At 32.7% G+C, this 72,089-nt stretch overlaps 2 protein-coding genes across 2 annotated transcripts in view; one reads left to right on the top strand and one right to left on the bottom strand.

The window, feature by feature from the left end:
- Window positions 1–2,850, bottom strand: part of LOC133186461 (proline-rich transmembrane protein 1-like) — a 3,755-nt gene extending 905 nt beyond the window's left edge. The window contains exons 1-3 of the mRNA XM_061321704.1: window positions 2,788–2,850; window positions 2,171–2,199; window positions 312–443 (exon numbers count right to left, since the gene is read on the bottom strand). Of these exons, the coding sequence (XP_061177688.1) occupies window positions 312–443; window positions 2,171–2,199; window positions 2,788–2,803 (177 nt within the window). The 5' untranslated portion in view covers window positions 2,804–2,850. The remainder of the gene's footprint in view (window positions 1–311; window positions 444–2,170; window positions 2,200–2,787) is intronic.
- Window positions 2,851–30,540: 27,690 nt separating this feature from the next.
- On the top strand, window positions 30,541–71,103 carry LOC133186291 (uncharacterized). The gene is made up of 12 exons (XM_061321513.1): window positions 30,541–30,741; window positions 31,777–31,884; window positions 31,986–32,049; window positions 32,656–32,828; window positions 41,309–41,350; window positions 43,137–43,664; window positions 44,032–44,271; window positions 65,007–65,507; window positions 67,271–67,522; window positions 68,381–68,617; window positions 69,628–69,779; window positions 71,053–71,103. Exons 1-12 carry the CDS (start codon window positions 30,546–30,548, stop codon window positions 71,101–71,103), a joined length of 2,544 nt encoding a protein of 847 aa, XP_061177497.1. The 5' UTR covers window positions 30,541–30,545.
- The last annotated feature ends 986 nt before the right edge of the window (window positions 71,104–72,089 follow it).

Raw genomic sequence — 72,089 nt, 5'->3', positions numbered from 1 at the left:
ACTTAATCAGCAACCGGAGTGTTTGAGCTATTTTTCAAGTAAAAAAATCAAATTCAAATCTTTTTTACTTGACGACTTCTAAGTAAAGGAAATCCAATGTGCTCCACGACTACGGGCCGGGTCTTGCCTCTCTTTCCACCTTGACAGCTCATCCCTGACTCCCAAAACCCGTTGACATCCAGGGGGGTTATTTTTTTTATTAGAGGGTGGAATATTTATTCCCGGTATTTTTTACGTTAAAAACTTCGACATTTGTAGTATGTAGAATTTTTCCTATGAAATAAAAAAATAATACATTTGAAAGCATTTACCTTATAAGCGAAAAGTATAGCGACGATTCCTGTCGGCCAGAAACAACAAAAACAGGTGAGTATGGCGGGGACCATCCAGTCCCTCTGGTGAGGCTGGGGGACAACCCCAGTAGCGGGGCCAGGTTGTGTAACCTAATTAAAGCACATATAAATATACATCATAATATTGAATAAGTGTACATGTGCACAGGATCCAGGCGCGGATCCAGGAATTTTTTCAGGGGGGGGGTCTAACCCAGTCAAAAAAAAAATTCCAATTGAGAAAGAGAAAAAAAGTAAAGTCCATTTCCAAACGTAAAAAGTACCTTTTTCGTGGTGATGGTGGTGGGTTCCACGTTTTCTAGGGGGGTCCAAAGTCATTTTTATTTCCTTAAGTATATACTTTGAATGTCTTTGCAAATTCCAGGGGGTCCGGACTGTTACATTAAACAGTTAAAACCATCCTATCATACTTTTGATGATGCATTTAAAATTTCATGTAAATATCCCGTGGGGAACCCCTTCTTTTTAAATATGTTATTACTGTTCATAACCTTTACTGTTAAAACCTGTCAGTCCGTGCAAGTTAGTTTGGACACGGCAATCCAGAGAGAAGGACGTCTTTATGTCCTCTTATATCTTTTTTTTTTTAATTTTGTTTTTTTTTTTACATGTATGTACCCTTGCGATTCTTGGCAGTGCTTGCTCTGGTGTGCTATTATTTTTAGCAATGTACATAATGGTCCTGGAAAAGCCAGCGGCGAGACGGGAAATTACGAAAAACAACAATAATGACATTTGTATATAGTATCATCATTCATTAAAGATGTAAATTGTAAAAAAAAGCATTTGAATTGTATTTTAATTAGTTAAAAGATAAATCCGCTCGACAATCTGTGACACGGATCCCCCACTCCTCGACCCCCTCTAGATCCGCACATGGTACGTATAATATTGAATAAATATACTTCATAATATTGAAGGTAAGTATTCCAAATTAATTCCAACGATTGAAATAATCAAATGGTAGAACTGAGAAAATTACATATGAGCAAATCAAAAATAATAAAAAAAAAAATTATCACAGTTTCCAACATGTAACTTGTTTTGAGACTTTTTAGTTGCCTTCAAAGGTTTGTTTAGAAATATCAGATCGAGTGCATAGTAGTATGTACATTATGAACAGTATAATTTAAAGATAGTAAAGCAAGGTCCAGACATATATGGCACCCTGTGTTACGTGCAGCTAACCCCAAATCAACCAATGCATTTCAATAATTGTAAAACAGATCAATTAAAACAAGAAATTTACAGTTTCAAAAAGTTTTGATTTTTACAGAAGAGTTGTCTTTCTTATCTCACTTATTCCGAAAATCGAATGTTTTGATTATATTTAAGGTTGAATTTACGTAAAAATAAAATGCTAACCTCTGGGGAAAAGGCATTGCACTCCCACCCCCCAATTTCAAGCAATGTGAGCTACAACTTTGATGTTGGAAATTTTTGTTGCTAATTTGTAATTAACAATTTCAATGACAGAAAAGAAGAATGTTTCAAAACTTATGTTGTTCAAATTTGCAATGGAGCAGCTATTAGAAGCTTTGATTGAAGCAAAATTTCATTATTGTCGTCCTGTAGAATATTGATTTCTTATATAATACTATACATTCGTTTGTACATTCCATTGTCTGAAACAATTTAAATACTCTATTGTAGTCTTACTGATCATAAAGGTTTTAATTATATTCAAAGATATAACACATTTTAAGATCAAAATAAAATTCTCAAAATTGCAGTCCACATTGCTTTAAACAGCGCAATAACATTTCATAAAAAATAATAAATGATCAGTTGTGTTACTTATGTACATGTATACTTACCACAACATTATGTGGACCTGATGCTGGGGCTGTTATAGATAAAAAAGGAAATCGTCATTATTGCCATCATCGTCATCATCACTTTAAGCATTATAGAGGTTATTCAGTAATAAACCATAGTTATTATTCTTGCAAGAATTTTGCAAGAATTTTACAATAAAAATATGCACCGTGCTCGGTGAAGATGTTTCAGAAAAGACTTGTTGAATTTAAATTCGTATCATTACGTTGCGTTTCGTGTAAACCAATTTTTATTCTCATGAAAATAATATGCCCTATTAACGTAACTTTTTGATCGCGAATATTTCTCGCCGCGAACAATTAAATCGATTAGGCATGTTTTCTTAGCAGAAAAAAAATCAATCCTCGGTGATTAATTTCAAGCTGACGCACCGTTTATTGAAAGTATTCCTGTAATGATAATATTGATCACAATTTTAATTCTAGAAGAAATTAAAAAAAAAAAATTACAGTTTGTTGAGTTGCATATTTCAGACCATTCAATGGAATGAAAGTGGAACAATGCCAAAAAATAATAATAGAAATAATAATAATAATAGATTCTATAACAAAATAAAATGACAAAAATAAAAAAAAGAGTTAGACGTGGTACTCACGTTGAACCTGAGCCATCTTAATGTGTGGTCTTCAAAATAACTAGCAAATGAACAAAGTCAGCTATTTCAACAAAATCATTAAAGCCCGTTAATTTTGTAAAAGGAAGTTTACATATTTAGGATTGTGATTTAGGTGTATAGCATTCACACTTTGCAAACAATTAAATCCGTTATATTCAAATAATATGTGACATTATACATCTAATAAGGCATGGGGTATAATAGGAGTAGCAAGGCCGGAAATCGTAAGAGTTGACCTGTTAAAACAATCATAGAAACAGTAGGCACATTCATTCTCTCTCTCACTCTCTCTCTCTCTCTCTCACTCATTATAATATATTTACACCCACTCAAAATTTTCTGTTTTATCACTTCTTTCATGAGTCTTTAAATGCCGATAAGAACCAGTTTATTAAACCACTTGTTTAGATTTCTAAAATATATGCTTTTCAATCAATGAAACTTATTACAACGAGGTACACAAAATAGATATCAACAATATAATTTTTTCCTTTATTTTTTACTACGCGAAATCTCGCGGCTTTGATAACACTGCAAGACGTGGAGACCAGTTCTTCGGATGAGACTGTATAATGGACGGATAGACGGATGGTTGACGGATAACAGGTGATCAGAGAAGCTGAGTTGAGCTTTCAGCTCAGGTGAGCTAAAACGCATCATTTCTTTGAAAATATTTTTTCTGCTCCTGGATAAAAAGCAAAGGAATATATAGTTATGATGAGTAAGAGTACTTCTTCTAAAATTGTCAGTTTCATGGCCCCTGGGACAAATGTTCTGGTGTAGGGGTGGGGCTCAATAGCTAATATAGTGAAAATGCATTAATTCTATCAAATTATGCTGTCTACTTCTAGTTTGAGCAGATACACAGAGTTCATATTTATGATGAGCAAGGTTGCAGGGTTTGACACTAAGGCACGTCCGACCGACCCAGTCTAGTAACTGGGTGGTCCGATCGTGTAAAATGTACGTGAACTAGAATTGGTCGTGTTGGTAAAATAACTGTTAAACTCCATTTCATACTTCCGAATAAATATTCAAAAAACTTTTAAAGAAATTTTCTTATTTGTTCAATTGTAATTTCATAGTAAAGAAAAAAATACCTGCATGACACAATCGCTACTTTTTTTTTTAGCCAAATGGCACCTGCAGTGTGCATAGAACCCCCCCCCCCCCCCCCACACACACACAAACACAAACACCTTATATTATTTAAATAATAGTAAGAGTTTATAATTTCTCAAAAGTGTTATGTTTTCCGGTCAATCACACCTATATTTCGTTTCATGTAAGCAGAAGATTGTACTTTTTCTCACGTTTAGAGATCGGCCATGAAAATACAGCCATGGCTGTAATAAACAAGTCGCGAAAGAAACTTGTGTCGTTCAGTATTAATATGATTTAAATGGCTACCGAAAATAAAATATTCTGTAATTAATTTGTTAATATTTAGGATAAAAATTTTATGAAAGTTCGTTGAATGATCTTTAAAGCTTACAATATACACATGTCTTGATGAACACGACTCAATTGGCTAGTCTGTCAAATTCTTGACATACGCTAGAGACACTTTCAAAATTACCTCAATAAAATTATTGCCATTATAAAAATTAAATTTGCAGTTTTGGTCAGGGCTAGTGATTTTGTAGTCAGGGCTAGTAAAAATTATTGGAAGTAGCCCGACTGGTCTAGTACTCGTAAGAGTTATTGTCAAACCCCGGGTTGCTTCTTACAAAATTTTAAAAGCCTGAGTCAGGGGTTCTGCTGTTTTTCAGAGGGGGGGGGGGCTCTTTTGATAATATAGTAAAAAATATGTTAATTCTTTGAAAATATTCAACTAGGTGCATAGTTCTGATGATAAGAGCTTTTCCAAAGTTGTGATTTCAATGACCCTGGATCATGGGTTCTGTTGTTAGGGTAGGGTTGTGTTGAATCTGTAGTGGAAATACATTATTTCTTTGAAAATCTTCTCAGCTCCTGGGCATATTAGAGGCAAAAGTGCAAACACTGTAAAATGTTTCATAAGCAAAGGTATTATTACTAGATTTTTGAACATCTGGACCATTTGGTCAAGTGTTCTGGTCCTGGCCAAGGCTCTGTTCATTCGTTTTTACTGAGGGAAGTTATTCCCCTTTGCAATTCACTTTTGATAAATAATCACTGTTAGTAAATAATATATTTGAAAAATTAATGGAATAATTGAATTATGCTAGAATTCTTATTGTATAATACAAAAAAGAACTTTTGTAATTTTAATGATTAGATAGACTTGTAAATAATTGATAAATAAAATGGGAATAAAATAACTTATTTTATTAATTGTTCTTCAATTTCCAAGAGAGGCCAATGAGAGAGATTATGATATGGGGTTAAAAATAGTACAGAAACACTAATAGTTTGTTTAAAGTCTGTATGGTGATAGTGGTTAATTGGGGACAGATTACATGCAGAACTTAATTTATGAGTTGTTACTGAATACTAATCTAATTTTTTCGTTGATCCTGATCATCCTAGTTCTTTTGCTTTTGGGCAAAAGATTCATTTAACAGTTTATTTTATACTCTATGATCCTCTAAATTGTTGTATTATACTCGAGTTATCGTTAAGGCCCTTGGGCCTTTTGTTAAAATAGTAATTTTTCAATGATGAAGTATAATTTTTTTTTTCTCAAACATTAGAACATTTCCAAATTTGGTTATATGACGTAGTTGCTAAGCAACATTAACTTAAAAGTATTCCATGGTAACCATAAAAATATACTGTTTCTTAAATAATGAATGTTAAAGTTTTCCCAGTAACAAAGTGGTTTTGCTTATTTCAATGCTAGCGAAAGGCATGAATAAGCCAAAATTTCAAAAAATTTGGTCACATATAGTTTGGTTTCTGACCATTAACCAACATGTTGCCATGGCAACCCAAGTATTATCTGATTTTGGAATCTTGTCAACCATTCAAATGTTTTGATACATAATAATTGTATCTTTAGACATTTAATTTCCTTTTAGAACGTCTTTTGTTGAAAATCTCTCTTCAGCCCTCAAAATTTAGCCCCCCCCCCCAAAAAAAATGCCTGAATGTAAAAGGATACAGTGGTTAAAAAGTGGTTGTTAAGTAGTCAGTATTGTTGCCATGGGTTAATTAAGAACAAGAGTACTTTGTTAGACTCATATTGAATTGACGGTTTTGTCCAATTGTATATTTCAGAAAAATTATCTATTCGTATCTATCATAACTGTATATAAAAATGCCAAAAATAATTCTTTTTGCATTGAACTAAAAGAAGATAACAATTTATAAGATTTTTGTCCCAATCCTCTACTATTTTTTCGCTTTCTATTTATCAAAACATCCAGTTATGTTGCAAGGCAACAGACAGGATTAAAACAACTGCTTTCGAAGTTAAACTCTAAAAGAGAGAGTACTCCCCTTTTATGTGAAATAAACGCAACAGCTATATAAGCTTGGTATTAGTTTCAGATTGACCTTGATTAATTTTACATGGGTTGAAAATAACAATTGATTTAAGGAAAATTTATCCATATCCAAGAATATTTAAAAATCTTGTGATGCTTCAAAGCCCGATTTCAATGGAAAAATCCATATACCACCCTTGTAAACATAGTTGGAATTAAGGTTAATTAACTATTTAGCACTGGTATTAAAATTATTAATCACTTACCATTGAACTCTTCTTGCAGCAAACAGGAATTTCATGGCCAATTTGCCATTAGTATTGAATTTAAATGGGTGTAAAATGTAAACGGGAATTGAGAGCTAGCGTGTGTAGTTCTTTGCACAACTCCTTAATAACTCTTAAAAATTTCTGCCCTGGTCTGAGTAAAGACGAACTGAGGAACTGTAGTGACAGAAAAAATGCTCATATAATAATGCCTTAGCTGTGGTTCTTACTTCTGACACATCTGCCACAGTTCTCTACTTTTTACACCACATCAATGTACATCTGGTGCCAGAAGAATCGTTGCTGACAAAGCCAGTAGGTTTTGACTCTTCCCTGTTGTCCGAAGTACAAACTCTTCAGTGCTAAAGTATGGAACTTACCAGGAAGCACCAACTCTCTCACCTTCTCTCTACCTGTGGTTGACTCTCTGTACAATACACCTCTATGCATCACCAGTCTTTTCCACTTTCGTAAAAATGATCTTACCTCATGCTTTTCCACCTTACTACTCCTTTTTAGTCTTTTCTTATTAGAAATTTTCTTACTACCTTAATATCAGGGTCCATTTCTGGTTCCTCTACCCAGTTGATATTACTTACTTGTGTTGAAATTTCCATGTCATCCTCACCATTGGTTTCAATGACTTCAAAATCACATAAGTCTCTGCCGTAGGTGCTTCTTCAGTCTCGACCAATGCAGCAAGTGAGATTACTCTAACGACACCATGAACAAATACCTGTTAGTTTCCATGTGGCTACCTTGATAATCCATCTGCATCTGCACTTACATGTATCTTACCAGATCTGTAATCAGTCTTGAACTCAGAGTTGGAGAGTGATGCTAGCCATCGATGGGTTGTTGCATCTAGCTTCACTGTGGTGGTGACATTTGTAAGTGGGTTGTTATCAGTTCTTACCTCACTGTTTCCCGCAAAGATAGTCATGAAACTTATCAGACTTGCTTCGATATTCAAAATTAATGGTTTACTAAAATCTGCATATGCTAGATTTGGTGGATTTGTCAGTTTTTGAATCAAACGTCCCAAAGAATTTTGCTCTTGATTACCCCAATTCTATTCTATCTTACCCCTCGTTGTTTTTTTTCCCCCCTTTTCTTTGCCATTCCGTTGGTTGGATGTCCAGTTAACAACTCATTCAATGTTCTAACAATCTTTGCATAGTCCTTCATAATATAAATACATGTAGTACCCAGCAAAACCAAGAAAAGATCTTAAACATTTTACATTACTTGGTTCATGCCAATCTCTTAAACGTGCCGTGTTCTCTGGATCGGTCATAATGTCCTTTTCAGAGACCACATGACCCAAATTCTTAACTTCCCTCTTGAAAAACTCTTCTTTGGGTTTAACATCTATTTGTACTCCTGAGGTCTTTGAACAACAGATTTTAACCTTCCTAAATGTTCTTTGAATGTGCTAGAAAAGAGCAAAATATCATTTAAAAAGAGCAAACATTCTTTAAAATTCATGTCACCCATACACATTTCCAAGATGCGTTGAAAAGTCGCCGGGGTATAAGTTAAACCAAATGGCATTTTATTGCATTAAAAAAAAAAACATGGGGTCTGCTGTTTCCTTTTTGTCTTCCTCCTTGAGCTCCACCTACCATTATCCCACACTAAGGTCTAGATTACTGAAATACTTTGCACCTACCAGACTGTCTAATGTATCTGTTAACGAGGTTCGCTCCTGAGCTTTTGAGCAGATTCTTATCTTTACCTATATTTCAAAAATTCTGCATAATGTTTTAATTCTTACAATAAATTTGGATTCTACAATGCCAATTTAACTATATTCAGTTAAAACTCCATGATTAAATTCCATACCAAAAGCATTAAGTGAGGAACTATATTTTGTGGCGGAAGGTTTTTTAGAAGAAAATGATCATTTTTTCTCTTTTGAAGTATTTAAAGTATGTTAAGTTTGGATTCCTATTTTTACATGCAGGCTGCACACATAGTTATTTTGTGATTTGGACTGTTTTATACTGGTACTAAATTATCTATTAAATAAACTGTCATGAATTCTATCATCATATTTGATAAATATAGCAAATATATTGTGGAAATGAAGAAAAAAATAGCCCTAATTTAAGCTTAAAATTAGCACTATTTTAGTAATATCTAAAAATTAACATCACAGACCCCCACTTTTAATTTTCTTTTCTGAATATATACGATACTTTTAACCATTCTTCTTAAATTCAGTAAAATGTCATTACTTTCAAATGATTTTTTTTGCTTGTTAAATTTTAATGCCAGAAAAATGAGAATGTTTGAGTGCAAAAAGGTCAAATAATTGAACATGCGGAGTAATTCGAAAATTTCTTCGTTGTTACAAATTTTAATGTATCTATTTAAGATGAAATAAGACTGTGTTTGTTCACCATAATTTATTTGAACAAAAAATATTGAAGGAAAAACTTTAAAAATTGGTTTATGTGTAAGACGTATTTACAGTGCAAAAAGGTCAAACTAAATGCTCTGTAGCGCCAAAAGAAGCGCATTGACTCCCATTTTTTGTTTTGATTTTTAATAAAGCTATGTGTATAAATTCTAAAAATATACTTGATAAAAAATTCTCATTACTTTTGATGGCAGGATCCAACCTCCTTAAAGTAAAAATGTGAAATCGGAATTTTATGTATTTCCTAAACTGTTCAGTAAATACACGTATTTACTGGCTGTTTTAGGAAATACATGTAATTACTGAATAGACTAGGAAATTCGTGTATTTACTGAAATTTTAGCCAATTTTACTGAACTAAGCAGGATGAATATTTATTTGTTTTTAAATATTCAATGAGTGTACAAATACTAGGATGCTTGCTTTTAAAGCAGCAATTTACCGGCACATGATTTTTTTTTGTAGAAATTAAAGCTGACATTGGTTATAAATTAATATTTTGTTTGAGAGGGAATGCTTTCAACTAAGTTATCATCATATTAGCTCCATTACATTTACAATTTTATGTATTTTATAAGATTATTTAGTATCTTCAAGAGATATAATAACCGTTTTACTTGCAAATAGGATGCTTCAACGGTCTAAATTTGCTGTTAATAAATGCATAGTGACATAGTGTGAGTATCCTATAAAACATTTAAAGGAAAGTCAGTGAGCTATTTTAGTTTTTAAGGGAGCCGACTGGGGTTTTATTGTGTGAAAACTACTATAGAGAAACTTTTTAAATCTATACCATATGTACCTTACATTGACTTCGGTATACATGCCAAGTTTAGTGGAAATCTACCTTCTGGTTATTTTTTAGGGACCATCTCAAAATACAGATACATTTACTATAGGATTATATAGGAAAATACCATTTTTTCGCACGTCGGAGCAAATTATACAAATGCTACTATAGACTTTTTTCTCAAATTATATTATTTGATAGGTAATACTATATTGTGCATTTTGTGCAAGAAACACAAAATCCTACCGTCTGGTCTTCAGAGGGGGCATCTCAAAATGTCAAAATTCATGATATTTTCCTGTTTTTATGGAGTACAACAAAACATGACAGATACCATAGATTTACAATAAAAAATGATAAAAATGTTTGTTAGATTCTCAATTTCCTATGTTTAAAATATCAAGAGCATGTATTTTATACTTTTTATTTTATGGCATGATTAATGACCCCGCTTAAAGAATTTCGGTTATTCATAACGTCAAAAACACACTATTACGACGTCTATCTACCTATCATTTGAAAAGTCGTTTAAAAAATCAGTAATTTAAAAACTTACTTAGATTTTTTAACCTGAGATTTCCTAAATTTGTTAATTTTTATAAATTGTGTAAAAATAGTTGATTTAAAAGGGTAAATACGCTTTATTTTACTATGCTGCGCGAAGTATTGCGCAATGAAAACCCCAGTCGGCCCCCTTAAATAAAAAAAAAATATTTCTTATATCAGCTTTACTATTATGTGATGACAAATTTACACGGTTAAAGTACGAAGTATGTCTTATTATAAGATAACTGATTCCAAAAAATCCAGAACATTCTTGTCACGTTGACACATCTAGTTCTTAATGATTTGATTTGTATGTTTAAAAAATATTCAGAAATAATGCATTTTATTTTGATTAATACATATAAAAAAAATTAAAATGTTTTTCCGACTTCCCATAACATGTTTTATTAGAAAATCTTATCATGCATTTATTAACAATATAAAAATCTATATTTTTTTTTTTTTTTTTTTTTTTTTTTTTTTTTTACAATTTCTTTAAATGCAAAATAAAAATACATATCAAATGATTCAGAACTATCGGTCATTCAAAGTTGAATCCATGTTTTAAAAGGAATGTCTTAAACATTCATTAAATACAAATTTTGTGTAGCATTCCTCCTAAATATTAATTTATTTTGCAATCAAAGTTTGACAGAAATATCATATTGAAACCAAGTTAAGAGCATTTCATCATCAACCATTTTAAATGAAAGTGAATTACTTAAAGACTTTTGTATCTATATGTACAACAAGTTATTGATCTCTGCTCCCTGGGTTTAAGTTGGTAAGCTAAATATTAAGCTAACTGTACATCTGTATGAATTGTAAAATTAATATTTTCAGTTATATCACAAAATACACCGTCAGTAAAAACGTGTAAAATTCAGTAAATACATGCATTTCCTTACTGGAAACAGTAAATATATGTATTTCCTAAGAGGACTAGGAATTCACGTATTTCCAAAAATTCAGGAAATCATGAAATTCCTGATTACACATATTTACTGTAACACGTTGTATCTTTGATAGTCCTGTTGATCAGCCTTTTTGGGTCTATTCAAAACATTAAGGATCAATTTGACTTCTTACACAGTACCGCATTTGGACAATAAGGACTACTCGACTTCCTAATGTCTCCTGCCTCCAACTTCTCTTTCAAGATCTGTCTTATTTCGTCAATCATACAAGATGGAATGCATCTATAGGATTCCTTGAAAGGTACATCTGAGGTTAGGTTTATCTTATGTTTGACCGCATCCATCCTCACTAGGTATGTAGGAGACGTAGACAATAAGTGTCGCCATCTTTCAATGGTATATAAAGATTCTCTTACCATCTATTTAGAAAGTTTGTCAGTGTTGACCTTAATCTCTAAATCTGCCAATGATCTGGTAGCGGAATTCTTCTGTTTAGCTGGTTTGATTCAGCATGCTGTGAATTCCAGATATCTACTACTTTTACCTGACTCACTACATATATTTGTCTTCGGTAGTTTCCTTACAGAACTAGCTGAAATATTACAAAACTTAACTGTGACCCTCTTGCATCTACCTGTATTCTTTGTTGATACAAGTCGAGGGCACATAAGAACTCCAGGCTGACTGCTTTTCAGCTGCTCCGATATTTAGGTCTCCACTGATCCGTCCATGTTCTTGACCATTCCTCGGACAAATTTTATTTCATTTGATGCTTAATGTATAGGAAATCTATTGGTTGTCTTTACTGGTAAATAACAATTTACAGAGTGGCATAATGTTCGTAGCAATTTTCCAAGCTTTTCCACATTCACCTGTAAAATCTACACAAAATCTAATGACATTTGTCCCAATAATAATAGGAACTCTACTATTTAAGTTTGAGTCCTTTGTTATTTATGCTGTGTTAAAATAAAGAGATAATGATATGCAAGCTCAAAGCTCAACATCCATTCAAACAATACAAATCTGGAGCAGAGCAAAGACGGGCCTCCAAAATCATCACTAGTGGGATCAGGTGCCATGGAGGAGTGAGCATCCCCTGCCGACCGGTCTCACCCGCCATGTGCTCCTTGTTATGACCGGGAAGGACCGAAAATACCGCAGATAAATCTGTGTGTAGATAATGGCCTAACAGTAATTAATACGAAGGGCATTTCAAAAGTTCTGGCAACTGGTGTGCGGTAAATTAATGAGCGTCATTATCATAAATTAAATTATATCAATCCCTCAAAATAGTCTCCGTTGACCTGGACACACTTTTTCAGACTTGAAATCCACGTGGAAAATGCTGCCCTATAGTCCTCTTTCGGTATACGCTTCATACACTGGAATACGGCACTTCCGACTGCATGACAACTTTCAAATCGCCGTCCTCGGAGAGCTTCTTTGATAACGGCATTCAACCAAAAATCGCATGGAGCTAGGTCAGGACTGTAGGGTAGATGAGGTAAAACGGCAATACCATTTTCCTTTAAATATTTGGTTAATACCTCTGATCTATGGGCAGGTGCGTTGTCATGGAGGAGCTTTATTCCTCTAGTACTGGTTGTTGGTCGGGTTGTTTTATTGTGCTCTACAACCTGAGACAAGACATTCTCTGCATAAAATTAACCAGTAACACTGCTGTGTTCTGGAACCGGAACTTGAGCAACAGGGCCTTTAGAATAAAAAAATAAGGCGTACATTACTCTCCGGACAGACCGGTTTCTGCGTGCAATTTGAGGCCTTGTATCATTTTCACCGATCCAAGCTTTATTATCGAGCTTAGTTTCCGGTTCAAAAAAATATATCCATGTTTCATCACCAGTTACAATCTCATTTATTCGCCTTTGGTCACAATCTTCATAAATTGTTAGTAACTGTGAAGCCATTTCTACCCGGATGCGCTTTTGCTCTTCCGAGAGAAGATGCGGCGCCCATCTAGCACAGACTTTCCTTAGCTTTAAGTTTTTCTTTAAAAATACGAAAAACTGCTGACGAATTAATGTTAGTTAAGTCTGCTATTTCCTCAACTGTATATCTAGCATCATCAGCTATCGTATTTTGAACAGCGACGATTTCTTTTTCGCCATATGCACAAACTGGACGCCCCGAATGGGGATCATCTTCAATTGATTTTCTACCCTGTTTAAATTGAACTACCCATCTTGCTATTGCTCGATATGAAAGAGAATGCTCTCTATATACTTCATCTAAATCGGCTTTTATTTCTGTTGCCATAAAGCCAAGCAATGAGCGAATTTTGCAATACGCTCTTTGCTCAACAAAAAAATTGTTCTCCTTATCAGTCATTTTTACGCACAGTATACAGAGTATACCTAATTATGACGTCATTTTAGCAGACCTATACGTCATTTTGAATGTAAAATGACGTCACTACTAATGCATATTTGCCTAAGCTTTACAGTGGTATCAGTCATTTTAATCCGTAACGTAGTTAAAATTTTATATACCAGTTGCCAGAACTTTTGAAATGCCCCTCGTATGAAAAGATAGAGATTATTGCATAATAGGGAACTCAATTTATGCTTCCTTATAACCCAAGTAGGACAAACTATCTTCATTTGCACCATAAACAAAATTTAAACTCTGCAATCTTATGCAAATTTTCTTAATTTTTCAGGAAGCTGTAAAATGCCTGTAAGATAATTGTTACCACTGAACCACTTTAGGATTGAGAGCTTCTTTCCAACACATTTTGACCTTTAATGCATTATTTGATCCTTTCATCCTGTCTTGCAAATCCTTTGGGCATGAATTATTGTTTTCTTCCAATTGCCCCACAACAGAAGAATCTACTCTTTCAGGTTATCTATTTTTGTTGGAAATCTATAGCCACTGCCACAAAACCAACCTCTACCTCTTCTTTGTCCTCTTAAGAATCCTCGTTGTGTGGATTGTTTTAATTGTTTACATTACCTTATTTACTTTCAATGTTTTCTAATCTATTCTGGATACCTTTAACGATTTTGAGGAGTTCTTAAATGGTTGTATATCTGCTCAATTCTTTTGATCTGGTATGGAGGACAGAGGACTTGGCATCCTTGTTTAAAGTCTCTGTGCTGGTCATTTCTTGTTCCAATTCCCTTTTTTTCTGTAGGCAAACCTGAAATTCTGTTATACATGTATAAGTATACATGTTTACATAGATATATCTAGTAGAATTCATTAAAGACTTGCTTCTCAATCCAGTCTAAAATTTATTGTAATCGGTTGCTATATTCAGCATATCTGTATATGTAAAGTGTACCCCATTGCTAAAAATCATGTAAAATGAGGAGGAGAAAAAAGAAAACGAAGTGTGCAAAAGAGGCTATAATGCGTATAACGTCTGGGTGTATATAAGAAAATTATAAATAAACTCAACTACATGCACCTGTTAATTAAGTTTATCGGGCTCTCACTTTTTTCTTAAGTAAAACTTCCCGAAATCTCTAATTTAACACGTTATTATTTCACATTAGATAATTAAAAATTACCATATTCTACGTAATATAAAAGAGTAGTATGCAATATAGTAGACCCTTATAATGAATGCATTGTGTTTTATGCAAGGTGCAATATACATGCATATATAAGAGCCCGTAAATACACCTCTTAAAGTTTTTATTTTATTTTTACTATTTAGAGTCAAAACAAAAAGAGTTTACAGATATTCATCGATCATAGCAGATGCCTCATGCTTTCTGACCTTTTCATTTGACCTCACATCTTTGATCTGTTGGTAAAACGGTCTCCATGAAAGTTTATCGTCTACTATTGCTTGATAGAATTTAAAATAAATTATTTCTTCATAATGCATGTAATCAATTTCTTTGAATTTTTTTAATTTTTATTTTTTAAACAAAATCTAACTTTAATAGTGGTTTGACGATTGTTTTACATTTTTTTTCGTAAGAAATGAAAGATTACTAATATCATTCACTATCTCATCACCTTTATAGTGTTTGTTTTTCTCAGAAATGCGCAATGGATCTTAACAAATTTGGCATTTTTAACTTTTTATAAGGATGTGAGTGTGTGTAGCGGTGTGTGTGAGGGGGTGGGTGTTTATCAGCGTATAATATCCGTGTCATAATTCATAATTGGGTGCCTATCAAACTTCCACAAAAATGTTTTAAGTGGTACATGTAAGAGGAATAAATACACAAGATAAATAACAAAAAAATCTGTACTTCCAGAATTGTTTAACAATTTCTATATGTTATTAAACTTAACATGAAGCATGGTCATGATTTTTACTAGTACTTTTTTTTTAAATTCTCCCTCTGCAGATATGCAGTTGTTGAGACTATCAGTTTCCTTCAAAACTACACGTGTTTCGTATTCAGCGTGAAACAGAATTGTACGATGACAGGGATATTCAAGTTCCGTTGCACCACATTTTAATTTTTCTTTTGTTCAGCTTTCTTTTGTTAGCCAGAGGGCAATAGAGACTAATAAACCAGCCAAGCAGAGCATCATCGTGTTACATGTGTTATGTGCATACAAAATATCTCAAAGTTTTAAAAGCAGACCTTATCAAATTCCACGAAAAACACTTTAATTTGAAATACCTTGCACAACCAGGCTTTGTAATAATTTCTTTGTTCATTTTTATCGTTATAAGGACAGATGTTTCTTACAAACTTTTTCCTAAAAACAAAACAAAAAAAAAAAAAACAACAAAAAACACACGCAATAAGAAACTAAATTTATGACTGTATAAGTAAGATAAATGTGCTTAGCAGCATGGATTTTAATTTTTTATCGAGCGTCCATTAAATAAAATAAAGGTTATCTAAATTTACAAAGGTGACATTTTTTTCTTTCACTTTTCAACTTAAAATAATTTAGCATTGACTTAGCATTGATTTTTTCAAAAAAAAAAAAAAAAATGAATATATGCATCTCTTTTAACAAAAACTATATAAATGTATCAATCCAAGTACCCATATTTTTGTTTGTGTCATCTGTTATTTAGACGCGTTTCTGCTAAAATGTACGTCAATGTATAGGATAGAGATTAAAAGATATGCCAGTATAGGTATTTGTACCATAGATCTGATTTATACATCTCTTTTATCTATATCACACAATGATTAGCATTGCACAATAAGATACTTGCTTACGCAATGTATGAAGAAACCAACGAACCATTGAGGTTGTGGATTTATAGAAAAAAAATAGGTAAGATTTCTGAGGGATTATATTTCATCACTCAGAGAATTTTTCAAAACATTGATAACGCAATTTTATTATCCTTTTTAAGTTCTCGCAGAAAACAGTGCTTATGAGATGAACAACAATCAAAGGATGTATTCGGAATTTCAGTAAAGTCAGTAAATTGATCTATATGAGAGAATATTATTCCGGAAAAAAAGTTACATTTAAAAACCATTGTTAATTTCTATTTTCTACCTTATATATGTCTAAATTTTTCAAATTTGCATTTGAACCTAAAATTTATTATTTGCAACCTTTTTAATTAACCTCCAAAGTTTGATAAAACAACAGTTTCACCGATTTAACACTTAGTTTTGCATGAATTCTGACCTAGAAGTCCTTTAGGCCTGATCCTGAATAAAATTATGATACTTTGATAGGTTGTGATCTTAGGGATAATCTAAAACAGATTTTTTATAGGCACCCTGCCCTAAGGTCGAAATTCACATCGAACATACAAAAAGATTACTCATGAGTAAGGGGGGGGGGAATTGTAAATTCCATGGTTTTTGCCCCCTGGGGCCTGAGGGATGGGGCTAAAAGCATCAAAATCAATTGAATTCTATAAAATCTTGTTCTTTTCTCCTGGACATCGAGAAGCCAAAATTGTAATAAGCATCAGCTCCTCTGACAAAATTTTAAAATTCGTGGCCAAAGGGTCAGGTTCCTTGTGCTAGAGCGGGGATCCGTTAAGTACATAGTGAAAAAATGCATTATTTCTCAAAAGTCTTCTCCTCTGATCATGGGTATTAAGCAAACAAACTAAATGCATAACTATGATGAAGAAGGATGCATGTCTTTTTCACAACTGTGAATTTAATGGCACATGGATCAAAAGATCTGGTGCTAGGACAGGGTTTTATTGATAATATAGTGAAATTTATTAATTCTATGAAAACATTCTTTTCTGCTCCTGGGTATTAAGCCGATTAACTAAGTGCATGGTTATTTGGAGCAAGGATGCTTCTTTCAAAACTGCGAATTTCATGGTCCCTAGTTCAAGTGTTCTTGTGCAAGAGTGAGGGTTTTCTGATCATATTGCAAAAATGAATTATTGCTTTGGAAATCTCCTCTGCGCATAGGTATTAAGGAAACAAATAAAACGCATAGTTATAATCGATGAACTTGCCTGTCTCTTCATAAATTGTGAATTTCATGGTCCCTTGATCAGAGGTTCTGATGTTTGGACTGGATTCTATTGATTATTTAGTGAAAAAGCATCAATTTTTTGAAAATCTTCTCCTCTGTCCTTGGGTATTAAGCCGATGAACTAGGTGCATGGTTCTGGTGAGCAAGGGCACCTCTTCAAAAATTGTAAAATATGTGGCTTCCGGAAAATTGATTCTGATACTTTATTTACGTAGGTGAAATCCTACTCTAGAGTCATTATCTCTGGGAGAGATCCCGCTCTAGAACCAATATCAGTGGAAGGCGGATCCTAATCTAGAACCATTTTTCCAGGGGAAAAATTTTAGAAGTGAAAGTCTACTCTACAAGATTGGTATATGTACATGTAAAAGCGTGAACGTAACTGGGGAAAAAAGATCAACATTTATTTTGAAAAAAATGCTTATGTTTTTCATTATATGTGTAAATTTACAACCAATGCTTGAAAATGAATGTTGTGCTCTTGTAAGGGGTCATCTACTTGTTCTATGTCATATCTATAAAATAAAATTGATGGGCATCTTAGTGGAAAAAAGTTTTATAAGGTCAAAATGTGTTTCAAACTGGCATTTATAAGATTTTTAAAGGTGAGAGTAAACTTAATAAATGCACAATGTCAAGTATAGTGGCTCTGGTCAAAGCTTGCTAATACATGTACTACAACTGAGTAATAAAGACACATATCAACTGTATAGATAATTTTATATCCCCCGAAAACGAAACTTGGAGAGAGGTATAGAAATCACCTTGTCCGTCTGTCCGTCAATCCATATGTCCGTACAATATTGCCTGGTCCATAACATTTAAATGAAGAGCCGTTAAAAGTTCATGCTTAGTCTTGACATTAAGATTGTTTATGACCTTGGATATGTCTTGACCTTAATCCAAAATCAATTGAACAATGTCAAGGCCACTGGCAGAAAAATGCTGCAATTCGTGCTCAGTCTACAACTTTCTTATGAAGAGACATCGAAAGTGTATACTTAACTCAAAGTCTATTTCATCACTAAATACCTTATGTCATCCCTGTTGCAAAATGTCAGTACTGATTCGAAATAATGGGATACGCAAAGATCACAGAAACATCACAAAATATGACAATTTCAAAATTTTCTCCTTTTATGCAAATTTTCATCAATTATAAAGCACAATTTAAGGAAACACAAAGTCTAAGCTTGCCTAATTTTTCAAATTTATTTATATATTCTATGCATAAGTATTAGATGTATCTTGTATATCTAAATCTTAGATAGGCAAGCTTCTGCTCGTTGTTTCCTGAAGTGATATTTACCTCATTATTGACGAATTTCTGCCAGAATGAAGAAAAATCTGTAAAATGTCCTACTTTGGCTCCCTCTTGTGACCTCCGTGTATGCCTTGAATAAAATTAGTTTTAGATATAAAAAAAAAACATCATGTAATATACATGTAAATAGTTTAACTGCAAACCCTCTAGTTCTTTTAGATATGAGTTGTTCCAGGTCAATTTAATGTCACAGAATCAGAGAACATGGACACAAGGGCAAATTACAGTGAAATTTCTTTCAAAACAAGCTGACATTGTTTGATACTAGGATGCTAACACTTAAAAGAGGGTCACTATGATAGCTCAAATCATTGATTTACAACCAAGAACAATAGATTACCTAAATCTACAATATATTCTCCTCCAGTCCTAGTATAAAAAAAATATTGCAAGACCGAATAGACCAGAGTAGCTACGTAAAACACAAATCAAAAAAATACTTTCTATTGATGTGATAACCTTTTACTTAGACTTTGGCCTTAAAATATTTTTCAAAACGTGTTATAAAGAGAAATATAAAAGCTTTGAGTTCAACTGGTCTTCTTTTTTTATCAATCATAAATACATTTTTTTTTTACATGTAAGGTTATAGCAGAATTATATGAAAAATCCTTGTCCGGAGCATATCTTCTCTCCCCTTGGTCCAATGTGGCTCATACTTCACTCACATAGTGCCACTGGTTAATGGATGTGCAGAGACCTTGAACAACATTCCTAGATCAAGGGTCAAGGTCAAAAATATCCTCTCTGTTTAAAATCTTTGTTCGGTGTATAATTTCTTTCTCTTAAGTCCACTCAGCCTCAAACCTTACCAATTGACTTAGGGTACGGAACGCTTGTGATTTTCCTTCCATATTTCTGATAGAGGATATGCAACAATTTTCATAGAGGATATGCAGCATTTTTTGTGCCGTGTTTTGATAGAGGGTATGGAGCACTTGTGATTTTATTATAACAAGGATAACATTGAAGCCCTTTAGAATCAAACAACACATCCCTTAATAGTACACAAATGTTCCTCTTCAAAATAAACCCTTTTCAGCAACCTTACATTTTCATGTTCGTTGCCGAAAGCGGGGCCCTTTGAGATGGCCACCATCTCAATGATATCTAGTTTATTGATTATTTTTTATTAAATCATTATTTTTATAACTACTGCTCGGAGTATATCAACGAACCCAAATGACTCTTGTAGCAAGTAGCATGCTAATACAATGCTTGGTGTGTATTTTTTTTTTTAATTTCCCAAGCTTTCTTTTTGGAACTTCTCTTTAAAGTATAAACTTGTCAAAAGACGTGTAAAATAAAACCGGATATCCAATGTCAGTTGTTCATTAATTTTTTGACGCAAAGTTGATTTATTTACCTCATTTTATTTTCTTTTATCATTATTATTTATTTTTATTTTACTTTTAATATATAAATGTAATGTCAAATCATTGTAGGATCTTGTCTATCTATATTTATAAATTAATACATTTTGCAAATAAACTCCGAAACTCCTGCACCAGAGTTCTTACTTACTCTTCTAAGAATACACACGATACAAGATGATGTCCGTAAACTATATTTAGATTACACTTGCATTGTAAGTATCGTACATTAAATTAAAAGTCGACTTTTATTTTCTATAAACAGCCATGAAATAGCAAAAACGTGAGTACGGTGGCGTTTCCGGTTGGCGGATCTAAGTTACTGGCAATTTTTAATGAAACTGACAACATGCAATCGTTTATTTATTTGATTAAACGTCATTACTGTATAATTCAATCAAAACTTGATTTAAATGATATAAAAGAAATAAGTTGTGATAACCGATTAAAAAGGAAAATGTGCAAATTATTTCCGTCATTCACGGATCGTAATATTGACGGAAGCTTCTAGAAAATCATATAGCATCGAGCCCGATGTTAAAAAGAAAATAGCTGCTTTAACATAAAAAAAAGCTTTTGAGTGAATGGTCATTGAAATAATGGTAAATCATTGATAACACTGTAAGTTGTGAATATATTTATATATCGAAAGACTATTACTTATATTTAGTAGGTTTTCCTGATAAATTTATCGGTAAAATTTGTATATATTCCTCACTGAGAGCATCGTGGCAACGAACCCTAAGTACAATTTGTACTTTGTAATAAACTTGCTTACATGAAAAGAGAAAATTAATGAATAAGGCATTGTTCAAATACAATTATGCTGTAAAATTTTGTGCTTTAATCAATACATTTCAGTTTTTTTCTGAATATAATCTTTTGTATCAAATACTCGGCCTATTCCAGTGGCGGATCCAGGAATCTTGAAAGGGGGGCAGTTTGGGGTTGGGGTAGGGGCCCACGCACACTCCCCCCCCCCCCAAAAAAAAATGATTTATTAAATTTTATGTATATTTTGGACACAAAACGGGAGGGGGTCTGCCCCCTCTAAATCGCCAGTGTACTCATAGGGCGTTATATAAAAGCTAATTTTTACACAGGTACTTGGGTCTTTGATTATAAATATGTATGTACCTTATTGATATGTAAAAAAAAAAAAAAAAAAAAAAATTAAGGAAAGATACAGTTTTTACATATCAATAAGGTATATACATATTTATAAACCAAGACCCAAGTACATGTGAATTTTTACAAAAAAAAATCAATTTCTCAGCAAAATGTGCATTTCTTGACGGAAATGAAATAAGAGCATCTGAAGTACAATATCCATAACACAATATATACAATATTCATACATGTAACATAGTATATAACAGGTTTCACAATAAACGTCAATTAATGAAATTATTTAAGTTTTACAAAGGCGGGGGTGGAGACGTACTTCTACTTCATGCTGGATTTTGAACAAAGTATTTCTTCCTGCTATAAGCCTGTAGGCTGTCAGTAAAAACTATGTATATTATGTATATGTATATATGTATACACAATATATAGATTATTGGAATTTTTCTGTCGGTAGTGGTATAAATTCAATTCCCCGCGCTTGCGCGGGATTTCATCTAGTACTGTTTAAATCTTGTCTAGAATGACTAGGGGCACGTGTACTACAAAAGGGTCTCAAACGAAGAGTAATTATCATCATGACTGGTGGGCGACTAACTTTAACTTTACCCAAACCCAGAGACCCACATTAATACTGACATTCCGTAATAATAAACCTGACTGATTTCTTTCCTTTTTTTTAAATCCCCCGCCGCTTAAATTTCTGCCAAATTACAAATGCGTACCCATGATTTGCATTTAACCTCACCCGCTTGAGATTGGCCACTGGCCCTTCTTCCAGCCATGGATGACTAGTTAGTGATCAAGATCTTGTAGAACGGCTTCATTATGACTCCTCTAACCCAGCAAGAATCCGGAATGGCACTTGTGTCACTCTCTGCATCCCCTTCCTAACTGCTATCTCGACCATCCGTTCATTTGGCATACTTGTACGCTTAGCTGTATTTGTGATATTTCTCTGAGATGAAATTTTGCAACATCTCTGCTCTTCTAGCTTTTTCGGTAGATTGTCTATGAAAATTGGTTTCATCATTGATTATATTGCGTAATATATCTATGTAAAATTCACGGTCTCAAGAATGTTTTACCACTATCAAGAACGCACAAGTAATCGCCTTATTTTTGTTTTGATGCAGTTGTAACGTCATCGTTCAAAGTATTGAAAATTTTTTAGAAAAATTATTAATAACACTATTGTGAAAAAGGGAGAGTGCTTTTATATTGATTTTACCTTGGAAATGTTTTTCTTATGTTTCTTAAGTTCTTAAAATTCATTTTAAGAGCTAAAATCATTACAGAAACAGATACACTATTACAGAAATTTCGCTTTGTCTGAACGTAAAACACCTAGTGTGAAATGTTCTTTTTTGTAACTATATGCATGCGTAAAAATGATCAGATAAATTAAAGATATAGCAGCTCTGTTTAATTTGTAAAAAGTTCCATTATGCAATTAAATACATTGACCAAAATTGATTTTAAGAAATACATCTCAATCAGCAATTTGAATCATTTTGAATCTTCCTGTAATATTTTGAGTCTAAATTTAAGAAATTAGACAGAACATAATAAAATTATTTTATGAAAACAGACAGGGAAAGAGATGAGGAATGTATTTGGTAAGAAAAAAAAAATAATCCAGATTAACACTATCATTATTATTCTTTGCGATTCTTTATGCGGACATGTCTGTCTAACATTTTTTTCGGCGTTTCTAAACTACTGAATCATTCCATTTTGTCTTCTTCGAAAGGGGTGATGCAATCATTTCGCGCCAAATGTCACAGTTAAATTATCTTCGCGCTTTTTTCTTGGATAGTTCTATGCAATGGGTGTGATAATTTCTATGGAAATAACTAAAGTTTGTCTTTTTAACCTGATTCTTAAGCTTCAGATTTTTATTAACTGCAAATTATATTTCATTTTTAAATAACACATATTGTTTATGGGCAGGCAACACTAATACAATGGATTTGCTAATTATTCTTTCTATTTTGTTTCCCGGTTATCCCATAAGTGGACTTCTCCAATCATATACAGACTCCCTCCACCTGGTAAATTTGACAGCCCTTCTTGCTTCAGTCTTATTTCCTCCTTTTTTCATTTTCATAAAATAATGTACGTAACAAGGTTACCTTTTTCAAAAGCTTAGAAAGTCAGCAAGTGGTATATTATGGCATGCTTTGAGATGAACAAGGGTTTCCTTTTAATACAGCGACAAGAGTGTAGGCAAGTACCCGTAGAGGAATGGACTTTAATCCGGCAAGGTTGTTAGTATTTAAAATCGACAAAATTTCATTAAAAAAAACGTTATTATAGAAGAAATGTCCTGAAATCGATAGGAAAGTAAAACTGTAAACGATTTTAAAAGTGCACTTAAAGATGTAATTCATACGCATTCACAATAAATGGTAAAACCATCATCGCAAGAAAGTTTTTTTTTTTCTGGTGAAGGGGGGGGGGTGTATAAGTATCTTATTAAGTCTACCAGGGATTTACTTTGCGTCCTGGAGCAGCATTGAAAATTTTTTGTCTAAAACACATCAAGACAACTTTCCTAGTTAAAAACTGTTCACAACAGAGAACGACGAAGAACAGACCAGTCTACACATTGAGGTCGTCTCATCAATCTCTCACTGACCAGAAAATGTGCATGAAGAAGCGCGCCCTCTGGTAAGGAGTAATATGAATTTCTTTAGAACGACTTGTCTAAGTATTTTTCCCAGGATTCCAATCTACACAAGCAAACTTGCACATGTATCCCAACGTAACTAGTAAGCCCGGGGGCTAAATAATAAATGACAAAACAGTGGCATGTCTTAGATATTCGTTAATCTGTATTCTACTAAGTTTTTGCCGAGATCAAAGAAAGACTGCGGACATAATTCTCCACTAAAGCACGAACGTCATCAAAAAATTAATAGATCAGAAACTCATATCAAATCTTTCCACTTGAAATGAATATTTCACTGTAGAATCTAATACTTATTTAGACCATATCGACGTGTTGTCTTTCACAGTCTTAAGACTGGATATTGCCTAAAACAGCTGATAAATGTCCGTTTTTATAGTTAAGTAGGGTTGTTCCACAGACCCCCCCCCCCCCCACAACGATTACACTTCGTGATTTTACTGATAAAGCAATGGTTGATTGATTGTATGGTGTTTAAAGTCCCTCTCGAGAATATTTCACTCATATGGAGACGCCACCACTTGCCGATGGAGAGCTGCAAATTTTGTCCTATACTCGGCACTTGCGGCCATTGAGCAGTGAGGGGTCTTTTTCGTGCCAGCACCTACTGCGACACGGGACCTCGGTTTATACGGTCTCATCCGAAGGACCGGTCTCCACGTCCCACAGTGGGATTCGAACCCACGACGTAAGGATCAACTCTTACTTCGCGACTCTAGAGCAGACGCTCTAACCACTGCGCCACGCGGGCGACTGATAAAGCAATGAAATAGACAACTGATTTTATTATTTTATATTCATTAAAATTAATCAATATATGTTACAAACAAATTTATTTATAATTAAAGGATATTTTTAACCCAACAAAAACTCAAATCGTCTGCATTCTAAGCAATCGATACACAAGTAAACAGACAAATTGACCTTCTGGTGTTAAATGGAACAGCGTAATCGCGACATGGTGACCTAATTCTTTCCTCTATAGAAGGAACGATCAGCCGTATTTTAGAGCTCTTAGAACATGTAGAATAGAAATAAAGTTCTTGTTGTCGTGAATGATGTAGTATAACATCCTCGGTCTCGAAATGTTGTTTGAAATATAAAGCCTCTTGCTCATACATGTAGATATTGATTGATTTAGGCAGGCAAGCTCTTTGAAAAGCTATTACTTGTAAATTTATAAATTTTGCAAATAAACTCCGATACGGGTACAAAAAAGTTCTTATTATTCCTTATGAGCCCGCTGTTAAAAGGGAAAAAATATAGCAATAAAAAAAAGCTTTTGTGCGAATAGTCATGGAAATAATGGTATATCATTAATCACACTGTACATGTAAGTTGTGAATACATTTCTATATCAAAAAGACTATTAGTAGGCTTTCCTAATAAATATATCGGTAAAATTTGTATGTTCCTCACTGAGAGCATCGTGGCAACCAACTCGGAGTACAATTTGTACTTCGAAATAAATTTACTTAAATGTAAAGAGAAAATTAATGAATATGGTATGTATTGTCTAAAATAATTAAAGCTTTTAAAATTTAAATTTTGTGCTTTAATCAATACATTTCAGTTGTTTTTCTCTGAATACAGTCTTTTGTATCAAATAATCGGCATATTCATTCTCGAAAATGGCATTCAGATCAATTTTACACTTGGTTATGTAGAAAAACACAGCCAATGTAACACATATATAAATTATTTATAAACTGTTGTAGCATATAAAACAGGTTTTTTCCTCAAGTTTGAATAAATATAATATAATTAAAAAATATAATTTTTGGTTGCAGTCTGTGCATATGACTTTTGCAAGGTATTATGAATGAAATCATTAAAAAGAAATAGGCCTGATTTAAGTCCAAATCATAAACAAACGGAAAGGTTTGAAGAAAAGGCACTATTAAGTAGATGATTATAATAAATAATTGGGTCTGAGAGAACATGTTACAGTCACTGACACAAAATTGTTTAATAAAAAGAGAAGTAATAATTTCTAAAAGTTAATCTCGTGCAGGAAAAGGAGAAACTTTGATGTTAAGGAAAGAAACTGTGTTCTTTTTTAAGGACAATCGGACCCCGTTACTTACTTTTTGATTGCATTTTAGGCGTAGAAGACACTCCCGGATTTGTTCCGAATTGTCAGTACTACCGTGAAGACAGACTTTATCACCGTTTCACGGCACTGTTATTAATTCTGTTGTACAGAGTGTTTCACAATATATGTCACATCTAATATATAATCTGAATATCAAGCATGATACCAAAAAAATCAAAATACCATAGACAATCATATTTATCTAAAATTATGATAATGCAAAAAATCAGGAAAATTTAAATACCATGAAGTCACTGATCATGTAATCAGTGATGTCATAATTTCAGCTGTTCTCAAAATGGAGGACAACTAGCGACAATAATTTGAATTTGTAAACTTGACTTTTATTATAAGCACGATATCCTAAATATTGTACAGGGTGTGATGAAGAAAAATATCCAGACCAGAAAGCGTTTTCTAGTTTTCATTTATAAAGGATAATTTTAATTAATTGCGACAAAATAAGTGTATCAACTGTATTTAGAAATCTTGGATTTGATTTGAGTGTGTCTGCATACAAGATTTCAGCATTGCAGTATTTAAAGCCACCTGACATTCAAGTCGGTCGAAGTTTGCAAGATTAATAGAAAAGAAAAGCGCACACATCGATAGATTTGAAATGACACATTTATTTAAATGCATCTTTAAATCAAAAACAATATCTCTTTGGGGGGTTCTAAAAAGCTAGATCTAAAACAAGAAATATGTCAAGTATCGTGTGAAACGTACAAAACGTACAAAGCAATGGTCGGAAATTCCAGAACACGAGTCTCTTAAGTTATTTAGGTCAATGGTTGGGAAAACACTTTAAGTATAACATTTTAGGAAACCGTTGCCATAGAAACTGAAATGGAGCATGTTGGATATTTCTGACATAAAATAATAATTTTGAATACTAGTATCTGCTGATCAAAATGATATATAAAATGTATATGTAGGTTGTGTTGTGATTTTTCTTTCTGCCTTTAGATGTGTGACATATATTGTGAAACACCCTGTATAATTATATTCCAATTTATTTTCAAAAATAGTACATCGAAGTTAAAGCATAAAATTTCATGTGCAAAATGTATACGAAGCACAAATTTACTGAATTTACTGAGATAATATTGATACATGTATGCATGAAATGAAAATTGTCACTCGAAAAGAATTTATTTTTAATTAATTAATTAATAAACAAAATATATAAATTTAATGAAAAGAAAATAAAAAGGATAAAAGTAAAGAATATATGCAACGAAATATGTAATGTTTTTAAGTATAGAACATTACCTTTAATTATTGTATGTGTGTTTTCGAAAACATTTAAATCCGCCACCATTACAGGTAGATCGATTATTAAATTGCAATCTATTTATAAATGTATGAAGGTCACACGGGTAGCGTATCGACGCTGGCAGTTATGAGTGTGTATTATGGAGCGTTTCCTTTGGAAGAAAAACAGAAATAGGAACAGTAACCTTACATAGTACGATAATCTATGTACATCAGAAAATCTATGATCAACAAAGAAACAATATTAGACAGCGGAAGCGATAACGTACGTATATTTCTATTATTCAATTTTCATTAAATTTCAACTTTCGTTTTGAAAAAAAAAAATTCTTCCTTGAGGTATGAACATGAATATATTGCTTAAGAACACAGTAATTGTTATATCTTTGTATGCATGAGTGTAAAACATTATCATAGCCAGTATATATTAGTCTTATTTTCATGATTGTTTCATCACTGGAAAAAAAAAATGAATTTTGACATTTGATATTTTGATTTTACGCCCTTTCCACTGTAACCACTTATATAATAACCTTTAAATAGGAAATGAAACTTGATGTAAAGAAGATCTGAAGGTAGTTCTCTTTCTGTTTGATGATAACAAAGCAAGGGACACCAGACAAATTTAGATAAAATTCATCTATTAAATTTAAAAACTGTTTCTTTTTCACAAACTCTTGATGGGGGTTCTGATCTGAATATTTCGCTTAGTATCTGTTAAAAAAGAATTGTAAACGGTCAATATGAATATAGAAATGCACTTTGCTTTCTCTCACATAAACCCTACAAACTGCCGCATTTCAAATATTTAATAAATGTTAATAGAATCCAAAAACTCTGTGAGTAAATAGAGGATATTCAATGTTTTGTAGATGAATATGGAATTTATTTCACGAGTGGGACAGGATTTTTTTTATATTTTCACGAGTGCGAAGCACGAGTGAAAATATCAGAAAATCCTGTCTCACGAGTGAAATAAATTCCATATTCATCTACAAAACATTGAATTTTCTGTTTATTACATTTTCTTTGATTTTCCATTTGACTCTGTCTTTTCGTAACAGGGTGTCATAGGCTGTGACGTCATAGTTGAGCGGTTGAGATAGCGATGATAGCTATAAGCGATTGCGAGATTGTAAAACGGATTTTTAACAACATATTTGGAGAAACTTTGGCAATTTTAGTCTCTATCAAAACGGTTTAGTTACTATCTCTATCTTATGACAGGCCAGAAATTATTTTTTTACCTACTTTGATATCCTTTCACACTGTGAGAGAATATCACTTTGGTATCCTTTCACACTGTGAGAGAATATCACTTTTATTCAATAAATAAATCACAGTATTTCACTATTGAAAATGTAATAAATTATAATATGTAATTTGGGACGTTGAGGTGAAGAAGAAATAAACTTGACCATGAGGATTGTTCTTCTCATTTGTGCAGATTATTCTTTAAGGATATGGTGATGAAAAAATATATCGCAATGGTGGAATTCATTCACGTAGTCAACAAATTAAATCTAAATTTCATGCTCCTCGTTTGTACCGGATGTTCATTGCATTTAATTGAGAAATGTGCTCCAGGGCACAACATATATTTTTTGCCAAATCCCCCCTACGCAATATTTTAAATTCACTGCATTATACATGTACAAGCTACATGTACTAATGTAACGCTTATTTTTACTCTTACTGGATGCAAATTCATATTTGAGAATAATTATTGTCACCAATCTGGGTCTGAACTCTCCTTATGTAGATGAAATATTACGTGTTTCAGATTTTCTTTCATTTATCTATCATCACTGTGGTCAGATTTTACTTACCTTACAGCTGTCTGGTGATTTTTGTTTTAATGGACTGTTATTGTAGAATCAACCAGAAGTCTCTGACGAGACTGTAGCTCTACTGGTTGTACTTATAAAGGAAGATGAAAGTAGCACTTGGACTTGAAACTTTGCAACAGCAATAAATAGAATAACGATCCTTGGTTTAGTCTCTTTTCGTGGCAAGATTTATTGCAATCAGACTAAAACTGTAGGAGGAGTATCCTTTTAAAACAATTTTACAGAAATTTCAATTTAAATATCCATGACATCATTCAGCAAAATCAAAAAACAATAACGACAATTATGCATCTCAGTGTAGTCTACTTGTATGCCAAGTTATACTGAAATCAGACCAAAAAAAATGTAGGAGGAGTAGCGGTTTGAAAGTATTTCAAGAAAATTTCTATTTTTAGTAACCATGGCAACAATGTTCATCGAAATCCAAAACTGGTAAAGAGAATTAGGTATCTTAGTGTAGACTACTTGTGTGTCAAGTTATACTGAAATCAGACCAAAACTGTAGGAGGAGTAGCATTTTGAAGGTATTTCACAGAAATTTCTATTTTTAGTAACCATGGCAACAACGTTCATTGAAATCAAAACCCGATATACAGAATTATGTATCTTAGTGTAGTCTCCTTGTGTGCCAAGTTATACTGAAATCAGATCAAAACTGTAGGAGGAGTAGTGTTTTGAAAGTATTTCCAAGAAATTTCTATTTGTAGTAACCATGGCAACACAGTTCATTGAAATCAAAAACCTATAAACAGAATAATGTATCTTATTATAGTCTACTTGTGTGTCAAGTTATACTGAAATCAGATGAAAACTTTAGGAGGAGTAGCGTTTGAAAAGTTTTTCACAGAAATTTCTATTTTTAGTAACAATGGCAACACCGTTCATTGAAATCAAAAACTGATACACAGAATTATGTATCTTAGTGTAGTCTACTTATATGTGAAGTTATTTTGATATCGAACCAAAACTGTAGGAGGAGTAGCGTTTTGAAAATTTGTATACAGACGGACAGACAGACAGCTAGACAGACAGACGGACGGACGACGGACACCTTACTATCGCATAAGCTCTTCTGGTCTCTGACCAGTAGAGCTAAATATTAACAGCGAGTTCTGTACATTCGGTTTTCCGCTCCCTGCCCTAGTGTAAAACACAAGCAGTTGTGTGTCGGACATATGGTAAAAAGATCCTTGTCTGATTTTTAATAAACATTTTTGACTGCAGATGCCAAAATGTCCTACAAAGGGTTCGGATATGTTGTGGATTCCTGTCCCCTAAGTAAAGAAAATACAACTGAGGCAGCTACGAGATTGAACTGTAGTGTTGATGAACATGGACGTAGTCAGTACGTGTGTGTTCCCAATGAAAACCTAACAGCCATTGTAGAATTCTGTTATACCAAGTCGATTGTTGGACTCTATCAGGATGGTAAAAACATAAAGTTTATAGAGCTTTTGACATAAGAATAGTCGCCCGCGTGGCGCAGTGGTTAGAGCGTTCGCTCTAGAGTCGCGGAGTAAGGAGTTGATCCTTACGTCGCGGGTTCGAATCCCACTGTGGGACGTGGAAACCGGTCCTTCGGATGAGACCGTATAAACGGAGGTCCAGTGTCGCAGTAGGTATTGGCACGAAAAAGATCCCTCATTGCTCAATACCCTGAGTGCCGAGTATAAGTGTAAAGAAGAAGGTACAGTTTTAGCTTTATTGTGCCCTAAAAATTTAATGTTTTCAAAAAGTTTTGAAACTGGCAAAAATATTAGTTGAGTATATGACTGTGATAAATCAAGAAAGAATATGGCCTGAAGGAGTACCATTCTGGAAATATGACGTCATTAATTTAATGCATTCCTCTATTTTAAACAGAAAAAAGCCTCAAAATGACCCATTTGAAGGGTTATTTTCCTTAAGAAAATGTCCACAGCCGTCGCCCACTTTAATTTTCAGATATGTTGTGTAAAATTCTTTGAAAAATCACATATCTCTAAATCTTTGTGGGCGATGCCTGTGGACAATATTATCTGAAAGAAAATTCCATTGAAAATTAGTGTCTTCTGCAACTTTTTAAGAAAATACGGGAAAATGCACAAGTTTATGACGTCACAATTAGCATTTGGAAGGTCATGTGAGAAAAATTATTTGTATGGTCTTTCTGCATGGAATTTCAATGATTCAGAAAGCATGAGTTTTAATTTTTTACATCACTTTCATTTTTAAGAAAAACACAGGGCAAGATTTGTATTGAAACCGTACCTTGTTCTTTGCAGCTCTCCTCCGGCAAATGGTGGCGTCTCCATATGAGTGAAAAATTCTCCAGAGGGACGTTAAACAATAAAAAAAGAGACACCTAAATTACTGAATATAAGTAGAAAATTAAAAGTCTGATGTAAATACGATCCTTTGGGATTAACTTTTTCGTATTGATAAATTTTATATGAACTCAAAGTCATAATTTTGCAAACTCAGGTCATTGTTTGAAAACAATTAGAGATGGATTTTTGGACCAGATCAGCTGTAAAAACTTTACAGAAGGGTGTCCAGCAGAACATTATAGAAGTACAGACCTGTACAAATGTAAGAAACTGATAAAATGGTACAAAAACAAATCAATTCAATATCAATATAATGTTTCGCTCTTAATATATCTTAACTTGATTTTCTTCTTTTTTGCATAGATCCAGCTTGCAGCCATCTTAACACAGAGGACCGATGTTTTCTTGCAGATCCCTCTTGCAATTCGTGAGTTTCTCGATAAAATTTTGTTATAATTCGATTTTGTTAAAAATCAAATGAATCCTATTTCAAATTAAAGATAATTTTATTAATACTCAAAAAATATTTCTTATCTCCCACACTGATAAGGTAAATGGCTATTTTTCTTCTTTTTAAAATTGAAATCTAATTCGGAAACTTGAGTTGTGAAAAATGAAAAAAAAAATTACTCTTGAAATATGTTCCCGGAAACTTTACAGTAGCGAACCTTCATACATTTCTAAAACTTTTCAAAACATTTATCGAACTGTAAAGTCACTGTAACATTAATACTTTTTTCGCAAATTATGTGGACTGGTAATAAAAGCAGTTTTTTAATTAAACATAATTCACTTCATTAGTGTGAGAGACACTTATATTATTGCAAAGATGTTTGAATTGTTGGTAGAAGAATAATGAATTTCATCCAAATCCTCTACAAATTCAGAATATATACCTTCATGTAAAAATTAGTTATTTGATTTTTAACTCTTATTCTTTTTTTTTTTCAATATATTTTAACACTTCAAAAACCACAATGATGGGAAAATCGACATCCTTACTGTTGATGTTGAATACGATCACTGGTTACAGTTATTCCAATACTTCTAAAGCTGCTATAGATGATGGATCCGTTAACGTAGGAGTAATCCTTGGTGTCGTCATATCTATCCTGGTACTTATGGGGATTCTGGTGATAGCCTTTTTCTCTTGGAGACGTTGGCAAAAACTAAAGCGTCACAATGTGTACAAGAATTATTCAGAAGGTACATTTGTATTTGATATACATTAACCAATGCAAGTAAAATTGAATTATAATAGCATACCAGGGGTACATGAAATGCTTACACTATGAACAAGTGCAAAAATTGCCTTCTTTGTATTTAATGTACCCATGTGTTTTTCTGTCTTTACGAAATGTGTAGAAGTTTCATAGATCATCGAAAAAAGCAATGTTTCCAGGTTAATTGAGTAATACCCAGAGTATTTTTCTACAACTTGTGTTAAGTTTCATGCAAAAGACTAAAAAACGTTTGTCCACCATATCTTGGTTACTTTCTTATGCATGTACATGTAAATAAACATTCATTTAACAAGGCCCGATCTACTTGATCTGCGCATGCGTTTTACATTGTTACTGCGATATTTCAGACTCTTTAAAGTACCCTTGATTGCTGTCAAAATGAAATACATTTAAATGACGTCAAATTTCGCTATAATATTTCGCTATTCTTGCATACCTGGTAGGTCTGCCTCGTTAAGTTTTTTTTTATTTTAATATTATACATTTTATGCTATCCTGTCCAAAATATGTGCAGAATAATACTGTACATCTCTTCGCCCGTGTAATATATAAATAGTGCACGTTTCTGAGGGTAACAGTTGAAACTGACACCCAAGGAAAACCATTGTCAACCGACGCGTCAGCGGAGGTTGGCAATGGTTTTCTAAGGGGTGTCAATTTCAACTGTTACCCTCAAAAACGTGCACTATTTATTTTATTATACTGAATGTCTTATTGATTTCGGATGTCATAAAAAAAATTCGGAGATCGTCATTAAGTCCACGCTTAGAAAGCTTTCAAACTCCCTGCTTCTATTTTTCTCAATAAGATAGCTTCGAAAAAGATTTACCAACCACTATATTGTTTGTTACTCAAAAAGTCCTTTATCATGTAAAGTTTGCACTCGCAAGGATGTTTCGTCTGTCGTTTGTTGTTTTCAAGTAAGCTACATCGGACGCAAGCTTTTATTGACGTCGTTTATTCGGCTTCTTTCAAACACACAGCCGACGTTTTGAGAATTCTACGGTGAACCGTACGCGCATGATTTGAACGCATGTGACATTTTCGTAATGTTACCCGTTGTCAAGTGTGTTGCTAACGCTGAGGGTAACATTACGGATTATTAAATGCGCCTAAACCAATCAGATTTTAGTATTTAAAATGAAAGTAAAATAAAAGCAAATAATGACCTCCATAGAATAATGACCAGGAGTCATTTTTCGCCGTCGAAAATTATCTCCAAGCCGTAAAAAATGTCATATTTGTAGAGAATGAACCCTTGCCAACTTGAAAGTTGAAAAACTCAAGAATGAAGTCGGAAACCAGACAATGGAATTTTGTGTTTCGTACATATAATGTACATTATAGTATTATTTATCACATATTATAATTTGAGCAAAAAGTCTATTGCAGTATTAATTTTGTATAATTTGCTTTGAAGTGCGAAAATTGGCATTTTCCCATATAATCCTATAGTAAATGTACCTGTATTTGGAGACAATATACAACGAATGTATTCAAATATATTCGAATATTCGATAAAATGTCCTACCAAGTAATTTTTATTGTGTTTCCTGCTTCAAGAAATCCCTCCAGGTGTAATGACTGTAACATCTTGTTTCAGAAATAAAAGTTACCGTGGAATCAACTTGTATAGATCTCACTGAACTAACATTTATCATATGGCGTCACTGACTTGTAAGACATGTGCGATAAGAAACAGAGGGGTGAATCAAACTATTTCTCTTTTTGTAAAGATAAATATGATCATAGATTTTTATTTTAAAGATTTAAGCTTAACAAGTTGTTGAAGTTGTTTCTGCGTCTGTATGGATGTGCCATACCATCTTAAATCATTTTTTTTTCGCAAAAGTTCGTTTCTTGAAGAGAAATTTTATCCAAATTGTTGGCCATTTAATAAATTGAAAAACACATAACTCTGTAGCAACCGCTAATGATAAAACGCCGCTTAATGATAGAAATATCATAAAGGGATGCAATTGCAACGCTTAATGCTATAAATTGTTGCATTATTAGTGTTTCAACGACATGGAGAAATATTTCTTCAGAACTTTTATTTTAAAACACTAAAACCAATTTTATGATTGATTATATGCATAAAATGTATGGTAATCAATTAATTCACAACAAAGCCCCGTAAAACCCTACTACAATTCAATAGGACTATGAAAAGTGCCAGTAAAAAAATATCATGTCCTTTGAGAAAGTTCTTGAATTGAAATCATTGTTGAGAGAAAAGTGTTGTCTAAATCGCAAGTTGAAAGAATTTCAAAAAAGAAAACATTACCCCCCCCCCCCTCCCCCACCACCACTACCCTGTGGCAAAGGTAAAAAATATAATTGGGACCAGTATTTCTCAAAAATTCTCAAAATAGAAGTTTTCAAGGAATGCATATGTCCCCTGCTGTAGCATCACTAAAGATAAAATAAGACTAGGGGTTGCCGGCTATTTACTTGCAATTGTCTGCAAAAAATGCGATAGAATAGCATTTATCATACTATATGACTATTAAGTGTAAATTAGTTCCTCCACCCTCAAACTAAAATGAATAATGAAATCGAAATTATTAGAAATAAATATAACATCTTACTTTATTCAAACGTGCTAAATTAGATTCGTAAGTAAAAAGATTTCAATCAATTTGTCTTTACTGCAATTGTCAGCCTACAACGATCCATTTCTTTATATCTGCTAAGTACTTAGAATTCAGATTTTGTGGTAAATGTATATCATACATTTTAAAAGTGCAATTCTTAAGCTGATCAATATGCTAATTATCGAAGCACTGCCTTTAAAAATTCAAATGACATCGGTTAAATTAGTTTACCGACTGGAGTATTTATGAAAAAAAATATGTCAAAGATTATCTTATAAAAAAACAGTGCACATGCTAAATAGCAGTGACTAGCCTAGCAAATGTAAAAGTGTGCTGTATATCGGCACTATTTTCTATTTTCAGAAATAGGTCAAAGGCCAGGTTCAAATGTCAAGGTCATGATATTTTACAAAATCAAAAGTACCAGCAAAATATCAAAATCAATACCACTTAAAAGCTCTCAAGATATCAGGTCTGATAGACAGCTAGTCAGACAGACGGACAAACGCCCTGTATATCCCTAAGTGTCGCTCTGCTGTGATAGTGACACAAAAATCCGGGGGTTTATTACAATATCTGCAAAATTAATGTAAAATAAGGAAATTAAATTTGAAGTATTAAGGACCCATTCTTCGCTGACGCAAAACTTTTTTTTAAATGACAAAATTATATAATTGTACATTCATGAAGGTGTTACTCTAAGTATTAAACTCCTTTAATTCAACATTATTTATGCCCATTTAAAAGATACGTGTGGTTTGTTTGTTTGTTTGTCTGTGATTGATGAAAAACATACTTGTATCTCAATCTATGATCACGTTCTCTACCCATTGAACTAGCCCGCACCGGAACAGTCACTCTCTGACCGTCACACGTGATTTGTTGCTTGAAATGTACCGGTAACATTAAATATAAATAAAAGTTATTACATCCACAACTATTAATGATTCAGCCCTCCTTAAAATAATTAAATAAAAGATTAATAAATATTACATTTTTGATAAATTCATCGGCTGTTTAAAAGTAAACCGTCTCACTGGTTGACTCTTGATATTTTTTTTAATGTCCACTTAAAAAATATATATATAGAGTATAAAGAGTTGTTTAAAAAATGGGAAAAAAACTACGTTGATTTGTTTTAAGATAGATAAGTCAGCAGCTAAAATGGATAAAGATTCCTCAAAGTAAGGAAACTAGTGTCGTGTTAATTTGTTTTGTCAGTTTCCTTTCCATACCAGCACAAATGATTAATCTGCATATATCTAAGATATTTATCGAAATGTAAAGTTAAACATGCTAGTTTGGTTTGTTTGTTTGACAGTTTTCTGAATGGTAATTAAATTATTTCCATTCAAATTGTATAATATTGAAGAAGACATAAAAACGATTTTTTACAAATATAATTTAAATATTTGGCAATAAAATTTTTAAAAGAAATTGAAATTTCAGAAAAATTGCTAATTTTCAAGATTGCAACAATCTTGATTGATAAAAAAAAAAACAGTGAAAATTAACTAAAAATTAATAAAATACTGTAAATCTGAGGCAGGTGTCAGGGAAAAATTAACTTGCTTAATAAGTTGAACTTCAAATAATTCGTAAACATATCGCAGCCAAGAACTCTTGAATTTTGTCTATTTAATTCTTGATTTACCTACATTCATTTTTTGGTACTTGAGACCACGGTAACTTATTCAATTTTTCTGCACAGGCGTACAATAAGGAGAAAGACATAAAGCAATATTTTTGTCTTGGGCCATACAGAAATTATTTTTTTTTTACCATAAAAGTAATTTTTTAAGGTCCGGAACCTGTAATTTTCTGAAACTTAATACTTTCAGGAATTGAACAAAAGGATGATGTGACATAACTGCTATCTGGGGCCCCTTTTTCTACGACGAATTATATTTAATCTACAACGATTTTGATAGTTTTCAAACATGAGTTAATAAATACAACGCCTTTTGAATAGTTTAAATAGTTCCGACACATTTTTAATTATAAGGATTACTGCATTATCTATGATTTTTCAGACCCTATGACAGCAAAATTCGGCCTGGTTTGTGACAATATGTTCTTTTATGAAAAGAGAATAGGCGGGTCATAGTACAATAGAGGGATATGCATGTCCGAGGAATCTACCTTATATGGCTATTGTAATTATTTCGCACATAGTCGCTTACTGAGAACAATTGTCCAATCCGATGACAGAACGACAAAACATGCTGACTTACTACATGTTTACATTTTATCACAGGCACGTGGTTTAGGTCAATTTACACAATATCTCTACTACATTTCAAACTTTTAATGGTCAGCCAAGACTAGTTATACAACGCATGGAACCTCAGTGTTTACCGTTTTTGGTCAAGAAATGCACATGAAACTTCTATTCACTGATTCTCGGGAATACGTATAGACCTAGCGAATTGCCCACCAAACGCTTTACAAACTTTGAACTATGTATACTTATAAATCAATTGTTTGTTAATGTGAGCTGGGAAATTGTAGATCCGTGTCTATTTTGTGACTCAAATGCATAAAAAATTGTTTATCGGAAAGCAGGTAAAAAAACAACATTTTTTCCAAGCATGAAATATCCTTAGTATTTTTGTGGTACTCACTAGTAATGCAACTCATTTAGCTGATTGGTCAGTTAGAAAGTATCGCCAGTGCCTCGATTTGCATATGAATTTATTCTTACGTCAGAAAAAATAGTTTCGTCGATCAAGTCATAATGGGAAAGGCCAGCTAGATTTTACAATTTTTTAAAAACAACATGTAAGCGCAGTTAGGTACATTTTTCTCCTTTTACATATAGGTAGATTTCAATAAAATACAGTGACCAGCCAAAGGAGAAAAATGTACCTACTTGCGCTCGTATATTTTAAGGGCTTCAAAGAGTGAGGCGGGGCCATAATTCAATGGGAATTGGATGTAAACATGGTACCTCTACTCAAAATAAAGACATATATCTTCCAAATTATGTTTCTTTTTTCGGTTAAAGGAGTATTTTATGAGGGTAAACATGTCAGTGATTAAGTGCACACAAAAATTAGAGTATAATTTATATATTTAATTTTTTGTCAATTTACCGGGGGCCGTATGTCACATCATCCTTTGCACGGGTCATGCAAAAATTTTATGCTTGTCAATTTTCCCTTTTTTGCTTCACGCTATCGTTTTTACTTAGATCGGAATATATAGGTTCAAATTTAAAAAAAAATCATCTTCTCTAAAAGTTTGTGACTTTGTTCCAATTTCTTAATAAAATATGATTGTAAAGTATTTCTGTTATGTTTCTTGAAGATTTTTTTCAAAGATTTTAAAATATATATAAAGTAGTTGAACAGGATCGTCAGAGAAATTTATATTCCATCAGTTGTTTCATTACTGGAAAGGGACAAAGAAATGAAGAATGAGAAAGGAAAAGGAAAGAGGGAAAAGAGAACGTGCAACCGCATCAAATTTTATGATAAACATGATGACTTCAACTTTTCTATCGTCAACTTCCCTTAATTATGTAACAATATATCCATTACTGCATATGGAGTTCATGCCTCCGAGTTGATTCGATACGCAAGGGCATGATCTACGAACAATTTCTATAACGAGGCAAACTATTGACAAAGAAGTTGATGAAACAAGATATCAACAGTCTCGTTTGAAGTCAACATTTCGCAAGTTCTATGGTCGATACAATGACCTTGTCAGCAAATACAATCTATCAATAATTCGAATGCTGACTGACGTTTTTCATACTAATTGTTAGGCCATTTTACACATTTAATTATCTACGGATTTTTCCGTTTTCCTGATCATGTCAAGGGGTGACCGGTCGATAAGCGGTGCTTACTCCTACATGGCACCTGACCCCATCTCTGATGTATTTAGAGGTCTGTGTTTGATCTCCCCCCGATTTGTATTGTATCCATGGACTTTTGAGCTTGATTTCTATTCATTATCCCCATATTAAACGCGCTTGAATGTGTATGTCTGTGAGTGGGTTATTTTGTCCTTGTGCACTAAACGGAAGTGACTTAATTTGCATCGAGTTCGATATCGACTGCTGCCTTGCTCTATTAGATATGTTCTTTTGCGAGGGATGCTCCTCTTTGCGGTATCCTTGTTTATTTTAGTACAAAACCAGAAGAGGGAAGTCTTATGTGCATATTTTTTGTTTGCCTGACCCCAGCGTGGTGACCTTAAGGCACTAGGATCGACCCTGCTCTTTATTCTGTAGCATATTATTAAACATAAATTTTTGTTTGCATGGTATGGCAAATATTAATATGAGGTTAAGAAATTTGGTTTAATAAAAACTTAGTAACTTATCCAGTTTAGACTGAACCTTGCAAGGTCATACAAAAAGTATTTAAGCTGTAAATTTCATTCTGAAAATTCTGTGGAAACACAATAAATATCGCAGGAAATTCATTCGAACTGAAATATATAAGACCCAGAGTATTCGTCATAACACATAAAAAAAAGGGGGGGGGTGCGGACAGTGATTTAATTATCTCACAAGTAAAGGTCTTTTAGAAATGAAATTTGATAGACCAAAAAGAAAAAAATACCAATTCACACAAATTTCAATGTATTTCATGCACTTCCGGACCCCGCTTTTTATTGGGGGGGGGGGGGGGGTCAAATTTTTATCATTATGGGTGCAACTGCAAAACTTAATGCTACATTAGTTTGTATCATTAGCGGTCGATCATGTCGATATTTGCTTGTTTGACTAAGCGTTGGGGCTGCACTGCATTTTTGACGCTCAATGATACAATTCTATCATTAAGTAGTGATTTAGCATTAGCGCTTGAGAATGTCAACTATTAATGCAATAATTTAAGGCATAAAGCGTTGCAATTGCAACGCTTCATGATATTTCTATCATTTAGCGGCGATTTATCATTAGCGGTTGCTACAAGGCCACCTTTACCTTCTTCTCAAGGGGTAAATGAAATATGCAGGGTATGGGGTAACTTGCGGTGTCTTAAATGTAGAAGGACTTGCACACTATGGATTCTCCTTAGATTCATAAATATTTTAAGGCTTGAATAAAAAAAAATCTGTATTCTACGATTAATTTAATTAATTCTAAATAAATTGAAATAAGTTCCACATGTAACAAGGCAAAGAACACGTTGTAGCAAAACTATTGTTCATATTAAAAGAAATGAATGCAATAAATGATATCCAAAGAAAATATTTGTCAATTTTTTTTAACCCGTCTCTCAACGATTCTGTCATCAATTGTTTTGAATCACTCTTAGGGGAATATCAGTGTTTAGCCTATGATAATATGAGAAATCGCAGTAATTATGCTCCTCAAGATTTATTTCACAGTATTATTAATACCATTTATGATGCTTACATTTACACCTTAGATGTTTTACAGTTAGAGGAATGTTAGTTTGACTCTTCACAAAATAAAATCAGAATACAAAATTGTATTGATAGTAAACAGTTTTGATTTTGTTTAGCATAAACCGACCTAGCGTAAAATATTCTTTGTACGTATTTGACTTTAGCATATCTCAAACCCAACCGAAACCCATAAAAGAGACTCATATTTCACTCTCTTTGTATTTGCTTTCCCTTACAGGGTTTTCCCGGGATTATCTGGCTATAAAGGGGTGCTCTGACTATATAGTCATCATTCCTAGAAGGGAAACTATTATATAGCCATTTTTCAGAGGCTTTAAGACTTCCATATAGCCAGGTTTCCTTGGGAAGACGGCTATGGTGTGTTCGTATGTTAAGTATAAGCATTTTAATGTCATGGTTCAAACCTTTAAATTTCAATAAATCTATACTTATTTTGATACTTTTCACTTTGTAGTCTGGATAGGCGATTACAGCGTGTGGAAGACAGAGATATCAGGTGAGCATTCATAAACAGTGAGAACATAAAGAGGGTGTTGCAGAAACTCGCGATTATTCATCTAGAAGGACATTTATTTAAACTGTGTCCCATAATCACATTGTTTAATATTTTTTATTCAATTTTAATTTTTTTAATAATATGCCTCTTTGAAACAAAAATCGGAAATGGCAGTTTTGAGGAAAACTCCTGCCTCTTTATGCGTATATCAAATTTATTCTGTTTCAAGGAGGCAATTTTTCAGAACAATGGGGATTCCCTATTTAAAAACCGGAAAATCTGACATGCATTGTTGTGTGCCTAATTTACACCTCATTTGATTGTATAATATACATCGCTGTATCTGAAAAATCCAACATTGTTTCTGTTACTTAAAATTCTTCTTTTTTATCTGCGACATTTTAGGGAAAATAACAAAAGAACTGCAACACCCACTTTTGAAACCGATTAATTTCTTTGCAATGGTCATAAAACGTGCATGGCTTCAAACCTGTAATTTTCCATCCTTCAGATATATCAAACGCCGATAATTTATATGAGTTTAGTGTTAAAATCCTTAAGTAACAACACATTACGATATCGTTTATCAATTAGAATTAAAAAAAAATCTCACAAAAGATACTGATTAAACGTCAAAGCTAAGTTAGCACTCTTTAGCTGAAAAACTCAAAAACTGACAATATATATGCACGGCTCTAAATGGAAAAGGGGGGGCGGGTCCGGACCCCCTGGTGATTCTCCATCAGAGTTAAAAGGTCCTGTGTAAAAGTAACAAAGAAATTACCTTGACACCCTTGCCGGTAAACACGGACCCCTCTTTAAATGCATGGTTAGAATAGCCATGTATCTGTGGAAGATACTGAGGAAATTGTCTTCTAGTGACACCCCCCCCCCCCCTTCCGCCTCTCACCCTCGACATAGTATTTTTTTCATGTTTGAGGAATTTAATCGATTATACATGTATTTACTTTTTTGGAAGGGGTTTAGTTGAGGGGAGGGAGGTGTCAAAAAATGAACGAAAGTGATATCTGTTAGAGAGTTGACGTGGACCCACTTTGAAAAAAAAAATCTGCACCTGTTAGATAGGGCTTATAAACCCTGCATATGTGTTACAATCTGATGATGATCACGGGCGATGATGTAAGATTTTCATATTTTGTCAGATGGGATGCTATAGAGATGTCAAATAATCAAAATTTCATTTTTATTATTTTGAAATAATATCAAAAACCCATATTTGAATCGGTATACAGATGTCAGTGTATGGAGTCTCGTAATAGATAAACGTGCGAAGAACTGGTCACATATTATGTGGTATCAACTTATTATTCTTAAAAGCTTATTTCTTTATTTTAATATATCGACAGACAACTTTTATTTTTTTCCAAATTGAGAAGGTATAGATGGAACAAATTATGTCGGTGTTAAAATGAACCATATATATATATATATATATATATATATATATATATATATATATATATATATATATATATATATATATATATATATATATATATATATATATGATCTTCTTTCTAAAGTACATGTACTGGTAACAGTTAAATCTGATCTAATTATCAAAGTAGTACTACGTATACTTTCTGAACAAAGGAAGAAAATTATTTCAGACGACTCATATTGAACTAACAATACTATTAGAGCACATGTACAACACAAGGTAAATTAGAAAAAAAAGATACCAAAAATAAAATCTTTACAAATATGAAGATTATTTTTTTGTATGAAAAACAAACGATTATTAATAATCTATTACATTTTGTAGACCAGTTCTTCACACTGACTGATAACGAGGTGTCCATGTTATATTGTTTTCTGTGTTCTGACTCCGGTCCTCCAGACTTCACTCACACAGAGTGGCTGGACATGCTTAATAAGATACGACAGGAAGTGTACGATAAAGAGAATCCTGTAACAAGTGAGGAAGCACAGCAGACTCTGGACAGACTGAAGTCACTTGATTTCCTTTGGGGAGATCAGGACAAGATAACGAAGAACACAAAAGATGAGACAATGTATAGGATAGCATCAATAGACGGTGATATACTATTCTGGTACAGTAGTTATGACACAGCCAGTGTGTACCTGAGATCAAGGAGATACAACAGAAAACCTGGAGAGAAGTGTGTCTGTGGTGCTGGTAACTATGATTCCTTACTGAGTACTGCTTACTCTGATACCTTACTGATTACTGCTTACTCTGATTACTTCCTGATACAGCGTCTACAGATGAACATACTGACTCACGTCACCATGGAGGACACGAGTATATATGATTGGATATACCAGATATGTAAGTGTAACATAAAACTGTTAACCATCCATATATATTTAACAGGATAATTCTTCATCATAAGTATTAGTTATAAATAGAATATTCAACACGTAAGAAATTGAATCTATAAAAACATTTAAAGCATCAGCTAGTTAAAACACGGGCATTAAATATGTTTACGTAATAAAGCAATAAACGGGGCTATGCCCCAGTAAACAAAGAACATACATTTTATGTACATGTATATATACTTTGATATTAACGCATATTTTATATTAGAGCATTATTGTCACATCATTTACGTTCTAAATCGTTTATCTACATGCTTATGTATTTTAATTCAAATCAGAACAATTACTAGTTTATCACTCTCATTCTATAACAGTGATGGTCCCAATGGATGTTCTAAAAGGAAATACGAATAAAAGAAAGAAGTATTTAAAAAAATTGAAACAGAGAGGAGAGAGTGTAAGTTACAGAGGAAGATCACAGGACAGTGTACAACACGTGACGTGGCTCTGGAGATACGGGTACATGGCAAGACCTGACATCGTGAGATCCTGTATAGGCCTCCATCAACACTGGGATATTTACATCGTCGACAACAGAGCTTACAGAAAACCAAGTATGTGGGCGAATTATGATCTGGTAACTTCAAAGTCGTACGATACTATACTATACTATAGGAATTATATATTACAGATAGATTACAGGTTAACTATAGTGGTAAGATTATGTGGGAAATAATTTACAACAAAGCTTACAGAAAAACCAAGATTTTACAGTCAAACGCATTTAAAAAAAATTATACTTCGTAGTAAAATAATGCGAATTTAATACATTGTATATTCATGATAATGTGTTTGTACAAAGTGCTCATCACAATTAATAAATCCTTTCAGAGTAGAGACTCTACTATTAATGTGACAAAGAAAACAAATACATTTCTCCTCTATAGATAGTGTCCTAAAAAATATTCAACAAATGAAATTCGCAAGTTTGAGGGTGGTATATAGACTGTGCCTGTTAATAAATTTCCCCAGATATTACGGATTGGTGTATTCCCGTTCCGCAAACGTAATAATTAGGTATAGACCAGAAGGAGTGAGTTTTCTTGTAATAACGATTATATTCTGCCTTCTATCTTGATTTTCCCTTTTTTCACAAATGTATTATTAAAAAATGTACAGAAAATTAATGAATATTCATATCTCAAATCAGCCTTTTTTTTAGGTCTCCTGAGTCATTCATGTGTCCTATTGCTATCCGTTTTTATCGTTCGTTGGCCGTTAACTTTTGAACATTTTTAGCTTCTTCTCAGAAACCGTTGAACCAATTTCAATCACTTTTGGCGTATAGCATATATGGGTGAAGGGGAACAAATATTGTGTATTTAATAATCCCTATGCCCTCCTTCGGGGCCTGAGTGGTCGGTCTAAAACGATCAAAATTAATGCAATCTTTAAAAATCTTCCTCTTTACTCCAAGACATCAAGTGGTCAAGCTATTGGCATGATTGTAATAAGCATTAAGCTCTCTTCCAAAATTGTGAAATTCGTGGCCCCATTGTCAGGGGTTCTTGTGCAAGGGCGGCGCTATATAGATCATTAAATGAAATCATAGGCGCTTGGGTCAAGGATAATGTATATTTTCTATATAATGTATTGTCGAGGAAATTCGAACTATATTCGTAATATTTTTTTAAGGGCACAGTGGTAATTTTTAATTTTTGTCAATCTTTCTGCTTGATATACACTACACTGTCATAGAAATTTGATATTATGCACGTTTTAAGAGTTACATATCCCAACTGTATACTAAAAAGAAACAAGGCTTGCAACTGCATTCGCCCCTTTTCGTTCCCCCGACAGGAATTTTTCCTTTCAAAAGTTATATGCAACGCTTAACAGCTGAACTGAGAACCCTCTTCTCTCCAGATAATTCTTATATAATGATAAAAATCCTCCAATGACAACTTTTCATCCATTTTGAATTTTTTAATAATTATTTTCTTTCAAATTTCGCTCGTTTAATTCTCTTATCACTGAGGAATACTAACATCCAAAACCCAAAACGGGCGATCATAAAATTATTTGACAGTTCTTGAAAGAAGCAAGGGTTAGAGTATATACCAAATTGAAAATATCTAAAACTTCCTTTCTAATCACTGACTGTATTAGTTTCTTATTTGCATCCTTAATCAGAGGAGTTTATAGTTTTAATTTATGGGCGGAAGGGGGGGGGGGGGGGTCGAAGGTTATGTAAGTCCAAATCTTTTCAATTGTATTTTTAAGTGAATTACGATATCAATCTTTATATCAAGAATAAATTAAACATTGAGGCAATTGAATAAAATTTAGACTTAACATTGAAAAATAAAGTGCAAGCATTTTTTTCTTACACGGGCATGCAAATTGAAGAAAATAGCAATTCTGATGTGCGTATCAAAGGAATTTTCGACTAAGATGAAAATATGTTTTGGCAAAAAAAAAAAAAAAAAAAAAAAAAAAAAAAAACGTGAATCTTAAAAAAAACTTTAATTTTAGAAAACACTCTTTTCTCTATAATATTGGTTTAGCACGATGTAAGAAACAGCTGAAATTGTTGGTTTTAATCGTAAGTTCTTTTGTGAAACAGACCCTAAGTCAATAAACGCAAAGATGTCAAAAAGCAAATTGAAAAAAATCGTTTGTACACAACCTGGATAGAAGTTTCAGTCACGGTGAAATCTAACAAGAATGGAAATAAAAATGCATTGCTATATTAATATGTACCGTGAATTTTATATAACAAACAAGAAGTCTCGGTTTAGATGGTGGGGCAGCCAAAAAATGATTAACAAGCAAACAAAATAAAACATTTTGAAAACAAAACTGCGTGAAAAACTCTGACAAGCAAAAAATAAAAAAAATGGAAAGCTGTCTCAAGATTAAAAAAAATGCATTTCGTGAGAACGGTGTGGGTGCATTATCTCTCCTTGACAGTAAAAAAAAATAATAAGGATATACTCAGTAATAAATTTGGCAGCAAAATGTATCAGCGTGCGTGTGTGTAAGAGGGATGAGGAGGGGCGCTTATCCGGCGTTTCAATGAAATTTCTATACTAAGTTAGGGTATGGTGTATGGTGATAGTGATAAATGGGGAACAGTTTAGAACCTAATTCCTGAACTGTTAATGAATACTAGACTAGATATTCCGTTTATCCTGATCATACTATTTTTATTGCTTTTAGGCAACAAAGCTACATCCATCAGTTTATATATACTCTATGGATCCTCTAAATTGTTCCATAATACTCAGGTGACCGTTCTTGTTCTTTTTTCATTAACAGATTAAAGATGGAATAACTAAATGACTATTTTGATAATTTTATGATCAATATTCTAGTTTTTCTTCCCAAGCAAATAGTTCTAAGATGAGGAAACAGATAATATATAGAGAATATTACCTACTAAAATTCATATCATATGTCATATCAGCCTGAATGGCCCCATATCAGCGCGAGGGCCGAAGGACCGAGGGCTGATATGACATATGATATTGATTTCAGTATATAGTATTCTATTTATCATATATTTAAAATACTTAATATGCGAGTTCATATAAAATCATTGAAGAATGTTTCGTGCATGTTGATGACCTTTTTCTTTAAAATAAAATAAAGCAAATTTAAGCCCTTTGAAAACAAATTAAATCCACAGATGTTGGTAAAGAATTATTTTACATGTATATTTAAATAAAATCAAGTTAATTAACTTTTAAACTTTAAACAAACGTTACTTCCGGTTTGATATGGATTTTTGCCCGCCGGCCCGATACGTGATATGGATTTTCGGACCGGTCCTTGATATGGGGTATTGTGACATTACCCATATCGCACAGTGCAGAATCGGCGTATTTACTTCTAAGTATATGATAAAGTAAAATACACGTAATAAGATGTATGTATTAATTGCAAATGATTTTATTTCCAACTCTATACCTAGGTTCACCTTTCCGTTCATAAACTGAGACTATAGGAATTAGGAAATTATCTTACATAGACAAATTCTCATTTTAAACACGGTTTTTCCCCATATCTGAATTTCTAATGTACGTGTGCAAATCAGGCACAACCAACATTACCCCAGGGCTAAGGAAGAGTGAATTAACTGGCGAAATCAAAACAAAAGAAATCGAGTTCAAATTTAAGCAATAAAAATATGTGTAAATTTTATTTATTTTTATTGAATAATTTAAAGCCGTACGGTCTATCAGTAAATTGACAATAAACATATGTAATTATGAACACATGGAGAGTCTGCGGGTGTGGAACTCCCGGACACCAAGATTAACAGAATGAAGGTTTATATTCAAACACTCCATAATTAACATGCAAAATTTACTATTTTACCTAAAAAAGAAATGAAATCAAATTTCCAGAATCAGTACGCAACTATTTATTAGAGATAAAAGACATTGGGGGGGGGGGGGGATAAGCCAGCCATATGCCTACAGAAAGACCGATAAAAGATCGATTAATTTATTTCTAATAAATTCCACTCGTTCTTAAATTTAGGTAATATAACCATTTGCATACAAGATTTACAATACATGTACTTGAAAACAGTAACTGCGAAATTGATTATGATTTACAGATCAAGATGGCAACACACTCAATTTTCACAAAAACTGACATAAATTGGGTGCTATAACTGCATAATTTAAAAGAGTGGATCATCACTCCATTATGATAGTTTTCTTTTTCTTGAGAACAAATATGACAAAAAAGTTTCTTTTTTACACATGTAAAAATATGGTACGAAGACTCACTCTACAAAAGAGATTAAGTTTTCTTACTTTAATTTTCTCCGTGGTCTTAAAAAAAAAATCCAAGTCCAAATACGCTTGCTAAATACGGAGAACTGTTTGCTATTCAGATAATAAATAGCCATTTATATGTGACTGCGTGGTGTATTGGTCAGTGAGAAACTGTTTAAACGGACTTTGAGGAAAGTGTTTAAATCAAGATGTGATGTAATGATTTTTCGGGGGGGGGGGGGGATTAACCATCTTAACTCATACCCCATTGACAGGTACATTGTATACTAGAACTAAAAAAATCTCTAAACATTTTGTGAATTATCAGTACTTTCACAATACGGTTGCTTTCATTTTTTTGTTTTCTTTTTTTTTTCTTGGAGGGGGGGGGGGGGGGGGAATATCAAGCAAATACATGTCAGAATAGTTTTAAGTGTACCTACGTTCTTATCTTGCATATTTTTCCTCCCACAAAGAAATAATCAAATCATCACTTCCGCTGTCAACACTATAGTTTTTAGTATTTTACAAACTGAATTTAATGTTGCGATGTGGCAACGCACTTTAAAATAATTACGCACTTACATGTATAGTGCGTTAAAACTGAGGACAAAATCAAAACACTTTGAATTCTTTTTCAAAGTGCGTTACGAGTGTACATCAACATTTTTTTTTTACCATGGAGACACTTGACGCGCTTTGAAAAAATATTCATAAAACAAAAATTCTGGACTAGGCATCATTATTTTGTTAAATTTCTTCCGAAAACTGATAAAGTAACCCATCCTCTTCAAAAACAAGGAGAAGACAGGTAGAAAGACTCTTAACCAAATACTTTATATTTCCTATCCAAATATACAGTGAAACTTGTCTAATCCGGATGTTGTGTATTCCGAAATCTTGTCTAATACGATGCAAACTTCAAGTCCTTTCTAGTAATATCTTTTGTTTAAAATGTTGCATAATTCTGAATGTTGTCTAATCCGGCAAATGACTATATACGGTAATGACCAATATTTGCCCCAGAAATCAAACTTTGACGGAGAAATATATAATTATGTTCTAAAACGGGGGGATATCTGCAGACTTCAAAGCACTGAATATTTTCATAATCCATGACGCCATATATTAGATATAACGTCAGAAAAATGACGTAAATTCAAAATGTCCATGATTTATACAGATGAAAAAAGGTGTATATTACGTCAATATTTTGAGTAAAAGTCACTGAGCGCAGGTCTGCTCCGACTCAATATTTTGATATAATATGTAGAAGGATAATATCAATTATAGTAAATATTGTTCTGGAGCAGGTCTGCGCTGTATAAATTTTATAGTAAAAATTGAACAAATTTTGTCCATTTTTTCCTCTTTCTGAAAAACAACACAAAATCCGAATAGTTTGTGATGTCAAAGAAACAAAAATTTCTAATAACCTACCTTGAAACTATAATATTTTTTTGCTAATTTAGATTTCTCATACAATATATACAATTCAGCACATTTCAAGATATTTTCAAAATATGACTTTTGTTGGGGCAAAGATATGCAAATACCGCATATAGTTCTTTCTTTGGAACCAGTGGTGGCCGGATTAGAAAAATTTTACTGTATATGTATTTACATAACTGGTATGACATTGATATACTTTCTTTCAATCAATTTAATTGAACGTTTACTCATCTTACTATCAAATAGATGAGTCAGCCATTGTTTTTTAAATGTTTCATATATGTTCACAATAGATAGATTAGATAGTTATGATAGAAAGATAGATTAGAGAGAGAGAGAGAAAGAGAGAGGGATTTTCATGGAATGGAAAAATCATACTTGCTTCCTTTTCCCGAAGAAAACTGCTAGTATGCGTCCAGTCACATATTGACCCCTACATCGACCAAACTTATTAAAGAGTGGATAAAATAAAAACGAACTTGTGCTATTAAACAATCATTCTCCCATTATCTCTCAAAGACCCATTTCCTTTTTATAACATTTACCAGAACCTTTGGGAACAAGACAACCCCTAATAATCTTTAAAACGTCTATATCTCAGATCCTGACGTCATCACCGAAAAATTATCCAGCTAGGTTCAAATCATTTTTATCATACGTAAAATTTGCAAGAATATTGACCAAGCCGTTTTTTTAAAAGTGCGTCAATATGGTCGATATTAAAGCACTTTGAAAAAAAATTATCTTTCAAAGTACGTTAACTTGGTTACAAATTTAACCTTCTGAAAATCTTGTTCAAAGTTCGTAATCTTTCAAAGTGCGTTGTAACATAGCGGTCAGTATATATGGAAATATTTCCACTATAATTGTTTTCTACGGTGGCTGCTACAGGACATGGTATGAATTTTTTTTAATTAATTCGTGGCCACGAAATAAAATTTGTGGCCACTAAATTAAAATCGTGCCCACGAAATAAAATTTGTTCCCACGAAATTAAATTCGTTCTCACGAAATAGAACCAGTTCCCAGGAAATGAATTTAATTTTTTTGCTTAAAATTTAAGATTAATGACTGTACAACATTTTTATCTGGGGTTGAATAATACTAGTATTTTTCATCATTTTATTGGTCTAAAGATTTACATGCCATGGTAAACCATACCTTGTGCCTCACAAAACAATTTCTGATATTTCTTCAAAATATGTTGATTTAAAATGGCACACTCTCTGCAACTGAGTGTGCTTACTACACGCGAGTTTTTACTTTTATTTATGCAAACTAACTTTTCCCATCAGTAAATGCTAGAATTTAATGCAAGGTAGAATTTGTTATGGACGTTGCAGATCTGTAGTGAAACCAAGGTTTCTTAAAATCCATCTTAAATGTCGACCTCTGATGCTATATCCGTGTTTTCTTAGACTCTCTAAAATCTGATTGTATGTCATTCCAAGTGAAAAAAAAAGTAATTTATCAACACAAGCATCTTTAAATAGTTTAAATACACTAAACCAACCTCCTCGAAAAAGTATTACTAAATTACAATATAACTGCGCCACATACTAATGCAACTTACATTTCGTTAGAACGAATTTTTATTTCGTGGGAACGAATCTAAATTCGTGGGAACGAATTTTTATATCGTAGGGACGAATTTTTATTTCGACGGAACAAGTTTTTATTTCGTGGTCACGATTTTTTATTTCGTTCCCACGAATTTTATTTCGTTACAAAGAATTTTATTTTGTTACAACGAATTTTATTTCGTTACAAAGAATTTTATTTCGTTACAACGAATTTTATTTCGTTCTAACGAATTTTATTTCGCTCCAACGAATTTTATTTCTTTCCCATTACTTTTATATCGCGGCCTCGAATTAAAAAAAATCTCATACCAGCCTATACCATATCACAAAAGCCCTAAAGGGTCACGTCGATTTCTAAAAAAAAGTAAAAATTAAATTGAGATCTCGAATTACACAAACCGTTCCCACAGATTATCAATTCATTCCCTGAATTTATAATTCGAGATCTCGAATTACAGAATTTGTTTCCATAGATTACCAATTCGTTCTCTCGATTTTTCATTCGTAATCTCGAAATACACTATCCGTTCCCACTGATTATCATTTCGGTCCCTTGATTTAGACAATCCGTTTTCTCGGATTTCAGTTGTATATGCATGTATTACAGAGTGTAGAATCCATTCCCTGTATCAACTAATGCGTTCTATTTTGATTAAGCAACCGACCATTCCGTACTATTTTTAATCAAGTCAATGTAGATTTATTTTTAAAAAAAATAATTACACAGGACCAATGTTTACTTTTTTCAGGGCTTCCAATGATTTACTTGCACAAATATGAACACTAATATATGGACTGGAAAAATGTTTGTGCAATTTCTCAATTAGGACCGAAGTAAATTGTATGTCATGAAATGTAGAGTGTGTACTACTCCATATTTTATTCATTAAACACATATTGCCATATCTAAGATAGATAAATTAGTGCACTCAGCTGCCAGCAAATGATGCATGAAATTAAATAATGGGATGAAGGGATAACCCGTGAAAACAAATTATGTTCCTCGCGCGAACAATTAACATTCCAAGGGAATAAATTGTTTAAATCGAGAGAATGAATTACAATCCAATAGAACGTATTGTCTAATTCGAGGGAACGAATTGATAATCTGAGAGAACGAATTGGTAATTCGTTGTAACAGATTGTCAATCCGAAAGAACGGATTGTGTAATTCGAAATTTCGTTTTACTTTTACACCTTTTTGAGAATCCTCATGTCCCTTCACGGCTTTCGTACCATATACCTATACCAGCCACCGTAGTTTTCTCTGTGATAACTCTTTGAAAGTTAGGAGAATTGATTTCTTGATCATTCAACCGGAATAATTTTTTTTCCATATTTTATTTTTATTTCTTATTACAAACAAACATAGAAATATATATATATAACATATTTAGAACAAGTTACATTACAAACTTAAAATAATGTGACAATATTGACTTAATACAATTCAAAGCAATTGAAGCATGTATTCAAAAATATTTTAAGCAAAATCTTTAAAAAGTCTGTAGTCTACAAGAGAGTTCAAATTTTTCAGAATGGAAGCATAGAAAATTATTGAAGATTTAACATGTTTAAAAATGTTATTATAACTAGTTTCCTCCAAGGAATGTAGTCGACAGTACATCTTATATTTGTAAATTCTAAAGGCAACATAAGAGATAAGTGTATTGAGCGATACAATTTTTCTATTACGCTCAGAGCTAAATCCAATCATTATATGTTTCCATTTGATATCTACTTAATCTTTTCCATATTTCAATAACATTTTTACATTCAAAAATGATATGTTTTGAAGTTTCGTTCACATGGCATAATTTGCAATGGCTGTTCGTTTCTTTTTTCCATTTACTGAGATAGAAATTATTACAGAGAATATTGTTTAAAAGTTTATAGTTGAATTCTGTAAGTTGTCTTTCGGGTATGTCATATAATTTACATTGATATATTTTTTTTCCATTCTACAGGTTCAACACCGAACTCTTTGATTAAAACTGTTTGATAACACGGTTTACAAAATTTTTTGTGTACAAAATTTTCATAGAAAATGCTGCGTAGAAGAGAAAATAATTTCTGTAGCGTATGTTCACAAACTTACAATTTGAAAAATCACACTTTCGTAGTAAAGGTTTGAAAACAGAAGTAAGAATTTTAAATTTACACAAACAGTTTGACTTTTATACTTGTTTTTTATACACTTCGAAAAATCTAACAATGATTTGAAATTGCCATTATCGTCAAACAAATCTTTAACATGTAAAATCCCACTAGCTATCCAGTTTTTAAAACATAATGTATTTCCTCTATAAACAAAGTTACAATTGTTCCATATCGCCTGTTGAAGAACGTTATCGGAAGACATTTTGTTCAAAGAACAAGGCTTACATTCATTGAAGCAACATAACATTTGCTGAAAGAAAATAGGTAGTTTCTTTAGTTTCTCTATATTTCCTATCTTTCTATCGGAAAAACGTAACGCATAAGGAGCGTCAAAATTTAATTTTTTACAATAGCCACCATGTTGTACAAAATACCTTTTTTTCTTAACAACCTAGGTACCCAAGCCGCTTTTAAAGCTTTTAATTTACATTCAATATCAACAATTGAGAGGCCATCTTTTGAAAATCTACCTATTAGCGTGTTTCGTTTAATTCGTTCATTTTTATCCCAAATAAAGTTATAAATTAGACGTTGTATTTTTATGTAAGCAATATCAGGAAGACTAAGTAAGTATTGAAGCAACATACATGTATGTAAGTTTAGATATCGCAAGTGTCTTTACTATACATGATTTACCAAATAACGCTAGTTTTCTTCTTTTCCAGGATTCAAAAAGTTTTTCAATATCGTGATAAATTTTCATCCAGTTTTTAGTGTAACATTCTTCCTTGTCGTGTCCAATGAAGATTCCTAAGCATCTCACTGCTTTATTCGTGATTTTTATGCATTATACCTGTTTTATGTATGTTTACGCTTCATTGATATTTCGTCTTTTAAAGCTACAGTTAAGTCGTCCGCATGTTGGATGTTTTTAATTTCGCATTTATTGATTGTTCTGCCTTTTATATCATTATCACATTTTATCTCAATAGCAATTTTTTTTTTCAACCGGAATGTTAATTTCGCCAGGTGAAAGGTCAGGGGCTTATATGCATGTCAATCTCTTGCGGCTGTGTTTGTGTCTGACGTCAGTGGCCGGTGACTATTGAAATTAACAGGTTGGGGGGAAACGTAAATTCCGCTATATTAGTGGTATATCACTATTATAGTGAGATTCCGCTATATTTTCAGCTGTAGTTACTCTCGATTTCATCAAATAACATATTTGCTGATTAAAGCGCAAGTTATGATGGGTATAAAAATGGACAATAATTTGAATCCTTGCATGTTATGAATTTTATTTAATTTTCTGCCGATGCGTTTTATAATATGAACACACTTTTTAAAGCGGAAGTTACATTTTTAACATAGCAACCAGAGATTGAGGTAGTATTGAACAAAGACTGACTCTTAATATCTCTCACACATGTGCACAAATTAGTGCTTGTAATAACTTTGAACCCACTTTGGAATAGGTTTGTCGAATTTACAGAAGAAAAGGTGATTTTTGCCTGCATAGTTACTGGTACGGAGGCCCGTTATGACAAATGAAAAAAGCTCAGCAGAAGTTCACTTTAATAGAACCGATTTGTGTCGTCTAAATCGTAAGCAATATATGTCACTTTTATATGTAATCTTAGGTACATGTATAATGTTTCCTCTCTTGATGATGAAACCATGAAATAAAATAGCAGGAAAAGGGAAAAAGTTGTAAAAATTACCTGTAGATGTGACGTCTTATAAATTCTGCACGATTTATTGATTGTGTAAATTGCATAAAATTTTATATTTAACTACGTTATGCACTAAAAAGAGACAATGAAACCCTAATTACCAGAAGTAGATTATTCTGGTATAAATGAACGAAATACAAGGAGAAACAGATATATGAAGATAATGAAAAAGGCCATTTGAACAATAAAATTTTTCGCAGAGCGAAAAGGTAGGATCAGGTGCTATGGAGGAGTAGGCATCCCCTGTCTATCATGGATTTTGCGAAATTCATTTGTTAATGGTTATCATGAATTAGTGCATCGTTGTCTGCGCCACAGCCGCTAAAATATCAAGCCTGCTTTTTTAAGTACACATAAGCCATTATTTACACATTGAATTGTCTACGGTTTTTTCACGATCATGACAAGGAGCACACGGCGGATTTGACCGGTTGGTAGGGGGTGCTCACTCCTCCATGGCACCTGGTCCCACCTCTGATGTTATTTAGGGGTCCGTGTTTGCTCTGTTTAATTTTTTTGTTGTTGTTTCAATGGACTTTTGAGATTGATTACTGTTTGTTATCTTCATATTTCATACAGTAGTTTAAGCTTAAGCAAATTGGAAAAGAAATTGAATCGATTTACTTAATTTTCTGTCTTAGATTGTACGTATTCAAGGAGTAAAAAATTAAGTGAATTACATCATAATTTTTCTTAAAATCTATTTATTTATTTTCTGTACAAAATTAAGTGAAATATATCATTGCATTTTCGTCGATTTATTAAATGTATTTTCTGTCTTAAAGTGTATTGAATTGTAAAAAAAAAAAACCCACCTAAGTTGAGATGTAATTAACATAATTGTTATAAACACAAATGAACTTTCAACACAAGGCAAGATCAGGGAGGATAGATTATGCGATGTTTACGATACTCATCAAATTGAAAACGAATTTAATTTCATTCTTCAGTGCCATAGATATCTAAATTTAAGGAAAAAATACATAAATGAATATTATTACAAATCTCCAAGTACATTTAAATTACTTCATTTATTCGGTTCACATCGCATATGTACCCTAGTTGGCTTAGGGAAATTTATCCATCATGCTCTTATATTGCGTTACGATGATCTGTCAGGTTGACCCAATGTCTATTTGTTCAAGGTTAATTTTCAAATGTTTATATATAATACAACAGCATTGCTACATATATTGTAAAAAAATTAAATTGTTTTAAAGTATTCTTTCTTCTGCTTTATATTATAGCATATATTATAGTCTTCTATACAAGTGAATGGAACTGTGGGACTGAGGAACACTTGATCTGGGGTCTCACCCCCCCCCCCTTTTAGACTCTGTGAGAGTCTTACTTATTGTAAAATATGTGTAGATTATAAGTTATTTTTGTAACTGATGGGCTGTCTGTCCAAAGTTATATTCTGAATAAACTATATCATTTTTACAAGCGGAAATATGTGGACTTGTGATTTTTTTTTAAAAAAAAGTGGGAATAGGTGGAAGACACCCTTAAAACCGAGGCCCTTTGTTGTTCGTATTGTTAATTTTGTTCAACATTCTCAAAAAGAATGTCAAACAATGTGTTTGTAATTACCTGCAGAAATGACATGTTACATCATTGTTCACGATTTATTGCAATTAAACAATACAAATCGATTTCATCAGAATAAAGTGAACATGGAATGAGCTTTTTTTGTTTGTCACAACGGGCCTCCATACCCGTTACCATGCAGGCAAAAATCATCTTTTTTTCTGTAAATTCGACAAACCTATTCCAAAGTGGGTTCAAAGTTATTACAAGCACTAATTTGTGCACATGTGTGAGAGATATTAAGAGTCAGTCTATGTTCAATACTACCTCAATCTCTGGTTGCTATGTTAAAAATGTAACTTCCGCTTTAAAAAGTGTGTTCATATTATAAAACGCATCGGCAGAAAATTAAATAAAATTCATAACATGCAAGGATTCAAATTATTGTCCATTTTTATACCCATCATAACTTGCGCTTTAATCAGCAAATATGTTATTTGATGAAATCGAGAGTAACTACGGCTGAAAATATAGCGGAATCTCACTATAATAGTGATATACCACTATTATAGCGGAATTTACGTTTCCCCCCCATCCTGATTAACATGTGAGGCCTCGTGTATTTAAAATCTATCAGACAAGATTTTTTTATTCATATTTACGATATTATTTCAGATATAAATGTAAATATAAGGAATCACTTTCTTGTTTGTTGAGTATGCCGGGGCATCAACGATTGTTGGAGACGTGGGATAATGTGCATGACAGTTGAAGCCCGTTTTGCATAAATTATCCCCGTTTCCAACGTTTGTTACTGCCATTTCATACCCAATAAACTAGACAGTGATTTCTTAATTAAAACTTCCCTGCTAGTAAGCTAGCTTTTCTGGTATGTAATAGAGTCTACTCCGAATTCAGGCAAATTAAGCTGTGGAGAACATGTATAGCCCTAAGATTGGTGACCGCTTCACATTACAATATTATATATACAGTGTACGTATGGAGAGAATGAATGAAGGAAATTTTTTGAATCAGTGCATCTTGGACTCGCATCACTCAGTGAAGGTGGAAGGTCAAGTTCACACTGATGTGTGTTTACACTCTACACGTAGATCACTCTGGTAATGAACTAAATTATTGTTATAACTTTCAGATTTTTTTTTTTATAATAATTATTATTATTTTTGACTTCGAGTTTTTTAAAAATAATAATATTAACATTTTACTTTTTTTTTTCTGAATAAATAGTTGTGATATCAAAGGTAATATGCAAGCTCTGCAATCAAAACTCGATGCCTTTTCATGTATGTTGATGGAAGAATGCCATTTGATTTAAATTGTTACATGTATAATCAATAAGAGTTAAGAGTTTGTCATACAGGACAAAGTCAGTTACGTGTAAATACCGAATAGCCTACTATGTTTTTTTCGAGGTCATATTTTATCATTTTAAAAGTTGCAATGGTGTCACGTGATACATTTATTCAAAAACAGGCATTACGTACCTTGTAGAAAAAAAATAATTTGACATATTTATAACACTTTCGAATTCTATAAATAGTTGACGCAAAATTTCGTTCAAAAAATCCTTAGGAATTTAAAATTTCCCACAGGATATTTTTCTCTGTCAGTAGCTAGCAAACATTTCAAAAGCAGTAATATATTCCTATCGGAATTTCTCACTATAAACGAAATCTTATAGGAAATTAAGAAATCCTTAGAGAATTTTTTAAGGGACCTTTTCTCTCTCCTATAGGAGTTGACATTCTTACAGAAGATGAAATTCTCTCATTGGTTAATTAGATTAATTCCTGTTTGAAATCTGAAATATCCTGCGGAAATGATTGACTCTCTTGACGCAAGAGCATGCTATACGTATGTACAATTTCTAAAACGAGGTAAATTATTGACAAACAAGTTGATAAAACAAGAATGTCAGCATTCTCGTTTAAAGTCATCATTTCGTACGTTCTATGTCGATACAATAACCTTGTCAGCAAATACAATTTATCTTTGAGACAAATGCTGACTGACGTTTTTTCATACTAATTGTTAGGCCATTATTTACACACTGAATTGTCGACGGATTTTTCCGTTATTTCCCGATCATGACAAGGAGCACACAGCTGGTATGACCGGTCGGCAGGGGATGCTCACTCCTCCATGGCACCTGATCCCACCTCTGATGTTTAGGAGGTCCGTGTTTGCTCTGCTCCTTTTTTGTACTGTTAATGGACTTTTCAGCTTGAATACTTTTCGTTATCTCCATATATTTCTCTTAGGATTTTGATAATATCCCTCACAAATTTTAATTTCTCTGCAGGAACTTTTATCTCATGGGAAATTTCTTTTCAAAGTTGATTATCTCACCTGATAGGTAAGATTTACCTGTAGCAAAGGTAGTTTTGAACTCTGTGAGTGATTGTCCACCTCATGATAGATGTATATATGAATGTTATGTTTGCCATTTTGGAACTGGCAGATTAATCTGGAACAGAGTTTATTGATTATTAGAAGATTAATTATTGATAAAATTGACACGTTTTGTTTATAAATACATTCACTCAAACTTCGTTATCTGTAATTCATTTGGAAAAAATAAAAAACTACTCTAGGATTTCCCAAGATCGAGATGTTGATGCTAATATCCATAAAGAACTTCTCGTTTAGAGATATCCAGGGTACTTGTGATATATTCTAGATATCGTAGGGATGCCAAATTTTAATGTATATGATTTTGAGTAAATTCAATCTGGCTCATGATGATTTTGGAGCTAATAAGAATGCACAAAAAAATCAATAATTCATTTTTCTTCAGTGACAAAGATAACCATCAGCTGAGTTTTTAATTTCTTAATTAATATTGGGCAAGTGATACCCAACTTTCTTAATTCAAAACGTGCACCTTATGACAAAAGGATGCGCTGGGGGTTTTGATTTTAGTCACATGATGCATATCATATCGTTGTCATGATCAGTGTCAATAAGCCTTGTATACTTAGATATCATAATGAAAATGTCCCGTTTTTTGTATGAAGTCTTGTTGAGTCTTATTATGAATGGGTCTTAGCATCATTTTTTTCACAAAGTCTTCATATAGCCTGGAACAAGGTACCTGGATCATGAAACATACATGTATTAAGCTTAAGTCAAAAATCTCAATTTTGTCCTAAAATATTGTAGAAGTCAAGTAGTCCAAGATTTGTTTTTTTTTTTTTTCAACATTGTGTCACAAAAGTTTTTTTTATCTGAAAATTAAGAGATTTAAAAGAAAATTAACATCTTACAGGCGATTGAAAATTTGAATAAATTCTGAGTATATTTCATGATCCTGGAGCAAGGTCTTACACATACAAGAGTGCAAGCACGATAAGTAATACCTACTGTTGAAGACTGTAATTATAAGTGTGGAACTGATATGCATGTCTTCACGTAATTAGACCCCAACTGATCTCTTGTGCCCATTGTATAATGTAGGATATTTCTCATGTCAGCACCAATTGCAGCACGGGACCTCGGTTTCGTATTCTCGCGGATGTTTCGTAGTTATCGATATCTTTGTCTTCTTAACATGAGCGGGTTAAAAAAAGAAAATATCTTTCTCGATTAAAGTTTGACAAAACAAAAGAAAGCATTGGCTTTTGTCCTTTTTTTTTAATTTAAAAGCAGGGACGTCAACATTATATGAAATTAAAAGCACTGTAAAGGTTTTTTATTCAGTGTTTATTTTTAACGATTTTCTATCCTTAATTTAACGGTAGATTTAAATAACGTTCTCATTTTATTATCAAGTTTAAGTGTTCCAATTAAAAATTATTCTCTTAGAGCAATATCAGCTGCATTTTTGAGAATTTTATTTTGCTGTTAAAATGTGTTATGTAATTTAAACCTTTTTGATCAATTAGACAGAAGTAAAGTATCAAATTGTTTCAGAACAAAGGATTCTGTACAATCAAATCTATAGTATTATACATGTATAAAAAATCAATATTGTGCTGGAGGACAATAATGTGATTTTGCTTCAATCAAAGCTTATAGATAGTTCTTCCATCGCAAATATGAAAAACAGAAGTTTATAAAGGCCCAAAAATATTATACCAATCCAGGCATCCCTTTTTTGTTTGTATCATCTGTCCTTAAAATCATGTAGGCAAATTTGATAAAGATTAATATGCTGCAAATCCTAAAGATTATTTACATCAAATTTTCAGGACATGTTTTCTCGTAAGATTTTTTATGCAGTAAATCCGTGGCCTTCCTTAATTAAATAAATATGAGTGATTCCATGGGGGGACCGATAAGATTAACGTCTTTTAAATTACGGTTAAATTGTATTCGATCATGAGGACAGAGACACAAATAATGTTAAACGTAATGTAATAATAAAAATATCTAACTATTGCGCTATATAGTTCTGTCGAACACTAAATATATAGTAAAAAGAGTTTACACATCAAGTGGATTCCTGTAGTCAGTAGTGTTGTGCTTTTAACAGATTAAATTATTGAAGCATTATCACGTTTATTATTTCATTATCAATGAAAATTAGAAACAAGTAAACAACATCAGTATGGCACACTTGTCATTATAATCATACAATGACACGTATGTAAGAGCTTCCTAAGTTCCTAAGGTTGCGTGTATTTCTCGACAGGTGGTATCAGAATTATAATTATGAATTTATTTTAGCTAACATATGGGGCTTTCTTGTTTCCTGAATTACTATACATATGTTCTTTTTTTTTTAAACACGTTTATTATATAATACACAAGTGCACGTGTATCTAAACAACTAAATTAAACATAATAATCGACGGTGTAAGAGAGAACTTTTGAAATACATAATTAGTAATATTTCAACATGTATCATGGAACATATGCAGCAAGATGAAGTCAGATGACGGCAGGGGGAAACGTATATCACTTCATGTCTGATAACCCTACGTGCAGTCATCTTGTTATCTCGGATCATGTTTGCTCTGGTAATTATCTGTATTCCATGCAATATGAAGACAAACTATTTATTAAACACGTTTAATTTTGTAAATCTGTTATTGTAAATAGAGGAACCGGGAATTATTATACCCCCCCCCAATATATCACCCCTTGACACAAACGTAATTTTTGTGTACATGATGTATGCTATGAAAAGAATCAATTCCCAAGGGGGGGGGGGGGTCTCGAGCAGGGAACTGTAGAAAATCCTCGCGACGGGAATTGATTTCGTTTAAAAACGTACCATTATTTTTTTTCATTTGCTAAATATCCATTTTTCAATTGAAACAAGAAAATCAAATCTTAACCATTAAACCAAGTAACAGTACTTATAATTGATATCAATACCGGTATGTATAAGTATACGCAGAGCAGACACAAGTCGTAAACTGAATATGAATTATTAGATTTAATAAAAAAAAAAAAAAAAAACCTAAATTTTCTTTACATGCATTAGTAAATAAAAAGGTAACGTTAGTTGATTTATCTACTCTTTTAAAAAAAAAATTGATGAAAAGAATTTCAGTTTGGTTTCAGTATTACGGAAACCATAAGGAATCGAAATTAACAGTTTCCGGAACCTGAAACCTCCTGAAACTAATAAGTATTGTTACATTGTCGTTAAATTTAATTTCACGCTGGTTTCCATTTTGCGGAAACCATTAGGAAACAAATCTAATAGTTTCAGTAAACGGAAACCCTACAGAAACTTACTGAAACTATTATATAGTTTCCGCATTGCGGAAACCATACAGGAAACTTCAACGTCAAGTTTCAGCAAGGTTTCCATATAGTTTCAGTTTTGCGGAAACTGGACTTTTCATCCAGTGTTTTTTCTTTCATTGAAAAACTTAATTACAATTTTGTAATAAAAATTTCTGACATCAAAGTTGCCGCTCATTTTGCTTTTAAATCGTAATTTGGGTCCACTGCATATGTATATACATTGTAACAAATGTATTCAGCAACCAATTTCAAACCTGTACCCCCGGGTTTTAAGTCATTCCAAATGTCGATCGTTACAATTGTTTAGCATCAGGAAATGTTAAAAAGAGATTTCAATGTGAACGGCACGTATTTGGCATACATGTTTTTGATATATAAATGCTACATATATATATATAAATGCTACATATATATATATATATATATATATATATATATATATATATATATATATATATATATATATATATATATATATATATATATATATATATATAAATTTTATATATAAATCCATGATTATTTAATTAAGAGAAAACAATACTGTGATAATGATTTTTATGAAACCTTAAAGCAAATCATTTAACAATAAAGCTTCTCAAAAGTAAATTATCTCAGACTAACATATAAAAACATGGAATCGCTAGTTATAAATTGCTAAAGATAACTGTAAGGCTGTCCAAAGTTAATTCTACGTTTAACGTCACTTACAAAATTACAAAATTTAAAACCTACGATCGCGAGGGAGGGAGGAAAAAAATAAACAAACAGAAACAAACAGAAATTCTAAACAAATATTTATATATTCAAATTAAACTTTTCAGTACACAAAAAGAACACTTGTTGTGTAATAAGAGTATAAGTTTGGTATCTTAGGCTAAAACAGTTTTACATTTCACAAGCAATATGTTTTTTCCTAAGTACACATATTGGCTTGCACCCTTTTTTGAGCAAACGAAGTAGACTGGAGGCACAGCAGAGTGGCTTGTAACTAAGTCAAGAAGTATGTCCATTGGATTTATGGTACACTGTTGGAAAATGCTTCTTCTTGTGGAAATAGTTGACCGGTCTCTACAATAAAAATCATGATGATATTTATTATATTCTCTTTAATTGAAATATCTTAAAATTGAACATATACTATGTTTCTCTGTTATTTATATTGCATTAGTTTAGCATTTGGTTTTAAAAGGGAGGGAAGGTACACTATTGGGTGTACCATGGCTGTTAAATTATTTTTCCTGACATCCACACACACAAGACAGGGTCGTTGGAATCCCCCCTCCACTCTTATTTCTTCCTCTTTCACTTGAAAGCCCTCAATCTCTGTATAACAGCTTCTTTCTCTAAATGTATAATATTTTCATTCCTTGAATCAGTTAATTGTAAGTACATGAATACTACGTGTATAATCACATCAACTTACTTCTCCTTTCAATTTTCATAGCAATATTTTAAAATGAAACTTCATTTCATTAAATAAAATTAAAGTGATATATCTCACTGTATAGTGTGACATCTCGGTTTTTCAGCACTCTATACTGAATCTTTGCAATTTTCTCTCCAATGCAGTGAATGGTTCAGCAAAAATATGACGAACTGAGAGTCTGTAGTCTGACTACTGACATAAAGCACTCGCCAAACATTTTCATTAACTTCAATTATAAAACCATCCATGTTTTATTTTATGATTGCATGCTCTTTACATCACTTTCTTCTTATAACACACCGACCGCGATTTCACAGCACATTTTCTTTCACTACAGGATGCAAAACTATGTCGCTAAATGTAAGACCAAATCGGAACAGATACTTAAAATTCCGAATTGTTTGCTTTTTTTCCAAAGACGAATTTCTTTTAAGCCTACGCGCACGGGTGAAGTTAAACGTAAAATTAACATTGAACAGCCTAATGTATTGCGTACGGATCAATGCACTTAAATTAATTGATATCTTTTCATAGTTTTCAGTCAAACTTCTTTTTAAAAGTGTTCTAGTTGTAGATGAAAAGCATATTACACGTAAGCATGAAAAATGATGACGTGTTGTACAGACAAATTATACTACCCGCAACCATTGATAAATGTCTTTAAATTTTCATGATACATCAACCTGCTGATTCAAGTATTAAGAAAGTCAATTTACCAGACAATGTTGCCTGTAACATATACATTAATATAAAATTAATAGGCATGTACATGAAATAGACATGTAATAAAACATGTGATTATGATTACTGTTATGTGCATATTTAATATGTGAAATGTTTTCATTAAATATTTTCTCTCTGAAAAACAAAACGTAACACTCTTGTTGTAGTTCGGTCTCAAAAAATTTCAAATAGAATAGTAATTTCATCATTTAAATTCTATTTTGCAAAAATAATACAAAATGCTAAATATTGATTTAATAGTGCGTTTTCTTTTAATTTAATTTTCAGGTCAATACCACACCTATCCACCTGATATAAGATGTTTTCTGTACTGTCTTCTGTTGGTGGACGACTATACTCTTGATATCAATGAACAGACTCACAAAACACTGTTCAAGGAAATGAGAGAAAGGTATTACACAGACCTACCTTCAAGTGACGAAATAAACTTAACAGATAACCGTATTACGGAGGGAATTATTGACAGAAAGGGAAGTGTTATCAAGTTTAACTCCACAGAAATCAGACATGACGTCATGTATGCATTTTTGACGGAGTGTCTGATGGAGGAATGTGATCTGGAGTTTTACCTGACAACAGCTTCAACTTGTGTTGTGTCAGAATATTGTAGATCCTCGGATTATAAGAGGAGTGAGGGGGAGAGATGTCTGTATTTACCAAAGTGGCCGGAGAAGATGTACGACTTCTTCATAGACAAACTACAGCTGGACATCATCACACACTGTACCATGTCTGACGAGGGGATTCATGACAGTATCAGTAAACGTTGTAAGTATTTATATATATATAAATGAAAATATATCAATTTTTGATAATGTTATAATGAATCAGAAAAAGAAGAAGAAAAAAGAAAACAGCATCCTTTTTAAATAATGAATTTTAGTACTTACAGTCATTTTTTGTATTTCTACAGGTGTATTATTATAAACAATGCATTTGTGGCGTCTGTCCTTTATCCTATTCTGAAGATACATGTACAACTCTGCTTTACTGATTTCACATTTCATAAACAGACACATGAATAAAACAATACAAATACATTAGACTGAAAAAAGGCAAAAGAAATCTAACAGATATCGAAATACATATGCAAGTATTCTGCATCAAAAAATATTTACAGAGATTTACTATCAAGTGACCAAACCGTAGAACTGACTCTTATTCCATCATTATCCAAATATCAATCTGACCTGTTGCATTTGTGTCATCGTACAAACAGGTCTCTTAACTCTATCTTTTACCCTTCGTTTACATGACTTCTGTCATAACGTTTTTACTTAACGTTCTATTGACATATGAAAATATCTTTTAGTATCCCCTTCAATAAAAAGGAGATGAGAAACCGCCAAAGCGTAAATTCAATAAATTTTGACAGGGGGAGGGAAGGGGGTGTTAAAGTCAAGGGGAAGAGGGGCAACCTGTTTATCTTAAATTGAAAGTAAAAAATTCAAAATTTACGTTCAGAAAAAGTGTAGGGAGAGGCAGGCCCCCAGCACACATACCCTTGCTCCTCCCCCCGATTCCATGTTCTTCAGTGTTATATATGTTTACCTAAGTGAAAGTCGATTGCAAGTCAAATAACAAACAAACAAACAATCATACTAATTTTGTGTGATTTTTACTGGTTCAGGGTATATAGTCCTTTTACTATTTCAATATTTAAAGCATCAACCGAGGACTGGGCATTATTCAATTTATTAAATCACTCAATCTTTTGGTGATTTTTAAACCTTTTTTATTGATGTTTCAAATTACATTTGATAATCTTTTTTCAATCCGAAGGTTTGGTACTTTAAAGTGAAAGGTTCAGGTCTTTCGGCTGAGACCTTAAAAAACCTAGGCCCCCTGTCACGGCAGGCGTTGACACGATGAAGATCCCTCACAGCTCAGTGGTCCTGATCACGAGTGCCAAGAATCGAAGACCTAAATATAAAGCCCTTCACCGGCATATGGTGATGTCTTTATATGAGTAACAAATTCTCGAACGTGACGTAAAACATACAATCAATAAATTATGACATCAATATCAGAAAGATATAAATACTTTTGTAGTAGGTCGATTTTTTAAACAATTCACGATACCCGTTCATGTTTACTGCCTAACTGTTTTAAATGCCTCCTAGCATAGATAACATGTCAATTTCTTATGGATTGTTGGTGGCAACCTTTCTGGCATTTAACGTGAGCATGTACTACTCATTTCAAACATTGATTTAAATTCATTTAAACCCTTAACTGGATCATTATACTGACTGACCAGGAAGTAGAAATGAAATAGGACTAAAGAGACATAATTTGTCGAAATGCGCATTGGTACATGAAAACTGGTACCGTGTATGATTTACACACAACTCAAATTCAACTCATATCTCTCTTTTATTATGTTCATATTTTATGGCGTGTTCACCAATATTCTTGTCATTTAACAGCAAACCACGCTTTATTTTCAACTCTTAAAAATTTGTTTGCTCATAATATTTTATATAAACATTTAGCAGAATGTTAAGTGTAGCATTTAATTTTTTATTCAGTAAATATACCTGAAGAAGTATTAAGATGGGATATCGATGCTAGAAAAAGGTTTGTGAAGAACTCCAAGCAAGAAAGCGTGAAAATGTTTCGCGCCAGAGGTATGATAGTTGGATGTGCAGGAGCAGGAAAAACAACTCTTCTTAGAAAGCTTCAGGGAAGAAAGAAAACAGATGTAGATAAGCAAACTGAGACAACTATAGGTCTTGAGGTCCATGAAGATTTGTTTGTTATCGAAGACAACAAGTTAATAGGTGATATATCGTTTCTCGCAAAAAATGAATCTTCCGAGTTTATGTAAAACGTGTAACAGAGACAGGTCTTACCAAATAGTACTAACGAAAATCATACAGCGACGATTATTTCAATCAATTCCCCCTCCTTTCGTCTTTGTCGTTTTCAGTTTTTTGAATGTGTTTAGTATCGGTAGGGTGTAATGAAGTTTGTTAGAAATTTGTTTAGGAAGTTAGGGACGAAGGAGTCCGCCTAGTGAACGATGATAGGTTGATAATTAATGTACTGTAGGTCTGTGTTTGCATGCCTATTGTACAGAACTCGTATGCTTATCTTCCAACAATTAACTATTTACTTTTGTTGATGTCCTCTACACCTGAATTTCAAAAGACTATACGCTATCCAACTACAGCACAATTCCAGTTTTACGTCGGAAAAATGTATGAAAAGTCTCTTATGTGATATGCATGCATTTGACAGGGTTCTAATTCACCACTGAAAAGTCAGTAAATTTGTCTTTGTTTTACTGTACATGACTGATAATTGTACAGTATACCTGTGTGTATTCATTCGTTTATACGTTTCGTACGTTGGTCCAAGAATCTTGAAAGCAACATGAGGTGACCGCAATCAACTTTTAATAAAATGATTGCGTTCTACCACCATTTTTTACCCGTTTAACGTCAGTTATGTTTTACTGATCAAACTGTGGATACCTAAAAGGAAATATTCGACCAAAAAGTCGAAACTTATTAATGAAGTTTCTTGAAACATTTAAAGACATTTTGTCATGCATATACTAAGTGAGTTTTTTTTTATTTATCTATTTATTTATTTATTTTTGAATTATGTGTTTTTGCTTTTCTGTCCTCAATCAGATTTTAGTACCAGGAAGGCAAATAGTGAAAACCAATATCTTGACAACAATGTGGTAAGCATGACAGACTTTGCGGGACAAGTGGCGTACTACGCATGTCATCAGGTATACCTGTCAAGGAGAGCATTCTATATCGTGGTTATTGACATGTCCAAGAAGCTTGATGAAGAGAGCCGAATGTATGACACAGATCGCCATGACCCAACTGGATCCTTATTTCACTCCTGGACTTATGGAGGTGATTAACACTTTAATAAATAATAATTAAGCTATAAAAGATTCAGATGTCCTTAATTAAGTTGGTCCGATTCCCTACCTAAATAAGAACAAGTATAAATTTTAATTAATTTGATTATATTTTCCAAGGTAAGAAATAACAAAAGAAATTTAAAATTAACATATCTTTTTTTTATTCAATTAGTGAAATCATGAACCCTACTCCTAGGAATACCTCTTTTTCGTGTGTCTATCTTCTCTATTTATGAAATAAGTATTTTGCAGAGGGACTGTGTGAAAAGCTTTGCAAACGAGGTATGTTGTAAACATTGAAAAAGAAAACCATTTTGACACTCCCCAAGCAATGCCAATGAATAGTACGACAAGAATCAATAACATTGTAAATATTATACTGTATCTTATCTGTATTTACAAAATAGTAATTCGATGTGAAGAATGATGAATTTACACACCAAATTTAACACCGTAGTGAAAAATTAACTATGTACATCAAAATCTTAAAAAAGAAATATAAGAAAGAAAATTTAGGTTAAAAAAAGCAAATAAAATATTAAGGATGATTGGAAAATATTGATACCATATTGCCAACTGACCATTTTTTTTTTTTGAATAGTCACCTATTCAAAAGGATAAACAAAGATGATAATATTCAAGCGAGTATAATTCCTCAAATTTTATAATTATTATCAGTGTATGTTTGATCATCAAAGAGAATCATCTAACATTATAGTGTATTTTTGTCCATCTCAGAATTGCACTTTCTTTTTCATATGTATCAAAAAGAAATAAAGGAATAATTTTATTATGATACTTATGTGCGCTTATAACTGATCACGTGAATAGTAATAAGCAGGTAAAACTACTATCACAATATGTAATGATTGCTTATCTTCTTCATACCAAGCCAGTAAGAAAAAGGAAATTTATGAATATGTAATTTTTTTTTTTGAATAAAATATTATTCAAATTAATTTCAATGAAAATATATTTATTTATCTATCTTTTTTAAAGACTATTTCCATTTTTGGCTGCAAACTATAAATACATATTGCAATGAAGGAATAATACAAGGGAATCCGAAAGACACTACAGCAATCAAAGACGCCAAGGAGAATATCAATTTTCACCCAGTAATCCTTATTGCCTCCCATAAAGACCAGCTGGTAAGAACAATGTGCCCTCTGTTTTCGACTAACGTATTATATATTTGCGTAAAGTTAGCATATTCTTCAAGTAGACAATTATCTTCTTATGAATTTTGGTCATATATTCCATTCTTCTTACTCTCTTACCTTCTTCTTAGACCATCTCCCTTTCAATAAACATAACGAAACAAAATCACGAATAAATAACTACATGTATGTTTAGGTAACATCCATTTTTAAGCCTATTAAAGAGTTTTGTATAATATTTACCTTTCCTTTACTAGTAGTTTCGTATCCCAAATCTTGTTTGTTACCTTCTCGGGGGGGGGGGGGGGGGGATGTAGTAGATAAACTCTACCTTAACATACATTGTTTAAGAAACATTTTAAACAATGATAACATTGAGCGTTTAGGCGTTTGTGTGTGACATATCTTTCAAACACCTTAATCTACCAAATACTGATTTTAAACCTTGAAATAATTACAAGGTTACACCAATGATGCCATGTCTTGGTTTAATTTCTACTCAAATATATAGGAGTTCAGATAATTTATATTTATATTTGTTTTCAGCTTATTTCATGAATTTTAATGATTTTATTTAATGTTGAGGCAGATTGTATAGAATGTTCCCATCTTGACCAGCAATGTCTTTCTCAAATTTGACCACGTGCTGCCAGACCAAAATACAGGCCTTCGTAGTAACGGATACGTCAAAGGTCACAAACTCACCTAAGCACTTGATTGTTTATCTTCTTTACTTGGTGTTAGAGATGTGTCTAGGATGTATTGGACTGTCGAATTTTCACTGATAAATACAATACTAATGAATGGCGGCATATACTCCACGATGAGTTTAATGTCTACTTCTGCATCACGTGTATTGGCCATTGATAATCAACGTGAGAAAGACAGAAACGTTTTACAAGCAAGTGTTGTAAAAATTAATAAATCTATTGTCTCGAATATTCTGGTTAATTGATCCACTCATGAATATTTCCTTCAAAATTTAGTCTGGAATAACACGATTTTGTATTAAATGATGTTGACTTAACTGTTCTTCCACTAGACTTCTGTAGCTGCATGACGTTCCAAGATAAAGTTTTGATCCTACTAGCAACAGCTTAGGAGATGATTTCCTGATTAGAGTGGTTTCTCATGACTCTGATGGAGTATCTTCGTTTTGAACAAAGTTTTAACCCAGCTGAAACAAAGAACTGTTATCAGAAGAAATGTATAATGGAATCACTGATTCAAATGCCCTTATTACCTTGCAGAGTGTTGTTTCCAGTTTCATTCTCCTGATGTAGGATTGAGCGTGAACAATCTGATTCACCATTAGCACAAGTTTATATATTTCCAGCTTAATGTCTTACAGTCATTGGTAGCTTTGTGTGTTTAGTTGTCAGTTATATTTTCCATTTGATGTAGCACAGTGTATATTTGTAGAGTTAAAATTACCACTTCCCCTCAGGTTTAAGAGCTTATCTGCTTACTAGATATCAGGTACATTATGAAGTTGCCAGTACGAAAATGGTGGACAAGGCATCGGTCTGTTATTCCTTCTTATGCCAATCATGTTTTCCCTTAATATCATCACTGATTATTGCAGACGCTTCTCGTCAAATTAGGTCAAGCGATTTTTCTACAGCACTACCCTAAATATCAGCAGTATATAAATTAAAAAAATAAATAAATATCAGCAGTGTATTAAAAAAAATTAAGAAGTACATGTAGCTTGAGATAGGGTGGATTTTTTAACTAGTTTGTCTCATATTTACCGGTATATGTTTTCAAGGGTGTTTTGTACATCACTGAAAACTAATCTAATGAATATTTGGGGTATATTGGGTTATGGCTCTGTAATCATAGTCTCTCTCTCTACAGTGCGTTTTTCTACGATGTGTTTTTCTGCATATAAAGTCGAAGACATTTTATTGATCTTCTATGAATTTGCTTGTTTCAGAGTCCTTTTAAGAGACTTGTCTTGACAGAATGCCCACGGAAAGGTCTCTGAAAAGTCTCTGAAAGGAGAGTTATATTGATGAGCTTTTTGATGTGTATATATCTTGTAAACATTTTGCTAATTGTGAGGAATTTGTGCCAGACTATTTTATTACATATCCTTTATCGGGATAATGACAATTACGGGTACTTGGTTTTTAAAGAAATGATGCAAAATAAATCTTCACCTCGGAGAAGGTTGTAAATTGCATCTAGAAAATTATCTAAAATAATTTTAAGACGATATTTTTTTTAATCTAAAAATCATTGAAATTAAACGGTTAAGAAACAAATTAAAAATACAAATTTACTTCCTCAAGAGGC

This window comes from Saccostrea echinata, unplaced genomic scaffold, assembly GCF_033153115.1.
Source record: "Saccostrea echinata isolate AGI-Se365-2 ecotype Australia unplaced genomic scaffold, CSIRO_AGI_Sech_v1 ptg000013l, whole genome shotgun sequence".
Taxonomy (NCBI): Eukaryota; Metazoa; Mollusca; class Bivalvia; order Ostreida; family Ostreidae; genus Saccostrea; species Saccostrea echinata.
This window is presented reverse-complemented; position numbering and strand designations above follow the sequence as displayed.

Coding starts and splice junctions, on each gene's coding strand:
- LOC133186291 (XM_061321513.1), top strand. CDS start 30,546: ATGTCCTACAAAGGGTTCGGATATGTTGTGGATTCCTGTCCCCTAAGT. Junction 41,351..43,136: donor GTGGAAGACAGAGATATCAG/GTGAGCATTCAT, acceptor TACATTTTGTAG/ACCAGTTCTTCACACTGACT. Junction 43,665..44,031: donor TGATTGGATATACCAGATAT/GTAAGTGTAACA, acceptor ATTCTATAACAG/TGATGGTCCCAATGGATGTT.